At 39.9% G+C, this 72,089-nt stretch overlaps 4 protein-coding genes across 7 annotated transcripts; all 4 read right to left on the minus strand.

Moving 5' to 3' along the window:
* Positions 1-479: 479 nt before the first annotated feature.
* LOC308663845 (glutathione S-transferase kappa 1-like) lies at positions 480-17,574 on the minus strand. Of its 3 annotated transcripts, XM_081320595.1 has the most exons (9): positions 17,284-17,574; positions 17,067-17,162; positions 11,504-11,585; positions 10,884-11,012; positions 10,589-10,689; positions 6,859-6,894; positions 5,370-5,486; positions 3,269-3,362; positions 480-1,247 (listed from the first exon to the last, which is right to left on the minus strand). In XM_081320595.1, exons 3-9 carry the CDS (start codon positions 11,523-11,525, stop codon positions 1,204-1,206), a joined length of 543 nt encoding a protein of 180 aa, XP_081176721.1. In that variant the 5' UTR covers positions 11,526-11,585; positions 17,067-17,162; positions 17,284-17,574; the 3' UTR covers positions 480-1,203. The 3 variants fall into 3 exon arrangements, 2 of the variants coding, with proteins under 2 accessions (XP_081176721.1, XP_081176720.1); XR_014025507.1 differs by lacking the exon at positions 17,284-17,574 and having other exon boundaries at positions 6,813-6,894; positions 17,067-17,275; XM_081320594.1 differs by lacking the exon at positions 17,284-17,574 and having other exon boundaries at positions 17,067-17,275.
* An 8,076-nt stretch (positions 17,575-25,650) lies between these two features.
* LOC308663846 (glutathione S-transferase kappa 1-like) lies at positions 25,651-39,917 on the minus strand. Of its 2 annotated transcripts, none has more exons than XR_014025508.1 (8): positions 39,667-39,917; positions 37,047-37,128; positions 33,502-33,630; positions 33,207-33,307; positions 31,610-31,645; positions 30,373-30,489; positions 29,014-29,110; positions 25,651-26,477 (listed from the first exon to the last, which is right to left on the minus strand). XR_014025508.1 is itself a non-coding variant. In XM_081320596.1 (8 exons), exons 1-8 carry the CDS (start codon positions 39,757-39,759, stop codon positions 26,434-26,436), a joined length of 696 nt encoding a protein of 231 aa, XP_081176722.1. In that variant the 5' UTR covers positions 39,760-39,917; the 3' UTR covers positions 25,659-26,433. The 2 variants fall into 2 exon arrangements, 1 of the variants encoding a protein (XP_081176722.1); XM_081320596.1 differs by having other exon boundaries at positions 25,659-26,477; positions 29,014-29,107.
* Positions 39,918-48,046: 8,129 nt separating this feature from the next.
* Positions 48,047-48,964, minus strand: LOC308662768 (olfactory receptor 2A5-like; the record flags this gene model as incomplete). The annotated part of the gene is made up of 1 exon (XM_081318913.1): positions 48,047-48,964. One exon carries the CDS (start codon positions 48,962-48,964, stop codon positions 48,047-48,049), a length of 918 nt encoding a protein of 305 aa, XP_081175039.1.
* Positions 48,965-61,680: 12,716 nt separating this feature from the next.
* On the minus strand, positions 61,681-62,592 carry LOC308664126 (olfactory receptor 2A12-like; the record flags this gene model as incomplete). Its single annotated transcript, XM_081321127.1, has 1 exon — positions 61,681-62,592. One exon carries the CDS (start codon positions 62,590-62,592, stop codon positions 61,681-61,683), a length of 912 nt encoding a protein of 303 aa, XP_081177253.1.
* Positions 62,593-72,089: the final 9,497 nt, after the last annotated feature.

Consider the following 72,089-nt stretch of genomic DNA (forward strand, 5'->3'; position numbering starts at 1 on the left):
TTGCTAAACAAGGAGAAGGTGTAAAATGCAGTGTTATATAAATGATGGTGACCACCAAAGTTTTAACAGACAGGGCCTTTTTCTCAACTAGACTTTTTATAGCTCATTGCTGTGGTGGCTGGGTTAGGTGGTGAAAGAGAAAACCATTCTTGCAGACAAGCATCCTGAATATTGAAGACTCCTAATGCATGGAAATTGTCAGTTCTCCTGACCACCAGGTGACCAGTTTTATCTTTTGGGGGAATCATCAATCGCAGGTAACCACATGTTATTCTACCAGGAACTGAACTCCTGGACCTTTCCATGACAATTGATTAGTTTAGGAGCCATCAAGATCCTGGGACTCAATGGTTGCAAGAAGGGGTATATAACAGCTCCCTGCTCGGAGAGCTTTTATCTTGACACTTGCATGATATTTGAAGACAAATCTGTCAGGGCCCACTTCAAAACTTCATCCTAAGAAAGCAGGACTCATGGAAGCAGTTTCTTCCAAAAGGAACTTTTATTAGGAGAAGCTGATAGTAGGCATAATAAGCAGGATCTGAGGGTTTCCTGCTCAGATCAATAGGTTAAAAGCAGTGCTTTTTTGTAAAAGAAAAAGGTGCCGGAACTCACACACGTCATACAACTTGCCTTGCCTACCCTACAAGGTTCTATCCAAAAAAGGTGCCGGTGAGAAAAAAAGCCCTGGTTAAAAGAGTCCCAAGCAAACCCCACACCAATAGTTCATCCACTCAGTTTGAACTGGCCAATCCTCAGGTGGTAAGTCTGTTGTGGGAAAGGAGCAAATAACATTGGTATTTCCCAGGCTCGGAGCGAGGTTGTTGGGTCTTCGCACCTTCCCTTCACGGGAGATAAGGCAGATGGCCAGAGGCACATTCCTTTCTCACCCCAAGGTAACATCAAGGGAGAAATAGTTTAAACAGCAAATGTGCAGAATAGCTGAAGTGATACATTGTAGCCAGAGAGAAACAAAGAGACAGTCCACAGTGTCTTCCCCCCTCCCCTTCAGGAGTATGGCAGAACCCAGAGTAATGGAAGAAATAGACATAGAAAACAGTCCCCTTTATTAATATATGGGTTCTGACACAATCATTATGATCTTTTATATTAAGCCAGTTCCAATGCCAGTCATCTTGTAGAAGTAGGAAGGACGGGAGGTTTATAATTTTAGCAGGCTGATTTTCTCACTGCTCCTGAGAACTAGAGTTTAGACGATGTGGGAACGGGGCCCAGCCACTTCTCCCCTGCAAAGAAAATAAATACCAAACAAAAGATCAAATTCAGAAAACAAAAGAGGACTTAAAAAGAAACAGGTTAAAGCCACAAATGAGGATAAATGTAATTACATCTCATCCTATACTACAAACTTTCAGGTCTGAAAGATTTTGAGCACAGAAGCGTTGCCCTCATCTTACTAAAGTTTTTCTAACCCTGCTCAAGGGCCATTTAACAAACACCTCTGGCAAAACTGAAATGTGTTTTAAGCTTAAAATGTTTTGAGCTTGACCTATTTCACAAACCTCTAATTATTAGTACAAAATGGTATTAAATTTGCTTTATTACCTCACAAGATCCAGTTTGACTCAATATTCCAGGCTGCCCAACTGGATTCAAGACTTGAGTCCAAAGCATGATCTGTATCTACTCTAATCTATTCTAACCCTAGGCCTAAAATACAATATGAAGAAATAAAGAGAGAAGATCCTCTGAGAAAGATTTACTGTGCAGCCCAAAATACTGCACTGAATTTCAGACCCTAGAACTTTTATCAAAGGTCCTGAAAACTCTTCCAGAATGAAAGAAATAGAACTTTGTTCCAAAGCAAAAGAAAGCTTTGACATCTCAAGAAAAAAATCTGAAATATGGTTGATCTATAGTTAGCACATTCCACACACATTTTACTACTTGTGTTATCCTCTCATAGCTTGGTTTTTGGCATGACAGACATCCATGTGTAAAAGTGTAAAACATACACAAATCCCATTTATACAGATTGATGTCTTCCTATCAGGTCAATTAAATTATAAAAACATTCAAAACAGGCTGTTTCGCCTGTAAAAGTAGTTGGGAGTTTAGCAAAGAAATTGGTCTGTATTTCAAATTTATCTGCTCTAGGTTTTTCCCACTGGAGCTTCATTCAGAATCCCTTTGCTTTCTTACTTTTGCTATCTAAAGCAATTCCCAAAAGTGAAAAGCAACTTGGATCAAAGCATCAATAGTCAGGAAAAAACAGAGTCTTTCTCTTTCATGAGCTTTAGAATATTACACAAAGAATAAGTTACACCCCTATTTACATAATGCTTAAGCTATAGCAACTTTTGGTATCTAGTACATTCTCAGTTACAGATAATATTTCCTTTCTTTCTAGTATTCTTTAAACACAACAGTTATACAGGCAGTCCTTGACTTATGACAATTCAGCCCAAAATTTCTGTTGCTAAGCAAAACAGTTGTTAAGTGAATTTTGCCCCATTTTATGACCTTTCTTGCCACCATTGTTAAGTGAATCTGGGTTTTTTGACCTGAAGGATGCTGCAAGGCTTGTGTTGAAAAATGGTCATAAGTCATTTTTTTCAGTGCTGTTGTAACTTTGAATAGTCACTAAATGACAGTTGAGGAGTACCTATATATACCTTCTAAGGTCCTCAGAAATAGTAGGGTAAGACTGAGCTGGGGTTTTTTATATAATATTTTATTAAGTTTTCTACATTTACAATTCATGAGTGCTTAGTAAACAACATGTTGTCTGGGTCCATTTGTTTTACTTAACAATACACATTAAATTCCTAATCTCTACCCGGTTTTTCCAGCCATTGATAAAATACAACCCATATTTAAAAATATTCTGTGTCGTCTTTTTCTTTAACCTTGAATGTAAGTCTATCCATTTCTGCACAGTCCAATATTTTCTTGATTTTCTCTTCTTCAGATGGTGTTTCTTCATTTTTCCAGTACTGAGCAAATACTATTCTTGCTGCTGTTAATACATGCAACATTAAATATACACTTCCTTTATCATATTTTCCTGATAATATACCTAATAAAAATAGTTGGGGTTTAAAATCTACCAGAAGGCAATGGCAAACAACTTCCATATTGTTAAGTGATAATAGCAGCAAAATATTAGGATGTTCAAGGTTTTCCTTTTTTTTCATTTCTTTATGGAAGCTACAAGCAAACAAAATCCTCTTTTGCAATGTGTTGGTCCATTATGGAACCTAAAGAAAACTCAATAATTCTCAACAAAAATATTAATAACACTCACCCAAAACATTTCCCAGTAGTTCTACACGATCTGAACCAAAGAAAAGCTGGGGTTTTCCATCAATCTGGATAACAAAAGATGGCACTCCAAATGCCTATTTGGGAAAACCCAAAACAACATATAAGTAAAGAATTCTGCTTCATCTAACTAATTCATGGTAACAAATGCAAACCAGAAGAGTTCAAATGTGTCAACTAGGTGTATTAGTGTCAACACTGCTAACATCTAATGTTATTGCTTGACAAGAGATGAAGAAGTAACCGTTTCATATGTTAAACCTGTGTATTGCTTTAAGACTAGTGTGTTGTTTTAGTTTAAGGTTAGGAGGGGGAATGAGTAGGAATGCACTTTCAAGGCTATTTCACTAAGAAGATAAGGGTTTTGGCGGGTCTTCTAACAGAAGGGAAACTGATTCTTTAAATTAATTGGAGAATATGATTACTGACAAAATTAGAAAGGTGGAGAATTGTGTTTTAATATATTGTGCAAGGGGCAGAGATTTCAGATTCCAGCTTCTTTCAAGCAAGCATTTGCCGGTGTATTAGGCTAATAAAGGACTTTTAAGGTAAACAATGCCTCAGAGTCACTTGAAAAGCCCATATGTCGGAAACTTGACAATTAGCTTCTGTATTAGGTGGTTGCACATTTAATCTGCATTTCTCAAGGACAGTTTTTAAAGTTTTTTTTAGAAATTGCACATTATTGATTCCACCATTGAAGAACTGGAAAATGGGTCCAATTCTCCTGTGCCTGCACACCAATGCTATTTTGTAGCAAAACCTGTTCAAATACCATCAAAATTCACCTGCTCGCCTGGATGAGAAAACAGATCAAAAGCCATAAAAGGAAAGATAGATCAAGCGCCACGCTTTGCAAAATCTCCCAACTTTAGGAAGTCTTTGCCTTTTACTTGTCAACTTTCTAACTGCTCTGAGTATCACTGTTTTTCACAGTTCTGAATACCACTTGCCAGCCATTGAACTCTCTATACTTCTGTAGGTGTTGGCGCATTTTAAACTGTAAAACTTAAGTGAGATTAAGAAGCACCTGTGTGATTGCTCCTAGGCAAACCCTACTTATATCCCATTGGCCCAAATATGGATTATGCTCACTGCTTTTCACTGCAGTAATGTTGTACACAAGTATACATCATTCCTCATAAAACAGAACTTATGCATTATTTCACATCAGTTCAAACGTCATCATCAACCGTGCATGGAACAGTTTTGTGAAATAACTCAATGGGAAATAACGGGCAGTCACCTTGATACTGCTATTGTTATATTACTATCAAGTTGCTCATCTGCCCTGCTATTCATGAATCAGGAAGCAATAGTTCAATGCTAGCTATGGATAATACTTACAAAAATGCAGAAAAACAAGCCAGAAGGCTCTCGGGGGATACACATCTTCTAAAGTGATTTCATTATCCAACAAAGTTTTTTTTAAATCCCATTTATATCCCGCCCTTCTCCGAAGACTCAGGGCGGCTTACAATCTAAGCACAAATCAATGTGCTTAACAATAGCCTTCATTCTATGTATATGCCTGCTTATTAGGGCTTTCGCCCCCCCCCAAGCGGCATTATTACAAAGTCAGCTTATTGCCCCCAACAATCTGGGTCCTCATTTTACCTACCTCGGAAGGATGGAAGGCTGAGTCAACCTTGAGCCTCGTGGGATGCGAACCTGCACTAATTGCAGGCAGCTGGTGTTACTTAAGTAGGCATTAGCCCACTGCTCCACCAAGTTGCTCTTCAGAGCATAAGAATTCAGTTTCCCAAGATCCCGCATCTTTTTAAAATGGACTGCCTGGAAGATTTGTTGTTGTTCAGTCATTAAGTTGTGTCTGACTCTTTGCAACCCCATGGACCCAGGTCCCCCCCCCGTCCTCCACTGCCCCCCAGAGTTTGCCCAAATTCATGTTCATTGAGTCAACACTATCTAACCATCTCATCTTCTACCATCCTCATCCTTTTGCCTTCAATCTTTCACAACATCAGGGTCTTTTTCAATGAGTCCTCTGTTCTCATTAGGTGGCCAAAGTATTTGAGCTTCAGCTTCAGATTGGAATGTATATTTCATAAAATGTTGGCCCTTACCCCAAACTTCAGAACCTCATCTGTTGTCTCTTTCAGGCGATTCTTCACCTCAGGTGAAGTGCTCATTTTCAGAAACTCCTGACTTTTGGCTGAGGGCAAACCTGCCTTTTCTGCAGCCTGACAAAAAAAGACAAATATCCTAAAGATGTAGCCCAGGTTGACTGGATTAAAACCTCAGCTTTCCACACTGAGACACATATAAACCACTTGAGATACTATAATGGAAACAGGAGGTTTACAAAATTACCTAAGTACTAAGACTTCTTAACCACTTGAGATACTATAATGGAAACAGGAGGTTTACAAAATTACCTAAGTACTAAGACTTCTTAACCACCTGAGATACTATAATGGAAACAGGAGGTTTACAAAATTACCTAAGTACTAAGACTTCTTAACCACCTGAGATACTATAATGGAAACAGGAGGTTTACAAAATTACCTAAGTACTAAGACTTCTTAACCACCTGAGATACTATAATGGAAACAGGAGGTTTACAAAATTACCTAAGTACTAAGACTTCTTAATTTAACTGGAAAGCAAATGGCCCTAGCAAAGAGGAAACATACTCAACTATGACCCAACTGGAATTGTACAACACCTTCTTTTTGGTTTCTTGGTAATTATATAATTTTTATCCTTAAGCACTAAAGTTGTTAAAACCTCTATAAACAAGACATTCCTTGTTTTCAATGTTCTCTTTCCTTATTCCAACATTAAGATGACAATCTATCCACAATCACAAGGAGTCTGGTAGCACCTTTTCTGAGCAACAAATGTTATGAAAAAGCCTAGGTTTTTGTCAGCTGCAATTCATGACGAATGGAATGCATATGAAAGCTGAGGCCCTTTCTTCAAAATGGTTAGTCATAAAAGTACTACCAGATTCCGGATTTTTTTTTCTTTGTAACTGTTGTTCAAAGATTAGTCCATTTAGCTAGAATTTTCCTTTTTTCTCTAGGGGTTTCCAGAGTGTTAGGCTGATATTTTTCTGCCTAAAAATTATAGGAATGAAAACTCAACATGCAGAGTATTTACTGACCTTGAGATCATCCCCCATATAAATTAAATAATAGACAATACTTTAGAAAAATAAGCCATAGATCATAGGGAATTCTTATTAATCTTAGACCTAGGAAAACTGCATTTCCATGCACCAGACCTACTGATAATGCTATTGCCAAACTTATTTTCTCCCGGTTTGCCAATGTTAAAAGAGTAAAACACTTCTACCTCCTTCAAACAATTCATGACTGAAGGAGACAACGAAGCCACACAAGGTCGCTCGTGCATGGAGTCTCCACTGTCAGCAATACTGCTCCCAAAGGAAATTCTAGAGTACAAGAGTTCCATACTGAGGATAACAGAGTGGGAAGGGAAGGCATCTAAAACACTCCCCAATTTAAACTTCTTTCAAAATTATCCAGCCAGCAGCACCCAACCTTTTGCATCTGAACCTCCTGCAGCAGAAGAAGAGCAGGAACTTACTGCTAATATACTTTGTGGCTGAGCTATGTCTTCATCCTGGAAAAACAAAAAATATGGCAACTGGTTATTGAACCTTGTGGATAAGATGGGTCATGGAAATATTGAGATAAGAAAATAAAACTGAACAAAAATCATGGTGGACAACAATTGCCTTTGTCGGCCTGATTTCTTTGTCTAATGAAATAAGATTAAAATAGGTCCAATTCCCCCAATTTAACCTACCCAAAACAGAAGGGGGAGAATGAAAAGAAAAATTAGATATAGCTGAAACTTCAGACTGCCCTATTCATTTAAATGGGTCTTAAAGAATAAATTTCTAGTTGTCCCCATATAGTTCTGTAGTTGAGTGCAGGTCTCATTCAGATGATTTCAAGTATCCAAAAGAGATCATCAGAAAGGACAGAGAAATGCTGAGAGAGATTTCCGGTTTGGTCGCCAATGGGACGACTGGAAAAAGGCAGCACTCCAGTTTTCCAGTTGAGTTTCTCTTCGCGCAGCGACCCTTAAAGGGTCGGAAAGGTGCTCTGGAGGGGCAACGAAGGAGGGATACTCCAGGAGCTCGGATCAGGCGGCGGCCGATCGGAGCGGACTGAAGACCCCTCTAAAAAGGTGGAGGAAAGGCTGCTGGGTGAGCAAAGGCAGCCCAAGTCATCTCCAGCCGAAAGGGAAGCACCGCAAAACAGCTGACTGTCAACTGTGTGCTGAGGCTGGGTGAGCCAAAATTTTCTTTCCTTCTCCTTGAGGATTATAAATATTGAGCTCCTAATGGGAAAGAGCTGAAAAGTAAAGACCTCCAGAAGGACTAATTTAAAAGTGGTGAGTAATTACAAAGAGGGGAAAGTGTTCATTTTAAGAATATCGGACATTGATAAATAAGCTGAGGAGGGCATCTAGTGGTGAAAGAAGAAACGACAATACTAATAAATAGAAAAAGAAAAGAAAAGAAGGAAATGGAAAAAATGCTTTCATAATAGTGACCTCAAGGAGACACCTGCAAATAACAAAAGTGCCTTGTTGTGAGATTGCAAGGGAAAAGACTTTTTAAAGTTACTTCTGTTGACTGGCTAAACTCAAACAGATACTGTTTTGGTTTTAGACTGTAAGCTGTAAAATGAGTTCATCAAACATTACCAGACTTATGAAGAAAACCTCTTCTGCACCCTCTGTAGGACAATCTAGTCCAACAACACAGGGATCTATTGAAGCAATACTGCAACGTGAGCAAAGCAAAACACAGCAATGTCTGCTTCAAGAGATGATGCAAAGAAATCAAGAGATGATGCAAAGAAATCATGAAGAGACACAAAAAAAAACCACGAAGAGACACAAAGTAAACTTGAGAAAGTAACTCAAGAAATCCTGGATATAAAGGCAAAATTTGAAGCTCAAAATCAAATGATAATTAAAAATGAACAAAGAATTCAGAAAGTTGAAGAAAAATCAGAGGACATTGATAAAAAGATGGAAATGTTATTACAAGAAAATGAAAAATCAGAACAAGCAAACCAAGACTTAGAGGGGGCAATTAAGATCTTAGAAATGGAACACTATTTGAGATTTCAAAATTTCCCTGCAGACAGAGAAGAAAACATAGCAATGGTGATTACTGACATTTTAGAAGTGGCTTTAAAGGCAGATAGAGAAGAAATTCAATTAGAGGTCGATGAAATATTCCGCATGAAATCAAACCACGCAAGAAGAAATAAACTGCCAAGAGAAGTACATGTAAGGTTCATAAAGAAGACAACAAGAGATGAAGTACTGCAGAAAGTTAAGAGATGAGCATCATAAATTATTGGAATATCCAAAAATTGGGAAACTTTACCACGCATCAGCACATCAGAAGAAAACAGGGGTCACTGTATATATTAAAGAGACAATAGATTCTAAATTGGTATATTCAGATAAAGAAGGAAGAATCTTAATGGTAGAAATATATCTGCACCAAAAGCAAACACTGCTAGTGGCAATTTATGCACCAAACAACAATCAAGAAGAATTTTATAAAAACCTACACAGAAAAACAATAGAAATGGGAGTACCAAAATATTTGTTTAGTAGGAGATTTCAACGCAATAGTAGACAGAAAAATTGACCATAAAAGCAATAAAACAGGAAAAACCAGAAGAAGATTACCCAAGACATTTTTTTATATGGTGGAGGAAATTAGAATCCAAGATGTCTGGAGGGAGATTAACCCAGAAAAATTGCACTTTTTATTCAAACAGCCAAAAATCTTGGTCAAGGATCGATATGATTTGGATGATTGCTGACATGAGAATGAACATACAGGATATTGAGATAGAAATAGGCACATGGGCAGACCATAACCCTCTGAAAGTGACTTGGAAAGGAATACAAAAAAGACCAAGATGGACTTTAAATCATTCTATATTAAAAGAAAGAGAATTCATAGAGCTAGCGAAAAAAGAAATGGAATTTTTTTTCAAAGAAAAATAAGAAGATACAACATTATAAAATGTATGGGATACAGCTAAAGCATACTTTAGAGGCATAGCTATAACATATATGGCAAAGAAAAACAAACACAGAAGACAGCAATATGTATTACTAAAAGAAAATTTTGGGAAGTTAGAATCAGAACTGCAAAAAAATCCATGAAAAAAGACTTTGAAAGAGAAATGGACATAATAAAAAAATAAATTAAATCTGTTGGACTCAGAAAAAGTGGCAGAACAGATAAGAGAGTGAAACAGAACTTTTTTGAAAATGCCAATAAACCAGGAAGATGGCTAGCTTATAAACTTAAAAAACAGAAAGAGAAGAAAACGATACATAACTTACTAGATGGGAAAGGTCATCTACAATATAAAAATGAAGAAATAAAAAAGATAATCAAAGAATCCTACAAGGAATTGTATGATAAGGAGGAAAGTTCAAAAGGGAGAACTGTAAAATATTTGGAAGAAAATAAAAGGGTTACAATGATGGAAATATCAGATGCCATAAAAAGACAAAAAAATGGAAAAACACCGGGTCCAGATGGGCTTCTGGCGGAGTTATATAAGAATCTCCAAGAGATACTAAATGAACCACAAGGCAAGGATGCCCACTATCCCCTCTGTTATTCATCTTCACTTTGGAAGTTTTAAATAGAAATATTAGACAAGATACAGAAATTAAAGGGCTGGAGATAAAAGGTGAAACATATACATTTCAAGCATTTGCTGACAATTTAGTATTTATTTTGGAAGAACCTCTGGAGATGATCCCTAAATTATGGGGAAAGATAGAACAATATGGAGAAATGGTGGGATTAAAAATAAATAGAGAAAAAACTAAGGTGATAGTTAAGAATCTTACAGATAAGCAAAAAAAAAAACACGAATGTCAGAAACAATAGAGGTACAGATAGTGAAAAATGTCAAATATTTGGGTTTATACCTATCGGCCAAATACTCAACAATAAAAGAAGAGAACTATATAAGGCTATTGAAACAAATAAAATTAGACTTGGAAAAGTGAAAGAATTTGCAATTGTCAATGCTAGGAAGAATTGCTACAGTCAAAATGAATATATTGCCAAAGATTTTCTTTTTATTCCAAACAATTCCGATAAAACTTCCAAGATTTAAGTTCATTAATTTTGAAGTTTGTTTGGCAAGGAAAGCTAGAATAAAGATGAAATCGTTACAAGATGATAAGGAAAACGGAGGCTTTGGGCTACCTGAGTGGGCTTTGCATATGTGTGCAAAAGCTCAATACTTACCCTGGACCAAAGGCGCATCCAGAATTCTCTAGAAACAGACTCTAGAAACTGAGGTTCTGCTATATCTACAGCAGTGATGAAACGCATGGCAGGCATACTTCCTGTAGACAGCAGAGACAGACACAAAAGTGCACTAGAGAAGCTGTACAAATGCTGATGGGTGAACAAACCCACCCTTACTTTTAAAAGGACATTTTTGACTTTTCACTTCCTGATGTCCTCCACATGGGAAGAAACCATCATTTTCCAAATGCCTAACTGGCACCAATTTGAAGAAAATAATCTCTTTCATTACCTTTCACTATCACAGAGTTTACAAAATCCTTTGGTAAATTTAATGGCACTTGGCAATACTTTGCCATTCGAGTGGCATCCTTTAGCAAATACTCTCCTTTCTTGGGAATCATCGCTGGAGGCTGGGCCCCTGTTGCAAAAGACAGCAATTCACAAAATATAATTTCAATAGTGAAACTTTACTTTTGTATCTGTGTTTATTTCCCATCCAACAAAGTATGGAAAGCTAATATTCTAGGTTTGGACAGGATTATGGAAACCTGAATACTGCAGACTTAATTTTAACAGAGAGAAGAAATTATATGGGTTTTTTTTTAACTTTTAAGAAATTCAACCAAATTCAGTTGACTACACAGTTAACTATGAACAAATCATACAAGACAGCGGCAATTCCCAACAGGATTGAGCATACACACACACACACACACACACACACACACACACACACATACATATACATACACACACAAAATAGTTAAGATTGCCTTTAAAAAAAGACATGAGAAAAACAAACATGCAATGCTTCACCAATCTCTTTGATCTAGAGTTTTGTAACTCCACTTTTGTAACAGGAGTGTGTCTAATCTTCATCTAAGCTCAGTTGAACAATTAAGGGCTTACCTATTGCCTTCAGTATCCCCATAAAGAAAACTGGCCGCAAATGCAGATCTAGATTCCAGATGGAACGGTACCTGCAAATAATCTACAGAGATGAAAGGGGTTATTATTACAGTGGTCCTCGACTTATGATCACAATTGAGCCCAAAATTTCCATTACTAAGTGAGACATTCAACTGAGTTTTGCCACATTCTATGACCTTTCTTGCCATAGTTGTGAAATGAATCAGTGCAGTTGTTATGTTAGCAACATGGTTATTAAGTGAATCTGGCTTTCCCATTGATTTTTGCTTGTCAGAAGGTCGCAAAAAGTGATCCCATGACACCAGGACACTGCACCCATCATAAGTATGAGCCAATTGTCAAGTGGCTGAATTTTGATCATGTGATCATGGGGATGCAACAATGGTCACAGGTGAGAAAAACTGTCATAAGTCACGATTTTTAGTGCTGTTGTCATTTCGAACAATCACTAAACAAATGTAAAATCGAGGACTCCCTGTATTAAGAACTAGAAAATGTCCAGCTACATCTGTAAGATTAGAAGTTAAAAGAATTGGTGTGCTCCTGCCATAGGAAAAGGGAGCCATCACAAATATATTTTATATATATTCCATTTTTCACTGAGGAGAATAGAGAGGCATACACAGCACTCTTTCCTCCTATTTTCCCCCACAATAGTTCTGTGGTGTAGCCTGATCTGAGAGGAAAGGACTAGCCAAAAGTCACTCAGAATTTCCATAGACTGGGTGGACTAGAAGCTGGGCTTCCATGTCCCTAGTCCAGGGGTCGGCAACCTGAAAAAGGAAAAGAGCCACTGGGAACCGGTTCCATGACACATAAAAAAAAGTGGGAGCCGCATGCGTGCGTCCATGCACACGCATGCACAAAAAAACGTTTTGTGCATGTGCAAAACGGGTTTTTCTTGCGCATGCGAGGACGCGCGCGGTTGCCATTTTTTTTTATGTGTGATGGAACCGCTTCCCGGTTTGCTGATGACGGACATGGATGCAGGAGCCGGAGGGAAAGGAATGCAAAATTGCACGGAGGGGCGCAAGGGGTGGAAGATGTCGGGATGGGGAGAGGAAGAGGCAGGCTGAGTGGCTCCGAAGGACTCACGGTCAAGCCGGTGCTCAGCACGATCACGTCGTAGCCCTCGTCCATGGTGCCGGCTACACAGCCGCCTCCCCCCTCCCCGAGAGGAGCCAAGATGGACCGCGGCACCCGTAGCCTGCCTGGATCCCTCCGCCGGAAACGAGTCCCGTTCAAGAATCTCTCCGCCGCGGGGAACCGCCCCAGCTAACTTCGCTTTTCCTATGCCGTAGCAGACGCCAATGGGAGGCGTGGCGGGAGACGAGAAAGACGCGCGCGTTACTTTTCCCAGATTGGTGCCTACGCTTAGAAGCAAGAAAAAGAAGTCCCGAAGCCACTTTCCCGGGGCTGCTCGTTTGGGTGGGGAAGGGGGGGGTTGTAAATCGCGGGGGCCCTGCCCCTCCTGCTGTCATGGCAACGGCGGTGGCACCACTGACCCGGTGCTGGAAGTAAATGGATCTGTAATTCTGAATAAAGGAGAAAATAATTCCCAACCCCCCAGGTGTAGCTCCTCTCCCCATCCCCACTCTCAAGCCTCTGTCAGAAACATCTTAAAAAGATTTGCTGCTTGCAGCGACTCCCAAGATAACTCCGCCAAGGAAAAGAGATCCGTGATATGGGGTGGGGAGAGGGGGAAGGGCAGTAGTTGCACCCACACTGGTTGCATGTTAATAGTGTCGGGGACTGCAGTTCACGGCGCTTCGGTTACTGGGGAATATTTTTGTCAGTTGCAAAGCTGCTTTCCACGCTCCAGCTGCGTTCCCGCTCGTCGCCAGCCATAAAATGGTTGACAGGGCTTTGGGTCGACTGAGCAATGTAGGACCGCAGCCTTTATGATCTCATGCTTCCCCTTGATTGCATTACGGGGTTGAGGGAGCCGACCTGTCAGATTTGGACCGGCCTCACCGTCCCGAGGCCGCCTCGGGTTTTGTTTTGGGTTTTTTTTGCCCGCCTCAAACGACTCGTGTGTAATCGCGTCCTGATGATAAAGGATTCGCGCAAGAGGGAGGGGAGAGAGCGTCCCCCGATATACTCGGTGAGGCTGAGACCGCTTTAAAGCTGGGCTTGAGGAACGCGTGTCTTTTAAAAGACGAATCGTTTCAACTTTTTGGGACTTTTTTGGTTTTCTATCCCGTTTTGACGAGGTTCTGATTTGGCTCTGTTTGGTTTCTTTGGCGCGCCCGGGGGCGGGTGGGGGGGGCGGTGGAAGAAGAGAGATTCAGGGATTTCGAAACGGCGAAGATGAGAATACAGCATGATTTCTTTCGTCTGCCCTCTTACCGCTTAACAGCAGCGCCGCTGCCCATTCGCGCGGAGGTCCACGCGCACCTCTCCAAAGGTTTGGGGAGGTGCGCGTGCACCTCCGCTCGTTCGGAATGGGCAGCGGTGCCGCTTGTTGGGAAAGCTGCCACGGCCCGTTTGCAGAGCTGCCGCTTTCGGCAGCCTGCAAACGTGCCGCGGCAGCTTTCCCAACAAGCGGCACCGCTGCCCGTTCGCGCGGAGGTCCGCGCGCACCTCTCCAAAGGTTTGGGGAGGTGCGCGCGCACCTCCGCCCATTCGGAGAGGTGCGCGCGCACCTCTCCAAACGGGCGGTGCCACTCTCCATTTGGAGAGGTGCGCACGCACCACTGCCCGTTCGAAGAGGTGCGCGCGCACCGGGCGGCTGGGAGCCACAGGAGACGGCTCAAAGAGCCCCATGCGGCTCCGGAGCCGCGGGTTGCCGACCCGTGCCCTAGTCCAATGCTTTAACCACTACACCACAATGGTTCCACATGCATCTATTTAAAGCCAATACTCAAGAAGCAAACAAGTTTATCATTTGGCATGCACCTTCGTAAGCTACAGTATCGTAGAAGGTCATAATATGCTTGTTGAAAATCAGGTGTACATTTATTAGGATATAAATCCAGTAAAAGTAAAGTATCACAGGAACTAAATACAAACTGTGGCTATTTTTTTTTAATCCCATCTTTAGAAGGGTGACATGATAGCAGTGTTCCAATATCTCAGGGGCTGCCACAAAGAAGAGGGAGTCAAGCTATTCTCCAAAGCACCTGAAGGCAGGACAAGAAGCAACAGATTTATTTATTTATTTAATTGGATTTGTATACCGCCCTTTCCCGAAGGACTCAGGGCGGTTAAGATGGAAACTAGTCAAGGAGAGAAGCAACCTAGAACTAAGGAGAAACTTCCTGACAGAACAATTAACCAGTGGAACAACCTGCCTCCAGAAGCGGTGAATGCTCCAACAATGGAAGTTTTTGAGAAGAGACTGGACAGCCATTTGTCTGAATTGTCTGAGCAGGAGGTATGGACTTTATGACCTCCAAGGTCCCTTCCAATTTATAATAATAATAATAATAATAATAATAATAATAATAATAATAATAATAATAATAATAATAATAATAATAATAATAATAATAATAATAGCAGCAGCAGCAGCAATAGTAACTGGCATGGTGGTGTCTGTCATAACTTTGAATGGTCATTAAGCAACTTATCTTAAATCAAGGACTGTCTTTTACTGGAGTATGAAATGGGAATAAAGTACTCTGCTGCTTTAAATAATACTATACATAATAGCCCACTGACATTAAACCACCCAAAATATTAAACATTCTTGGCAGGGAAAAAAACAGAGGTAAAGAATCTATATTATCAAAATAAAGAAACAATAACACCACAGTAAACATGGCTTTCTTTTCCTAATAAACAACGTTATCCATTTGGTTTAGTTGCAAACCAGCTCTTCCACAGCAGGAATTACAATTGCACTGAAAAATGCAAGCAGTGGTTAAACTTATTTTAATACATTCCCCAGGTGAAATGAATAAAGTTTGGAAATAATATATTAGGTTTATGGATATCCTGGTAGTGTAAGCCATATTGTGTAATCATATACAAGATTAGAATACTGTACACAGCACAGTACTCTTGACTACTATGACCGATGAAATAGATCAATCTGCATTTGAATATTCATATTGACATCATATCTCACCAAATTTCACATTAAGGTGCTGCACTTCAAGTGTCCTCATATAGTGACTGCAGAAATAGGGATCACCACTAGATGGCAGCAAAAGGATGCAGAAACCCCTAGACTTGGATTCTTGCAGACCAAATATAGTATATATAATGAATCCATATGTGTGATATGTGCAAGTGAACTGGATGATCCACTTCGTGCTGGACAAGATTATTTTGAAATATTCATATATATCAGGATTTGCTTTCATCCATCTCATGGATGAAAGTAACACCAGCTGCCTGCAATTAGTGCAGGTTCGCATCCCACCAGGCTCAAGGTTGACTCAGCCTTCCAAGGTAGGTAAAATGAGGACCCAGATTGTTGGGGGCAATTAAGCTCACTTTGTAATAATGCCGCTTGGGAGGTGTGTGAAAGCCCTAATAAGCAGGCATATACATAGAATGAAGGCTACTGCTAAGTTTGTAAGCCGCCCTGAGTCTTCGGAGAAGGGCGGGATATAAATGGAATTAAAATAAAATAAATAATAAAAATGGCAACACATTCCTTATTCACAAATAGTTCCAAAGTCCAGTAATTCAAACTAGAGTCAGATTTACCTGACTTATTAATTGGTACACAGCTTAGTTTAATATTGCACTGGAGTCCCAACATACAATCCATATATATAGTGCAGACCTGACAAATGTTGCAATGTTTTCAGCAGCCACAGAAAAGTAGGTCAAAGTTGAAGCCAAGAAAGTCCTAGATAGAAGCTTTGTGATAATTGCTGACAACTCTTCTGAAAAAAAAAAACATTTCCCTCTACTCCTTTCCCGTTTTTTCTAGCCTGGAGTATTTCCAGATGAGAATTTTACAGCATACTGAACATTATCCAGAAGTTGCAAACTTTTGTCAAGGGCAACATTGCTTGGGGGACAGCCCAGCTGACAGGAGGGAGGCGGCGCACTCCGTACTGACAGAGGCAAGGAGGCCCCGTTTGCAAAATGCCAGCACCCAGCGTCTATGGAGATTCTCAATCATCCAGGTCATGGTTGTCCCAAAGGTGCTTCTTCCAAAAGGCAACTGGACTTCAAGAAAGACTTCAAGAAAGTCCAGTTGTTGTTTTTTTGGGGGGAGGAGGGTAAAAACACCTTTGGTGTTGCTGCCGTGCATCTCCACGTTAGCAAACGGCATGACACTGGAGAAACAAGAAAGTTCCGATCATCTGAAGCTGCAATACAGGAATCCAAGCGGGTTTCCTTCGTAGTGCAGATTTACCCTTCTAAGGCTATGCTGCGCTTAGTTATAAGCGCATATTTTTTAAAAAAATAAAAACTGCAAAAATGTTACTGCTCGCCTACTCCGAATCGCAGCTAACACGGCAAGAAATCGGACTGAAGCCCTAGGGCCGAGCAACATACATACATACTGCTTGATTTGAAAGCCACCAGATAAAGAGGGAATGGCTTGCTTTAATACAGCTTTTTGCAGCGCGCTTACCTCAAAGCCAAGCCAGGCGTAGGGGGACACGACATCGTAGAAACACTCCACCTTCTTCTTGCTGACCCCGGAGCTCTGGCGCGCAGAAGCCAAGTTCTGTCGGAAAGCCAAGCGAAGGAGAGAGAGCCTGCGGGTCAACATGTCTCCAAATCTAAGGGAAGCACAAAACCCCAAAGACGCGCTTTACGCCTGTCACGTGTAGCTTTCAGAGCCCAACCCCTTCCAGAGTTCACTCCGGCGATGCCTTTCGGGACGCAGAGAAAGGCGGTCCGGAAACGACACGTGGGCGGCGGCAGCAGCAGCAGCAGCAGCAAGAACAGTAACAACAACTGCCTTAGCTCGGAGGAAGTCGCCAGTCCCTGCCCACTCACGGGAGCCTGAGTGCAACAAGAGAAAAGTATCTTTACTCAAAGGCGCGCGACCTTCGGATGTTCGTGCTGTTCCAATCTATTAGATTTGAGAAATACGGGAATGCGTAATGTATCTTCTGGACTGTAAAGGTAAAGGTAAAGGTTCCCCCCGCACATGCGTGCTAGTCGTTTCCGACTAGGGGCCGGTGCTCATCTCCGTTTCAAAGCCGAAGAGCCAGCGCTTGTCAGAGGACATCTCCGTGGTCATGTGGCCTGCATGACTAGACGCCAAAGGCGCACGGAGCGCTGTTACCTTCCCACCGTAGTGGTCCCTATTTTTCTACTTTCATTTTTTAATGTGCTTTCGAACTGCTAGGTTGGCAGAAGCTGGGATGAGTAACAGGCGCTCACTCTGTTACGCGGCACTCGGGATTTGACCCGCCAAACTGCCGACCTTCTGATCGACAAGCTCAGCGTCCTAACCCACTGAGTACTCAGGGCTTTTTTTCTCATAGAACGCTCAGAACGGAGTTCCGGCACCTTTTTTGGATGGAACTTTGTAGGGTAGGCAAGGCGGGTTGTATGACATGTGTGAGTTCCGGCACCTTTTTCTTTTACAAAAAAAGCACTGACTGTATTAGATTGAGGATAGTTTGTTTTCTGGTCATCAGGTATACAGAATTGTTAGTATTCCACAATCGTAATGAAATGTCATTAAGAGATGAGTTCTATTTCTTTCCTGATGTTTCACTTCAACAATAGAAAATGAACGACTAGTCTTTTATGAGCAATTTGTAAAAACACCATATAACACCAAGATCCCTTATGTATTTTCTGTAATGTTTGCGCCTCTGTTTCCAGGCACGCAATGGCAGTACTTGTTGCAAGCTCTCTGGCAACTAACCGGTCTGAAAATACAGTAAAGTAAAATAATCTGTGAGAGTTTATGAGGAAGGCCATGTTTTGTTGATTTTGTTGTCTATTAGATTATTTTAGTTTGGATTGTCTGATTGATTTAACGTTTTTACCTATTTTTATGTTTTCTGTAGTTTTGTATCGAACCTATAATTAACTGGAATTGGGAATCAGTAAATTTAAATAAATAACAATAACAATATTGAAAATTATTAGGAAGCATGTTAGACATAAGCAATAACAGATTGAGCGAGAGAAAAAGATTTAAACATTCAAAAAGACTCTACTTACAAATAAGAATCGCAGGCACCTATGGCAGTTTCCAAGAGTTTGTGTTTATTTCATTAAAAATTTATTTTTTGCAATAATTTTATAAAAAATTAAAGAAATAAAACTGAAAACAGTCTACATAGAGTAAAATATATATAAAAATGAACAGAGCAGAAGAAAGGAAAAAATGATCATCTCTTCCTACTTAGCAAGTACAGTCAATCCCAACAATTTACCCCAATTTCTCAAATGAAAAAAAAAACCCAATCACTTCTTCATCCCATACCTCAAACACATTCTCTACAATCAAATCTTTAAGGCTTTACCACTCCAACTTAACAACAAAAGAGCATTCAGGTTATCAGAAATAAAGGAAAATAAATAAAGGTTATTCTTTTATAAATTGTATCAAATGTAACACCAATGAATTGTATCAAATGTAACACTAAGATGTGGGGCTATCTATTTCCTGCTCAGGCAGAGGACTCACAAATGGTAATCAACAAAGTTCTTTTGAAATATTAAAAAGGATAGGAACATCTCAAGGTTGCAAGTAAACAAGATATGATAGTGACGGATGTAAGGAAGTTGTTACAATAAGTCTTTTGAGTGTAAAAAGCTTCAAAGAAGATCTTTTAGAAATGTAAATGACTTCAAAGACTAACTTAAGTTTCTTAGTGGGGGCATGTATCGAGAAAAGAAAGTATAAATGCCTGGTTTGAAACTTGCTCAGGGCGCTCTTGGAACCCAATCCAATTTGGGAAGGGTCTAAGAGGCCGCGTTTCCAAACGCTTTCTTTATTATTTTTAATTTTCTTTTCAATAAATCTTTGCCTTCGTTAACCAGACTTGTCTTTGAGTTGTGAGTATCAAATTTTGGGTTTTTAAATCTCACAGAAATAACAATATAACATACAAATTACATTAATACATTTTTGAATCTTTCCTTTTCCATTTATCTGTACATTTCATTTTCTATTTAAACAAATCCCCCTATCCCATTTTCATATAGTTTTTATACAGTCCTAATCAGCAAAAACCCATTAAAACTTACCAAAAATAGCCCATTTATATGAACCTTGAACAATAAACCAATTTTGTGTTTTTTTCTTTTTCCCCACATTTTTTTCCCCAGTTTCCTCCAATGAAGCCCAAATATCTGCTTCTCATACTGTCTTTACCAATTCTCTCATTATTGGCATGATAAAGTTTTTGAGCAATCTACGTAGTTGTTTCCTTGTATTTCTTGTAAGATTGATTGGGGCAAGAGTTTGTTACTGAGCCCATGGAACCTCTTGGCTTAGTAGCAGTTTTAAATCAGATTTCTCCAGTTGCATACAGTAGTAAACTTCTTCACAAACTTCTTCAGTTTGATCAATTACTGGACTGTTTCCCAGGACTTTTATTTTCAAAGCTGCCAATATAAAAGTGGCCACCTTGGAGGAAGCTTTACTCGTCCAACTGTGTGCCTATTCACAAGTGGCTATTCTTTATGAAGTTGCTGAAAAAGATCTTTTGGTTTCCCAGTTGCTGTGATGAATGGTATAAGACATTATGATATAAGGCTGTATATTTATTGTCTCTCTTCATTAAGCCTATCCCTCTCAGCTGAAGTATAAGAGGAAAATGTGCCTGCAGCATCCGGTGATTGCATCTGTCCATTAGTGGATTCTTGAAGCTATCTTCATCTTTTCTCTGTATGTACCGTAGGATCTGCTGCTGAAGTGAGAACTCACAGCAGTTCACTTTGGAATTCAGAGGAAACAGTGGTGGATTCCCAGACACACCCGACCTGGCCCTTTTGCTTCATTGACAGCTGCACCACAGGCAGTCAGGAATCAGAGTCCAAATCTGGCATTTTACTCATCCATATGTATCATTCCAATTTAGCAACCTCAGGAGAGCAGAACCAATCTAAATCTTAAAAAAAGAAGAAAAAAAGGAGGGCTCTCCCATCTGCCATAGCTTTAGAAGCAAACAAAAGAGGAGTGCTTTTCTCTCTGTGTTATTACAGCTAAAATGTAGATATCCAAGATCCCACCTGGAAGGATTTGGGTGTCCTACAGGGCCGTTTCCAGAAGGCTGTATTTGTGTTCATTCTTCAGCATGAAGGCCTCAAAAACGTAGGAGGAATATATACCTTAGTGCTCCCAGGATTATGCCTGGTTCATAAAACATCAGAGCTGCATTATGCAGCGTAGGCAGGACACATAGTGCCAAAGAGCATGTGTGTGTGACAGTTAAAGAGTATTTGTTTCATTATTCATCAGATTTCTCAAATCTGTTAAATATTTCACTGTACCACTGCCACCCTCTTTCCTGAGTCTTTGTGCCATCAAGAACCAAAACCTGTAAATGTGAATCTATGACTCCTTGTCCAATGCTTGTTGTGTCTGTGGTGTCTTGGGCTTGCAATAAAAGACTACTGTGACCAATTCACTCCTGAAGGTTTTTTCTTTGCTTGTTTAAAGCTAACAAACATCTAAGGTTTTACCGTATTGAAAGGAGGAGGCCTAGAATCATAATGATCGGTAGCTTAGTCAACTCTTCAACATTTCACCTAAAATGTTTAATTATGGGAGTTCATCAGCCCTAGTAGAAATGTATTCCACCAAATAATGCCTTGGTGAAAACTCTTAAATACAATGAAACAGGGTGGTTTGCATTGTTTGTATACAACCTGTAAGAACCATTCTCAGTGTCTGTATCACAACAATACCATCTCTTCTACCACCCCCACCCCTGGTCTCTTAACAATTGTCTATTTAAGAATGTTAAAAGCTACTTTAATATCACTATTGTACTTACAGTCCTAAAGCTCATTTTACATGCTCTTCATAAAAAAACCAAACATAAGAGTTACTGTTCACAAATGGGAACAGACTTGTGGCAGATTACCAACTGACATTAAACTAAAAGCATTTGCCACCAATTTCCCTATCTTCTGCCTCTAAGTTAGGATTCTTAAGCTACGAAAGGGTCAGTGCCTCCTATACAGACCATGGCTGGCAATCTGCAAACCGTAAGATATTTTTGACATCTTGTCTATTTTATTTTGCAAATTTTAATTTTTCCATCGAGATGGTTTAGGGGCAAAATGGTTTGAGATATTCATTTGCCTTGTTTTCTGGAGGGATACCTGGTAACTATTAGTGGAAATTGCTCCTTTCCAACTCCATTTCCCATGTAATCATTTATTTTACAGTATTATTCTTTACTGCTCAATTACTGTGTGTGGCAAAAAGCAGTGAAGCGTGAACAGAGACATTAAGTGCAATGTGATCAATGGGGGGACTTTTACAGAAAGGAAAGGGGCTCACAAATACCGGTAGGTCTTGTTTAGAGACCACAACTGGAACCTGCAACCTGGATGTGAAGAAGTTGCAAAGTAAAACCAATTGTGCTTATTTATGATCTTAGCGGTACTTTGGTTTAGATGTGTGAAGGTTGCAAATGCAAGGATTATTTGTAAAGTTACTTTTTCATCACTGCTGTAATTGTAAACAATTCTTAAATGAGGCAGTCAGTAAACAAATAGCACCAGCCAGCTTAAAATGCCTGAGAAAAGACATTTACTTAAACAGACCTTGAAGTTAAAGCAACTGCAAAAGGTTAGAACAATGTCTATTTTAATGTTCCTTCCTGCTTTATTAATATGATTATCTCAATTTGTTCAGACATTTTAACAAATCCTTATCATGCCACTCTTGACCAACTTTTAACATTTCAAGTATTTTATAAATCATGTTCAAATTTAAAGAAATATTTGGTTGTGCCCAATAAATAACCCTGTTCCTTAAACTGTCCATCAATGGGCCACACATGGCCTGACTCTGCTGTTTAAACACACAAGGACCCTTACAGGCCTACAGACTTATGTGCTGTGCCTCTGCTTTCATGGCTTAGCAGTTTGCACAGAGAGCTTTGTAAGATATGAAAAAAATAAAAGTTGAGTCCCTGTGGGTTTTACTCTGCTAGCAGTAGCCGACTTTAGGGGGCGGTGCTCATCTCGGTTTCTAGACCACTGAGCCAATACTGCCCAAAGACGTTTCCACGGTCATCACTGCATGACATCACGCAGCACAGAGCATGCGGTGAAACAAGGAGCGCTCTTACCTTTGCACCAAAGTGCTACCTATTTATATACTTGCATTTACATGCTTTTGAACTGCTAGATTGGAGGGAGCTGAGACAAGTGACGGGAGCGCACTCCATCACACGGGGTAGGGTTCAAACTGCTGGACTACAGACCTACTCCGGAGTCTTTTAAACCACTGTGCCACCGCACCTCTTTTGTATGGTCTAGGAGTCCTGCAATTTGGGACTAGGAAAAAAAGCTAAGGGAGCTATCTTTAGCAGTAAATAAAAGTAATATAATTACCAAGGACATAAGGAGGATCTTACAGACAAAATGTCTCATCCTCTGCTATCTGGTAAAGCATTCCAACACATTTGCAATGGCCCCCAGTTGCCCCAAAGCAACTCATAACGTACAATTCATCTGCAGCCTTGAAGATCTCTAACTTTAGAGATGTAATTAATAAACAAAAGTTTGCATTGTATTTAAAGGCTGAACTGGCATGTTAATTCTGCTTAGCTTTTCTATAGCTTGTGTGTGATACAGAACTCCAGCCAATTTGATTAGCTTATGACTGAATTGTCTTGACTTGGAAAATGAGTTTATTCAGTAGCTAACTGAAACATGTTTACAAGCTAAAAGATTACAGTGTCTAAGGGGATCCTAGCCAAGATCCCTAGCTCTGACTTACCCACCATTTTAAGATTCAAACTGAATGTTTAATTTGGAGGAAAAAGGACTTTCTTTTTATCAGTCAAAAAAAGAAGATAATAGCTACTACAAGAAAATCTGAGCAAAAAAAGCACAGTGTGAATAGAAGGCACAAAGATCTTTGCAACCTTTTCTTTTTGCTGAACTAGTTTAAAAATCTCTTGTTCTCAATCAAAGATTGTTCTCAATTGTATTTGAATCAGAAAACTTCTTAACTTGCTTGAATGGTGCAGCAATCCGAGATGTTTTCATAAACCCTCCTCACGAGCAAGTGGGAATTCATTTAACCCATCCCTTAAACTATCTCTTGCCCCTTTCCTCAAACTTTGCCCTTCCACAGAAATGCAAATTTGCATATTATAAACTTCTGCCTTTCAATCAATAGATGCCCCCAGCTATGTGCACTCAAGTCCCATACCACCTGCAATGATTTTTATAACTGGCTTAATACATGCCCTAAAATGACAGTCATTCCTAGTGGTTCTGTGTTATTACTCATACAACAGGTTTTCCAGGGCCAAGAAAGAAACAAATAATAAAAACATGTAAGAAACAACTGAAAGAGAAGTTTCCATATTACAATGAAACTAGTTTCGCAGACACCATTCAAGTACCTCATTCAGATTATTTCGGAGGTCATTGACCAAATTTCTATCTGGGGCATCTCCTTAAAAGTCCATAGCTTCAAAATATTCTGCAGTTAATTTATGATGATTTTACGTCATTTGTATTATAGTGATCTACCGTATTTTCCGGCGTATAAGACGACTTTTTAACCCATGAAAATCACCTCAAAAGTTTGGGGGGGGGGTCGTCTTATACGCCCAGTCGTCTTATACGCCGGAAAATCAGTGGGTGGCGTCTGGCGGGAGCCGGCAGGGCAGTCCTGCGCACGCGCGCACTCCCCGGCTGCTCCTTAGCAGCTGGGGAGTGCGCGCGTGTGCAGGACTGCCCTGCCGGCTCCCGCCCGATGCTCTTCCCTCTTGAGGCAGCATCGCTCCCCAGCTCCTAAGGAGTCCTCGGGGATGCTGCCTCAAGAGGGAAGAGCCGCCTCCCGTCCGACGCTCTTCCCTCTTGAGGCAGCTGCTGCCTCAAGAGGGAAGAGCCGCCTCCCGTCCGACGCTCTTCCCTCTTGAGGCAGCAGCTGCCTCAAGAGGGAAGAGCGTCGGACGGGAGCCGGCAGGGAAGTCCTGCTCCCGTCCGACGCTGCGCTTCTGCCGGGCGGTGCTGGCCGAGACAAGCTAGCAGGCAGCCGCCGTGAGCGCGGCGCTGAGGGGCAGCGGCAGGACGGCCAGCAGCCCCACGCGCAGCAGCAGCCACCGGCTCAGCAACAGGTCCGAGCGCAGGAGCCGCACCGCCAGGCTGCCCAGGAAAAGCAGCCACACCGAGAGGCTGCACGCCCAGTCCAGCTCCATGAGGGGCAGGGCGGGAAGAGGGACCGGGAGCCCGGGCCGAGCGCGCCTCGGCCGACGGTGAGAGGGAAGCGGCACATGAAAAAGAGGCTGCGGGCGGAGCTGCCCCTCCCTGCGCCAAATGGGAGAAGTTCCAAGGCCTGGGGGGGGAACCAGGAGGGGTGCTGGCCGTGGCGGGGTGGCGGCTGCCCTCCGGCGCTGCCTGCCGCCCGGGAAACGCTGCGCCTCGGGGGCCGGCAGAAGCGCGGGAGGGCCGGCGGGGCCAGTCGGGCCTTCTCCTCCTCTGCGACGGACAGGGAGGGCAGGGCATGTAAGTATTTTCCGGCGTATAAGACAAAAAACCTTGAAAAACTTCTTAAAAGTAGGGGGTCGTCTTATACGCCGGGTCGTCTTATACGCCGGAAAATACGGTATACCATTTGTGTAATGATGTTACCATGAAAATGAAAAATTGTTTCTATCAACTCAATTTATGTAAAGGACATCATTTCTATCACTTATTGAATGACAATAACACATAAATGAAATAAATTAAATAAATTCCGTATGAGTACTGGAATTTGTGTTATAATGGACATTCCCTCCCTCACAGCTGGCCTTTCAAATCAAATGATCATATAATGGTTATATTAGTACTCATAAACATGTGTAACACACCACTGACATACATCAGAACACATTCAAATTAATGGGTGTTTCCAGTGCAGTATTTCTGTTCCAGTTTGATGATAACCTCTGATTCCTTCACTGAAACACAGAAAACAAGTAGGGAACATCATGAGTCAATCAGTGCTCATAGATAAAAGGTGGGATATTCAATCACTCCTCAGTTAGCAACTACCTTGGTCAGTGGCCGTTTGCAAATAAAACGGTAATAAAAAACCATTTTCTGACCAAATGCACATACATACATGAGTAAACTTCTCATGCCCAAGTTCAATGCAAGCTGGAGTGAGAGTAATACTACCGTAATCGCATGAAAATTCATCTGAATGAGAAGGCAGCAATCAGTAATTTTCACAGCATCTCTCTCTTTCACATACACCTATTTAGAAACTATTTCCCTTAAAGACAAAAGTTGCCGGAACAATGCTCTTGCTAAACAAGGAGAAGGTGTAAAATTCAGTATTATATAAATGATGGTGACCACCAATGTTTTAACAGACAGGTGCTTTTCTCAACTAGACTTTTTATAGCTCATTGCTGTGGAGGCTGGGTTACAGGGTAAAAGACAGAGAAAACAATTCTTGCAGACAAGCATCCTGAACCCTGAAGACTCCTAATGCATGGAAATTGACAGTTCTCCTGACCACCAGGTGACCAGTTTCATCTTTTGGGGGAATCATCAACTGCAGGTAACCAGATGTTATTCTACCAGGAACTGAACTCCTGGACCTTTCCATGACAATTCATTACTTTAGGAGCCATCTAGATCCTGGTACTCAATGGTTGCAAGAAGGGGTATATAACAGCTCTCTGCTCTGAGAGCTTCTATCTTGACACTTGCATGATATTTGAAGACAATCATGATCTTTTATATTAAGCCAGTTCCAATGCCAGTCATCTTGTAGAAGTAGGAAGGACGGGAGGTTTATAATTTTAGCAGGCTGATTTTCTCACTGCTCCTGAGAACTAGAGTTTAGACGATGTGGGAACGGGGCCCAGCCACTTCTCCCCTGCAAAGAAAATCAATACCAAACAAAAGATCAAATTCAGAAAACAAAAGAGGACTTAAAAAGAAACAGGTTAAAGCCACAAATAAGGATAAATGTAATTACAACTCATCCTACACTACAAACTTTCAGGTCTGAAAGATTTTGAGCACAGAAGCGTTGCCCTCATCTTACTAAAGTTTTTCTAACCCTGCTCAAGGGCCATTTAACAAACACCTCTGGCAAAACTGAAATGTATTTTAAGCTTAAAATGTTTTGAGCTTGACCTATGTCACACACCTCTAATTATTAGTACAAAATGGTATTAAATTTGCTTTATTGCCTCACAAGATCCAGTTTGACTCAATACTCCAGGCTGCCCAACTGGATTCGAGACTTGAGTCCAAAGCATGCTCTGTACCTACTCTAATCTATTCTAACCTTAGGCCTAAAATACAATATGAGAAATAAAGAGAAGATCCTCTGAGAAAGATTTACTGTGCAGCCCAAAATACTGCACTGCATTTAAGACTCCAGAACTTTTTATCAAAGGTCCTAAAAACTCTTTCAGAATGAAAGAAATAGAACTTTGTTCCAAAGCAAAAGAAAGCTTTGACATCTCAAGAAAAAAATCTGATATATGGTTGATCTAGAGCAGAGGTATCAAACTGCCAGCCTGCGGGCCATATAGATCATAGCAAAACCGCGCCCACCCTACTGCGGGCAATGGCAAAAAAGTTGCGATATGTCACGAAACATCACGTGACGTTGTGAGTTTGACAACCCTGATCTAGTTAACACATTGCACAGACATTTTACTATTTGTGTTATCCTCTCATAACTTGGTTTTTGGCATGATAGAAAGACATCCACTTGTAAAAGTGTAAAATATATATAAATCCTGTTTATACAGATCAGCGTCTTCCTTTCTGGAGTGCTCTGACATGCAGGTTATATTAAAAGGTTATTTCAGTCCAATTCAGGACACAATTGCAGGGATTCTATCTTATAAAGCCACCTTCCCAAAGAGTCTGTCTGACTTCAGAAGTCAGCCTAATCCAGTCCACATCTCCAGGTATTACATATATATATAATGCATAACTGCCTGCAGACACTGCCACTATTTGAGTGATCTCATCCGAGAGCAGTGCTTACTGAATGCTTCTGTTTCAATAATAAATGAATGAGGCTTAGATCCATATCAATGGCTGTACCAAATCTGTTTGATATTCTCAGCTGTAACGATTTTTAACTGCTTTTGGACAGAGGATGTTTCTAGCCACTATGTTCCAGCAGCTTTCTTCTAGTATCTGCAACATGTTACTTGCTGTCTAGTTGAAACTCTGGGTGATCTTATCCAATTTTAGACTGTTTTCAACAACTCAAAATGTTTCTGTATTCAAACAGTACTTCCAAATTAAAATACACAGAAGAGCAACTTTAACAACATTGTCACTAAAAAACCAATTAAATTATAAAAACATCAAAACAGGCTGTTTCCCCTGTAAAGGAAGTTGGCGGTTTAGCCAAAAAAAATTACTCTGTACTCCAAATTTATCTGCTCCAGGTTTTTCCCAGTGGAGTTTCATTCAGACTCTTTTGCATTCTTATTTTTGTTATCTAAAGCAATTCCCAAAAGTGAAAAACAACTTGGATCAAAGCATCAATAGTCAGGAAAAAACTGAGTTCTTTCTTTCTCTTTCATGACCTTTAGAACAAGAGTAGAATTATAAAATAATAAATTACATACCTATTTACATAATGTTTAATTTATATGGGAATTTTTGGCATCTCTTTAGTAAATTCTCGGTCAGGGATAATATTTCACTTCTTTCTTTCTAGTATTCTGTGAACACAACACTTATACAGGCAGTCCTTGACTTATGACCCCAACTCAGCCCAAAATTTCTATTGCTAAGCAAGACAGTTGTTAAGTGAATTTTGCCCCATTTTATGACCTTTCTTGCCACAGTTATTAAATGAATTGGCTTTTTATGACTTTGCTTATCAGAAGGTCACAAAAGGTGAATAAGTAACCCTGGGACACTGGAAATGTCATAAATATGAGTCAGATGCTAAGCTTCTGAATTTTGATCACATGACCAAGAGGATGCTGCAAGGGTTGTGTTGAAAAATGGTCATGAGTCATTTTTTTCCAATGCTGTTGTAACCTTGAATGGTCGCTAAATCAACTACTGTAAGTTGAGGATTACCCGTATATGCCTTCTAAGGTCCTCAGAAACAGAGTAGGGTAATAGCAAGCTGTTTTAAATATCAGGGAACTCAGCTGGATGATGTCAACTTGAGTGTTTTGAGAAAGCTAAACAGTTTTAGGGCAACACAGGAACATTAAAAAAAAAGCTACAACTTCCATATTGTTAAGTGATAATAGCAGCAAAATATTTTCCCCAAAACCTAGGACATTCAAGGTTTTCGTCTTTTTTTTTCCATTTTTTATGGAAGGTACAAGCAAACAAAATCCTCCTTCGTAATGTGGTGGTCCATTATGGAACCTAAAGAAAACTCAATAATTCTCAACAAAAATATTAATAACACTCACCCAAAACACTCCCCAGTAGTTCCACACGATCTGAACCAAAGAAAAGCTGGGGTTGTCCGTCAGTCTGGATAACAAAACATGGCACTCCAAATGCCTACTTGGGAAAACCCAACACAAGATATAAGTAGAGAATTCTGCTTCATCAAACTAATTCATGGTAACAGATGCAAACCAGAAGAGTTCAAATATGTCAATTAGCTTCTGTATTAGGTGGTTGCACATTTAATCAGCATTTCCCAAGGACAGTTTTTAAAGTTGTTGTTTTTTAATTGCACATTATTGATTCCACCCATCCATCGAAGAACTGGGAAATGGGTCCAATTCTCCTGTGCCTGCACACCAATGCTATTTTGTAGGGAAATGTGTTCAAATACCATCAAAGTTCACCTGCTCACCTGGATGAGGAAAAAACAGAACAAAAGCCATAAAAGGAAAGATAGATCAACTGCCATGCTTTGCAAAATCTCCCAACTTTAGGAAGTTTTTGCCTTTTGTCAACTTTTTGACTATTCTATGTATCACTGTTTTTCATAGTTCTGAATGCCATTTACCAACTCTCTGTACTTCTGTAGGTGCTGGCGCATTTTAGCTTAGACTGTAAAGCTTAAGTGAGATTAAGAGGCACCTGTGTGATTGCTCCTAGGCAAACCCTACTTATATCCCATTGGCCCAAATATTGATTATGCTCACTGCTTTTCACTGCAGTAATGTTGCACACAAGTATACATCAGTCCTCATAAAACAGAACTTATGCATTATTTCACATCAGTTCAAACGTCATCATCTACTGTGCATGGAATAGTTTAGTGAAATAACTCAATGGGAAGTAACAGGCAGTCATCTTGCTGCTGCTATTGTTATTTTATCATGAAGTTGCCCATCTGCCCTGCTCTTCATGAATCTGGCAGCAATATTTCAATGCTAGCTCTGGACAATAGCTAAAAAAAATGCAGAAAAACAAGCCAGAAGGCTCACAGGTGATACCCGTCTTCTAAAGTAATTTCATTATCCAACAAAGTTGCTCTTCAGAGCATAAGAATTCAGCTTCCCAAGATCCCGCATCTTCTAAAAATGGACTGCCTGGAAGATTTGTTGTTGTTCAGTCATTACGTCGTTTCTGATTCTTTGCAACCCCATGGACCCGTCAAGTCCCCCGTCCTCCCAGTTTGCCCAAATTCATGTTCATTGAGTCAACGCTATCTAGCCATCTCATCTTCTCCCATCCTCATCCTTTTGCCTTCAATCTTTCACAACATCAGGGTCTTTTTCAATGAGTCCTCTGTTCTCATTAGGTGGCCAAAAGTATTTGAGCTTCAGCTTCAGATTGGAAAGTATATTTCATAAAACGTTGGCCCTTACCCCAAACTTCAGAGCCTCATCTGTTGTCTCTTTCAGGCGATTCTTCACCTCAGATGAAGTGCTCATTTTCAGAAGCTCCTGGCTTTTGGCTGAGGGCAAACCTGCCTTTTCTGCAGCCTGACAAAAAAAGACAAATATCCTAAAGATGTAGCCCAGGTTGACTGGATTAAAACCTCAGCTTTCCACACTGAGACACGTATAAACCATTTGAGATACTATATTGGTAACAGGAGGTTTACAAAATTACTTAAGTACTTCTTAATTGAACTGGAAAGCAAATGGCCCTAGCAAAGAGGGAACATACTACACTATGACCCAACTGGAATTGTTCCAACACCTTCTTTTTGTTTTCTTGGTAATTATGTAATTTCTATCCTTAATTACAAAAGTTGTTAAAACCTCTATAAAGAAGACAGTCCTTGTTTTCAATGTTCTCTTTCTTTATTCCAACATTAAGATGCCAATCTATCCACAATCACAAGGAGTCTGGTAGCACCTTTTCTGAGCAACAAATGTTATGAAAAAGCCTAGGTTCTTGTCAGCTGCAATTCATGACGAATGGAATGCATATGAAAGCTGAGGCCCTTTCTTAATAAATTATTAGTCATAAAAGTACTACCAGATTCTGGATTATTATTATTTGTAATTGTTCCAAAATTAGTCCTAGCTAGAATTTTCCTCTTCTCTCTGGGGGTCTCCAGTGTGTTAGGCTGAGATTTTTCTGACTAAAAATTATAGGAATGAACCTGGGACACTCAACATGCAAAGTATTTATTGACCTTGAGATCATCCCCCATATAAATTAAATACTACACAATACTTTAGAAAAATAAGCCATAGATCATAGGGAATTCTTATTAGTCTTAGACCTAGGAAAACTGCATTTCCATGCACCAGACCTACTGATAATGCTATTGCCAAACTTATTTTCTCCCGGTTTGCCAATGTTAAAAGAGTAAAACACTTCTACATCCTTCGAAGAATTCATGACTGAAGGAGACAACGAAGCCACACAAGGTCGCTCGTGAATGGAGTCTCCACTGTCAGCAATACTGCTCCCAAAGGAAATTCTAGAGTACAAGAGTTCCATACTGAGGATAACAGAGTGGGAAGGGAAGGCATCTAAAACACTCCCCAATTTAAACATCTTTCAAAATTATCCAGCCAGCAGCACAGACCCAACCTTTTGCATCTGAACCACCTGCAGGAAAAGAACGAGAGAAGAGCAGGAACTTACTGCTAATATACTTTCTGGCTGAACTATGTCTTCATCCTGGAAAAACAAAAAATATGGCAACTGGTTATTAAACCTTGTGGATAAGATGGGTCATGGAAATAGTGAGATAAGAAAATAAAACTGAACAAAAATCATGGTGGACAACAATTGCCTTTGTTGGCCTGATTTCGTCTAATGTACCGTAGTTTCCGGCGTATAAGACTACTTTTTAACCCATGAAAATCTTCTCAAAAGTCAGGGGTCGTCTTATAGGCCAGGTGCTGAAAATTTAGGGACAGGGCTGGCTGGAAAACCTGGAGCGGATCTCCCATTTAGTCTGCGCAGGGAAAGCGGGACCAATTGGAGAAGAAGCTGCAGTCTGTGATTTTTTACAGGCTGGGGTCTGGGCGTCTTTCCTTCTAAAGTTGAAGAGCAGCTGTAGTATATCCCAACTTGAAAGGCAGGTGGGGAAGGCAGCTGCCAGTCCTTAGGTCTAAGGACACATTTGACTCAGGAACTGGGCGGGCTGGCTGGAAAACCTGGAGCGGATCTCCCATTTGGTCTTTTTTTTTTTAATCCCATTTATATCCTGCCCTTCTCCGAAGACTCAGGGTGGCTTACAATTTAAAGCACAAATCAATGTGCTTAGCAATAGCCTTCATTCTGTGTATATGCCTGTTTATTAGGGCTTTCACCCCCCCCCAATCAGCATTATTACAAAGTCAGCTTATTGCCCCCAACAATCTGGGTCCTCATTTTACCTACCTTGGAAGGATGGAATGCTGAGTCAACCTTGAGCCTGGTGGGATGCGAACCTGCACTAATTGCAGGCAGCTTGTGTTACTTAAGGCTCTGCAGGGAAAGCTTTAGAGTGAATTAGGAAAAGTGAAAAAGTGAATTAGGAAAATAGGGAATGGTTGCTGGAATCAGGGGCTGCCACAAAGAAGAGGGAGTCAAGCTTGGAGGTCCCCTCCAAGTACTTCTTCTTCTTCTTCTTCTTCTTCTTCTTATTATTATTATTATTATTATTATTATTATTATTATTATTATTATTATTTAATCCACTTGCACTGTTTTATGTTTACATGTTTGATGACAAACAGCCTTATGTTTATAAGTGACAGTTTTCCTACTAAGCACCTGCATGTCATAAGCATTTGAATTAAAATTACCATATTAAAATCAAATCTGATGTTTTTTAATTTTTATTTGGTGTGCATTGGAAGAGGGGTAGTCTTATACGGCGAGTATAGCCCAAACCCTATAATTTAACAGGAAATGTAGGGGGTCATCTTATACGCCCAGTCGTCTTATATGCCGGAAAATACGGTAATTAGATTAAATTAGGTCCAATTCCCCCAATTTAACCTACCCAAAACAGAAGGGGGAGAATGAAAAGAAAAATTAGATATAGCTGAAACTTCAGATTGCCCTATTCATTTAAATGGGTCTTTAAAAATAAATTTCTGGTGGTCCCAATATAGTTCTGTAGTTGGCTTAGTTAACTGACATGAGTGCAGGTCTCATTCAGATGATTTCAAGTATCCAAAAAAGATCATCAGAAAGGACAGAGAAATGCCAAGAGAGATGCATATGTGTGCAAGAGCTCAATACTTACCCTGGACCAAATGCGCATCCAGAGTTCTCTAGAAACAGACTCTAGAAACTGAGGTTCTGCTATATCCACAGCAGTGATGAAACGCATGGCAGACAGACTTCCTGTAGACAGCAGAGACAGACACAAAAGTGCACTAGAGAAGCTGTACAAATGCTGATGGGGGGACAAACCCACCCTTACTTTTAAAAGGACATTTTTGACTTTTCACTTCCTGATGTCTTCCACATGGGAAGAAACCATCATTTCCCAAATGCCTAACTGTCACCAATTTGAAGAAAATAATCTCTTTCATTACCTTTCACTATCACAGAGTTTACAAAATCCTTCGGTATATTTAATGGTACTTGGCAATACTTTGCCATTCGACTGACATCCTTTAGCAAATACTCTCCTTTCTTGGGAATCTTTGCTGGAGGCTGGTTTCCTGTTGCAAAAGACAGCATGTCATAAAATGTAATTTTAATAGATGAATGACCCTTTATTATCAAAGTACAACATGTGTACAGTGAGATTGGCTGAGTCTCCCTTCGTGCCCCCCCCAACTCACAGTGACAACAACCCACCATCTTGTTACACCATGTGAGCTAATTGCAGAACACACCAGCCTCGCAAGTCAATCATACATAGTTATTTCCTGTTCAAGAGCCTGACAGTCCATGGATAGAAGCTGTTCTTCAGCCTGTTGGTACGGCTGGCTATACTTCTGTATCTCCTACCGGATGGTAGGAGAACAAAGAGGTACCAACCAGGGTGTGAGTCATCCCTGAGAATTTTCCTCACTCTTCCAAGGCAGCGAGCCCTGGCGATGTCATCCAGTGGTGTCAGGGGAAAGCCCACGATGTTTTGTGCTGTGCTCACCACCCTCTGTAATATTGTCCTACCCGCGACTGTCAGGCCAGCATACCAAACCACAATACAGTGCGAGAGGACGCTCTCTATAGTAGACTGGTAAAAGAAGGTCATTAGTCATTGTTCTATCCTGTTCTTCCACAAGACCCTGAGGAAGTGGAGTCTCTGTTGGGCCTTTCTGGCCACCTGGGTTGTATTGACTTTCCAGGTAAGATCTTCACAGAGGTAGACTCCCAGGAATTTAAAGGAGGAAACTCTCTCCACACAGCCCCCCACCCAACGAAAAGTGGGGCAGTTCCTCTCTTTTCCTCCTGAAGTCTAGCACCATCTCCTTTGTCTTGCCAATGTTCAGGTGCAAGTTGTTCTCTAAACACCAAAAGGATAGTTTTTGTACCTCCCCCCTGTTTCATCTCCACCTGTAATAAGACCCACTACAGTGATATCATCTGCAAACTTAATGATCGCGGTGGATGGGTCGAACGATACACAATCGTATGTGTACAGTGAGTACAGGTAGGGGCTAAGCACGCAGCCCTCTGGCGAGCCCGTGCAAAGCTTCAGAGGGGTGGATGAAACAGACCCAACCCTCACTGTTTGTAGCCGGTCCCTCAGAAAGTCTTTAATCCAATCACAGATGGAGGGGGAAAAATTCAAGTCAGTCAGCTTTTCAATAAGGATGCTCGGCAGAATAGTGGTGAAAGCCAAGCTATAGTCTATGAAAAGCATCTTGACATAATTTCCAGGTTTCTCCAGATGGCTTGCTACAGAATGTAAGGCAGTAGCTATGGCATTGTCTGTCAACCTATTCCCCCTGTAGGCAAACTGATGTTTGTCGAAATCCAGTGGAAGATGTTGATGTCCTAAGATGTTGGAGAACCAGTCTTTTGAAGCATTTCATCACTACAGACGTTAATGCAATAGGTCTGTAGTCATTTAGGCACTCGATTACTGTTTTCTTCGGGACTGGGACAATGGTGGCTGCTTTCAAGCATGATGGTACACAGGCTGTTTGCAAGGAGATGTTAAAGATCCTTGTCATTGATCGGCTAATTCAGACATGTCAAACACAAGGCCCGGGGGCCAGATCCGGCCCACAAAGTGGTTTCATGCGGCCCGTGAAGCCATCATGGAAACAGTGAGGGAACGGCCCCCACTGCCTTGGCCCTGGCCCAGAGACCCTCAGATATGTCCCACTCCTGCCCAGGCCCCCATAGGCACCCTTGATGCGAACGATGTAGAGCTGGCCACACCCACCCAGTAGGCCACGCCCAACCTGGCCATACCCACCCAGCCCCCTGAGGGCAACCGCAATGCTGATGCGGCCCTCAATGAAATTGAGTTTGACACCCCTGGGCTAATTGATCGGCACAATGATAGTAAACCTTTTCTTTTGTGTTTTTGGTTATTTCCCATCCAACAAAATACGGAAAGCTAATATTCTAGGTTTGGACAGGATTATGGAAACCTGAATACTGCAGACTTCATTTTAACAGAGAGAAGAAATTATATGGTTTTTTTTAACTTTTAAGAAATTCAACCAAAATTAGTTGTTACAGAATAGCCAAGACCACAGTTAACTATGAACAAATCATACTAGACAGTGGCAATTCCCAACAGGATTGAGCATCAGCTGTGATCTTGCTCTCAACCCAACAAAGCCTTTAAAAAGGAAAATAATACATCTGCACTTATTTCTAATTACTAATTGCTAAATGATCAATTTAAGGATCTCATGGATACGAGATATTCAAAAATGACAAGTTTAATTTGACACCCAGTGAGTTCTATTTTTTTTCTTTGATATATGGATTTTTTAACACAGACTTATAACAGTATAAAACAGGGGTGTCAAACTGCCAGCCAGCGGGCTGGATGCATCATGGCGAAACTACGCCCACCCCATTGCTGGCAATGGAAAAAAAGTCGCAATACATTGCAACACATCACGTGACGTCGCAAGTTTGACACCCTTGGTATAAAACAATATATTAACAAAAAGTGAAAAGGAAGGAATAAATTTAGAACATTTACAGTTTGGAAAATATATATATAACATACATTAGTGAGAACAGAATTCAATCCATATTAGGAACTGAGATTCTTTGAATGTTGCAAATAAACACTAGAGGGGACTAAAGGAGCAGGCATAAAGAAGAAAAAAAGGGAAAGTGCATTTATCAATGTTTAAACTAAGGTTTAAAATGGCCAATCCAGTATACGTTTTGAGTCACTTGAAGAGTTCTTCAAAAATAGACCAAGATGTTAATATTTTAGAAAGCATGAGGGTTCCAAAGAAGATGTTAAGGGAAATTTTAAAAAGCAATTTATAGCCAACACATATACAGAATACAGAATAATAGAGATGGAAGGGACTTTGGAGGTCTTCTCCTCCAAACTCTGCACGAGCAGGTAAACCCTGGACCATTTCAGAGAAATGTCTGTCCAGTCTCTTCTTAAAAGCCTCCAGTGATGGGACATCCACAACTTCTGAAGGCAAGCCATTCCACTGGTCGATTGTTCTCAATGTTAGGAAATTTCTCCTTTATTCTAGGTTGCTTCTCTTCTTGAATAGTTTCCATCCATTTCTTCTTGCCCTGCCCTCTGGTGCTTTGGAGAATAGCTTGACTCCCTCTTCTTTGTGGCAACCCCTGAGATACTGGAACACTGCTATCATCTCTCCCCTAGTCCTGCAACTAGACATACCCAATTCCTGCAACCATTCTTCATGTTTTAGCCTCTAGTTCCCTAAAATCATCATTTTAGACAGCTTTCTATCCATATATACTATGCATATACATATACAAACACACACACACACACATATAAAATAGAGCTAGTTCAGATTGCCTTTAAAGAAAGACATGAGAAAAACAAACATGCAATACTTCACCAATCTCTTTGATCTAGTTTTGTAATTCCATTTTTGTAATTAGTTGCTACAGGAGTGTGTCTAATCTTCATCTAAGCTCAGTTGAACAATTAAGTGCTTACCAGTGGCATTCATTATCCCCGAAAGGAAAACTGGACGTAAATGCAGATCTAGATTCCAGATGGAACGGTACCTGCAAATAATCTACAGAGATGACAGGGAGTATTATTACAGTGGTCCTCGACTTTTGATCACAATTGAGCCCAAAATTTCCATTGCTAAGTGAGACATTCAAGTGAGTTTTGCCACATTCTATGACCTTTCTTGCCACGGTCGTTAAATGAATCAGTGCAGATGTTATGTTAGCAACATGGTTATTAAGTGAATCTGGCTTCCCCATTGATTTCTGCTTGTCAAAAGGTCACAAAAAGTGATCCCATGACACCAGGACACTGTACCCATCATAAATATTAGCCAATTGCCAAGTGGCTGAATTTTGATCATGTGACCATGGGGGGAAAAACAGTCAAAAGTCACTATCACTAAACAAATGTTGTAAACCAAGGACCTGTATTAAGAACTAGAAATCAGAAAATGTAAAGCAACAAAAGAATTTGTGTACTCCTGCAATAGGAAAACAGAGCTATCACAAATATATTTTATTTATATTCCATTTTTCATTCAGGAGCATACACAGCATTCTTTCCTCCTATTTTTCCCCACAATAGTTCTGTAATGTAGATTGATCTGAGAGGAAAGGACTAGCCCAAAGTCACTCAGAATTTCCATAGATTGGATGGACTAGAAGCTGGGCTTCCATGTCCCTAGTCCAATGCTTTAACCACTACACCACAATGGTTCTACATGCATCTATTTAAAGACAATACTCAAGAAGCAAACAGGTTTATCATTTGGTATGCACCTTTGTAGGCTACACTATCATAGAAGGTCATAATATGTTCGTTGAAAAACAGATGTAGTTTATTAGGCTATAAATCCAGTAAAAGTAAAGTATCACAGGACCTAAATACAAACTGTGGCTATTTTTTAAAAAAATCCTATCTTTATTATATTAGTAGCTGGGATGGTTATCCATTTGGTTTAGTTGCAAACCAGCTCTTCCACAGCAGGAATTACAATTGCACTGAAAAATGCAAGCAGTGGTTAAACTTATTTTAATACATTCCCAAGGTGAAATGAATAAAATTTGGAAATAATATATTAGGTTTATGGATATCCTGGTAGTGTAAGCCATATTGTGTAATCATATACAAGATTAGAATACTGTATACAGCACAGTACTCTTGACTACTATGACTACTATGAAATAGATCAATCTGGCTTTGAATATTCATATTGACATCATATCTCACCAAATTTCACATTAAGTGCTGCACTTCAAGTATCCCCATATAGGGACTGCAGAAATAGGGATCACCACTAGATGGCAGCAAAAAGATGCAGAAACCCCTAAATATCTAGACTTGGATTGGGCAGACAAAATATGCTGGCCCTAGTATATATAATGAATCCATATGTGTGATATGTGCAAGTGAACTGGATGATCCACTTCCCGCTTGACAAGTGTATTTTGAAATATTCATATATATATCAGGATTTGCTTTCCTCCAACATACCCCATATTCACAAATAGTTCCAAAGTCCCAACATACTCACAACCCATATATATAGTGCAGACCTGACAAATGTTGCAATGTTTTCAGCAGCCACAGAAAAGTGGGTCAAAGTTGAAACAAGAAAGTCCTAGAAGCTTTGTGATAATTGCTGACACCCATTTTTTCTAGCCTGGAGTATTTCCAGATGAGAATTTTACAGCATACTGAACATTATCCAGAAGTTGCAAACTTTTGTCAAGGGCAACAGAGCTTGGGGGAAGTCTTGTACTGACAGATACAGGTAATCCTCAACTTACAACAGTTCATTAAGTGACCGTTCAAAGTTACAACAGCACTGAAAAAACAACTTATGACCATTTTTCAGTTATAACCTTTGTAGCATCCCCATGATCATGTGATCAAAACTGAGATGCTTGGGAACTTATGACCATTGCTGTGTCTCAAGGTCATGTGATCACTTTTTGCCACCTTTTGACAAGCAAAGTCAATGGGGAAGCCAGATTCATTTACCAATTGTGGCAAGAAGGGTCGTAAAATGGGGTAAAACTCACTTAACAAATGTCTCACTTAATAAAAATTGTGGGCTCAATTGTGGTTGTAAGTCGAGAACTACCTGTACAGTTACAATAAGGCCCCGTTTGCAAAATGCCAACACCCGCCGTCTATGGAGATTCTCAATCATCCAGGTCACTGTTGTCCCAAAAGTGCTTTTTTTGGAGGGTGAAAAACACCTTTGGGCCATCATCCAGTGTTGCTGCCGTGCATCTCCACATTAGCAAACGGCATGACACTGGAGAAACAAGAAAGTTCCGGTCATCTGAACCTGCAATACAGGAATCAAAGCAGGTTTTTTTTTGTAGTGCAGATTTACTCTTCTAAGTCTATGCTGCGGTTAATTATAATCGCATATATTTTTTTAAAGAAACTGCAAAAATGTTACTGCTCGCCTACTCCAAATCTCAGCTAACAGGGCAAGAAATCGGACTGAAGCCCTAGGACCAACAGGTAGTATAGGCTTCCGAGCAACATACAAACTGCTTGATTTGAAAGACACAAGGTAAAAGGGAATGGCTTGCTTTAATACAGCTTTTTGCAGCGCGCTTACCTCAAAGCCAAGCCAGGAGTAGGGGGACAGGACATCGTAGAAACACTCCACTTTCTTCTTGCTGACCCCGGAGCTCTGGCGCGCAGAAGCCATGCTGCGTCGGAAAGCCAAGCGAAGGAGAGCGAGCCTGTGGGTCAAGATGACGCGCTTTATGTCTGTCACGTGTAGCTTTCAGAGCCCAACCTCCTCCACTCCGGCGATGCCTTTCAGGACGCGGAGGAAGGCGGGGAAGCGACACGTAGGTAGCAGCAGCAGCAGCAGCAACAATTACAGTAACAGCGACAACTGGCTTTGCTCGGAGCAAGTCGCCAGTCCCTCCACACTCACGGGAGCCTGAGTGCAACAAGGGAAAAGTAGCTGCACACAGACACGCGCGACCTTCGGATGTATTAGATTTGAGAAATACGGGAATGCGTAATGTATCTTTTGGACTATGCTAGATTGAGGATAGTTTATTTCCTGGTCATCAGGTATCCAGGATTGTTAGCATTCCACAATCGTATTGTTGGGGGCAATAAGCTGACTTTGTAAAATGCCGCGGGGGGGGGGCGAAAGCCCTAATAAGCAGGCATATACATAGAATGAAGGCTACTGCTAAGCACATTGGTTTGTGCTTCTTAGATTGTAAGCCGCCCTGAGTCTTCGGAGAAGGGCGGGATATAAATGGGATTTTTAAAAAATGTCATTAAGAGATGCGTTCTATTTCTTTCCTGTTGTCTCACTGTAACAACAGAAAATGAACGACTCGTCTTTTATGAGCAGTTTCTAAAAACACCAAGATCCCTTATGTATTTTCTGCAATGTTTGCACCTTTGTTTCCAGGCACGGAATGGCAGTAGTTGTTGCAAGCTCTCCTGCAGCTAGCACATCTGAAAATACAGCAAATTAAAATAATCTGTGAGAGTTTATGAGGAAGGCCGTGTTTTGTTGATTTTGTTGTCTTATTTTAGTTTGAATTGTCTGTTTGATTTAACGTTTTTACCTATTTTTATGTTTTTTGTATCTGACCTATAATTAACTGGAATTGGGAGTCAGTAAATTTAAATAAATGACAATGACAATATTGAATATATTAGGAAGCAAGTTAGACATAAGCAGCAACAGATTGAGCGAGAGAAAAAGATTTAAACATTCAAAAAGACTTTATTTAGAATGAGAACTGCAGGCCCCTATGACAGTTTCCAAGATTTTGTGTTTTATTTCATTAAAACATTTATTTTTTGCAATAATTTTATAAAGAATTACACAAATAAAACTGAAAACAGTCTACATACAGTAAAAATATATTAAAAAATGAACAGAGCAGAAGAAAGGAAAAAATGTCCATCTCTTCAGCAAGTACAATCAACCCCAACAACTTACCCACATTTCTCAAATGAAAAACCCCCAATCACTTCTTCATTCCATACCTCAAACACATTCTCTACAATCAAATCTTTAGGTTTTATCATTCCATCTTAACAACAAAAGTGCATTCAGGTTATCAGAAATAACAACATAACATACAAATTATATTAATAAACATTTTTGAATCTCTCCTTTTCCATTTATCTGTACATTTCATTTTCTATTTAAACAAATCTCCCTATCCCATTTGCAAATAAAGTTTTAAAAACATCATCATACAGTCCTAATCAGTAAAAATCCATCAAACATTACCAAAAATAGCAGCCCATTTATATGAAACTTGAGCAATAAACCAATTTTGTGTGTGTGGGGTTCTTTTTCCCCACACTTTTTAGTTCCCTCCAGTGAAGTCCAAACATCTCCTTTCTCATATTCTTTTTTTTACCAATTTTCTCGTTATTGGCATCTTTATCTAATCTGTTGTAATTCCAGCACTGAAAAATTATCCGTGTCACTGATTACATTATCACTGTAACTTCTTATGAAATCTTTGACAATTACAACAAATCCGTTTTTTAAATTCATTGAAGAGAGGTTAGCCACATCATTCTTCTGGTTTAATATTTGTAATTATTAAATCATCTTCCAGTTTTATTTGTAAGTCTATTATTTCCAACTTTTTTCATAGGCTATCATTTTAAAATTCATGTTCCAATTAGTTTCAGTTTTATTCAGTGGATTGCTCTTCATCAATATCAGTTTCCAAGTTCTGTAGTAGCAGATTACACCTTTAGCCCATTCCCCCAAAATTTCCTTTATTTCCTGCTAGTGCCCTCTGGTGTCCAACCTTCAAGTCATTTTATTAGTTGTTTAGATATAAGCATTCAGACATTTCCCACGAAAAAAAGGATTATTTTAATTAATTTCAAAATCTGAAATCAAATCCATCTGAACCCCTAGTGACTAGTCCATTTAAACCAGACATGTCAAACACAAGGCCCGGGGGCCAGATCCGGCCCGCGAAGTGGTTTCATGCGGCCCGCGAAGCCATCCTGGAAACAGTGAGGGAACGGCCCCCACTGCCTTGGCCCTGCCCCAGAGACCCTCCTTCTGCCAGAGACCCTCAGATCTGTCCCACTCCTGCCCAGGCCCCCATAGGCACCCTTGATGCGAACGATGTAGAGCTGGCCATGCCCACCCAGTAGGCCATACGCACTCTAGCCACGCCCACCCAGTAGGCCACGCCCACCCTGGCCATACCCACTCGGCCCCCTGAGGGCAACCGCAATGCTGATGTGGCCCTCAATGAAATTGAGTTTGACACCCCTGATTTAAACTTTCTAAAATTAATGCTGTGCTCATCTTGTGGGTATATATATTCCCAAAAAAATTGTTACAAAATTTTAAATACATAGTTTTCTTTCTTAACAGTTTGAAGGGGAATTCATCCAGCAAATACAACCCAACAGTTCTTAAAGTTTTCAATCTTTAATAAACAGTATTTAAAAAGTGAGCTTCAAAGTATAAAGATGAGGTTTGGTCAAACCTTACATTTGTGAAATGCTACATGGCTCTGACGTCAACGGAACCTGTTGAATCCCAGCTATTTACAACTTGAAGCACGTTTCATTCCAGTAGGGTATGTACTTCCCACAAACTCCATCAAGCAAAATGTTATCTAATCTGTTGTAATTCCAGCATTGAAAAATTATCCATGTCACTGATTACATTATCCAGTGCTTTTTTTGTGAAAGAAAAAGGTGCCGGAACTCACACATGTCATACAACCCACCTTGTCTACCCTACAAGGTTCCATCCAAAAAAGGTGCCGGAACTCCGTTCTGAGCATTCTATGACAAAAAAAGCCCTGACATTATCACTGTAACTTCTTATGAAATCTTTGACAATAACAACAAATCCATTTTTAAATTCATTGAAGAGAGGTTATCTACATCATTCTTCTGGTTTAATATTTTCAAGCAAAAGATTGTATTTATTCTTTCAAACATACTGTCTTGAGGTAGAAATAAATCAGCTCAGTAGCTGAGCCCAAATGACAATTGCAGAGATTAAACTGATGCAAAATTGATTTTGTGAGAGAATGTCCTGAGAAACCAGAACAAAATAGTACCATTATATTGTCATCTGAGCAAAATCAATTTAAGTAACATCTGTACATGTCAGTTCCTGTTGCTTCTGCACTACAGTATTTTTCTGCAGCAATCATTTAATGAATGTAATGACTAAAATGTTCATTTCAAAATTTTCAAGTAAATTCTCACTTACTCCTAGAAAGAGTGGAATCATAAATATGAACAGAATATTTCCTAGAAGATTCCAGATTATGTCTTTATCATCAGTGATATAAATAAATAAAAACAGCAACAATCAAAGATAGCAGAAATATCCTGCCTGAAACCATAAGAACGATTGCCTGAAAGAAGAAACAGTGCGGAGTTTATAGACCACTACAATGCATCTTATTTTTTGTTTGGTACTCCACAAAGCTTTCAGAACTGCAGTATCCTAGCCAAAGCTGTTTTCATATGCTTATTTTTCAAATTATAAATAATGGGATTGCATAAGAGAGTGACAATGATCTATCAAATTAGGGCCACAGAATGGCAACTGCCAAGTGACCACTGGAAGGACAAGGCCACAAGTCCAGCATGTCATGGCCAAAAAGATCCACATTCTTTTGTTCATGAAGACTCTGTAGTGTAGTGGATGGCATATTTCCACATATCTATCACAGGCCATCACTACCAGGAGAAAACACTCTGCTGTGGCCAAGGCCAGAAACATATACATCTGCATGGCACATCCAACCACTGAGATGGCTTGTTCAGGGCTTTGAATGTTGTCCAGCATCTGGGGGACTGTGCTGGAAGCATAGCAGAGGTCCATACAGGCCAGATGGCTCAAGAAGAAATACATGGGGGTGTGGAGTTGGGAATTCAGAGCATAGGCAATTGAAAAAAAAGTCCAAGCAATAAAAGACAGATTTTCAAGCTTCTGGAAAGGCCAAACAAATGGAATTCAGACACATAGGTTTGGTTTGCCGTTATAACTTCCCAGTCTCATTTTACATGCACAAGAGGGAAATTCTGTCAATTACAGTAAGTCTGGGGCAGTGAATATCAGTCACTTCATTGCTGTCAAAAAAGAAATTGGTTTAATATCTGAAATCATGAATCCTATAAAAGATAGGATTAAATACATTTACCAAACATTCTGTGAAAATTGTAAAACTTTGCCTATATTGATTCTTTATGTAGACTCAATGAGAGAATAGAAACCCCATTACTATGTTTTGCAGAAAGGGGGGAAACCTAGAATGAATACTTACAGGCAAATAAAGTCATAACCAAAACCCAAACTGGGCTTGTCAAAAAACAGGTCATGACAGATAAATCTTACATTCTTTGATAAAGTGACAAAATTAGTGGACCAGAGAAATGCTGTGGGTATAATTTACTTGGACTTCAGTAAAGCATTTGATAAAGTAGACCACAACCTACTACTTGATAAAATAGAGACATGTGTGTTAGACAGCATCACCACCAGATGGATTTGTAACTGGCTGACCAATCACAGGATTCGTAACTGGCTGACCAATCACACTCAATGTGTAGACATCAATGTAACTGCATCTTCATAGTGGGAAGTATGCAGTGGGGTACCCCAAGGCTCTGTTTTAGGGCCAGTGCTCTTCAACATCAATGATTTGGATGAGGGGTAGATGGGGAACTCATCAAATTTGCAGATAACACCAAGCTGCCAGGAATAGCCAACACTCCAGAAGATAGGCTTCAGATACAGAAGGATCTTGACAGACTTGAACTTTGGGTATTATTTAACAAAATGAAATTTAATGGTGAAAAAAGTAAGGTTCTACATTTAGGGAAGAAAAACCAAATGCACAGGTATAGCATATATGATACCTGGCTCAATAGTAGTAACTGAGAGGGATCTTGGTGTCCTAGTGGACAATCATTTAAATATGAGCCAGCAATGTGCTGCAGCTGCCAAAAAAGGCCAACACAATGTAAAAAAAGATGTTGAAACTCTAGAAAGAGTGCAGAGAAGAGCAACAAAGATGATTAGGAGACTGGGGGCTAAAACATATAAAGAACAGTTGCTGGAATTTGCTATGTGTAGTTTAATGAAAAGAAGAGTAGGGATGACATGATAGCAGTGTTCCAATATCTCAGGGGTCACCACAAAGTACCTGAAGGCAGGACAAGAAGCAACGGATGGAAACTAATCAAGGAGAGAAATAACCTAGGAGAAATTTCCCGACAGTTAGAAAAATTAATCAGTGAAACAACTTGCCTCCAGAAGTTGTGAATGTTCCAACACTGGAAGTTTTTAAGAAGAGACTGGACAGTCATTTGTCCTTTAAGGGTGACATGAGAACAGTCTTCCAATATCTAAGGGGCTGCCACTAAGAGGGGGTCAACCGATTCTCCAAAGCATCTGAATGCAGGACAAGAAGCAATGCATGGAAATTAATCAAGGAGAGAACCAACCTAAAATTAAGGAGAAATTTCCTGACAGAACAATTAATCAGAAGTTGTGGGTGCTGCATCACTGGAGGTTTTTAAAGAAGAGATTGGACAACCATTTGTCCGGAATAGTATAGGGTCTCCTGCCTGAGGAAGGGGTTGGATTAGAAGACTTTCAAAGTCCCTTCCAACACTTGTTACTCTGTTCTATTAAAATGATGGCTTTAAATTCCTTATGTTGCTTGCTGGCAATGCACTGCTTCAAAGATATTCCCTCCTGTCTGCTTGTAACTGAATTTGGACAGAAAATTTGGCATTCATGCACAAGATAGGGAAGACGAGGCAAGTAAGGATTATTACTCTGTATTCTTAATCAAAGATTCTTCACTATGGAATAAAATATTAAGACTTGAATGTCAGTACATATAATAAATAAAACATACGAATCCCCAATTTAAATCCATGAGGCATACATTTGGCTGTTTGCTATAATTGTTTTAAAAATAGTCACAGGAGTTTGAAATCTCTTTTGACTCATTATTTAGTTTCAATTTTAGTTACAGAATGATCAATAACTTCCTTTTAAAGAGAGTATAGATTGCTCCTTCAAGTTAAGATATCCAGGTGGGTCTCTTGAAGGAGGTTAAGACGTAGCTTTTCTCAAAAAGCTATATCTTTACTCAGCAATCCTGGAAAACTATTGGACAATTTCCAATTCATTTCTTGGGAAGATGATTGGGATCCTGAGTGAAACAGATTGTTTGGATCTCTGGGTATGGGGCTCAAACCAGATTGGTTGCTCTAGTGGATGACCTGTAGCAAATCTTTCAGGGTTACAATGCACCTTTTTTTTGTGTGTGACATTTTTCAGTAGTATTTAATACAATTAATTATGGCATTCATTTGGGCCATCTGTGAAGGCTGCAGGTTGGAGAAACTTTCTGCAGGAGTTCTGATCTTTCCTGGTAGTTTAGCTGCAGGTGGAGCGGTTTTGCCCTCGGGCACCCCAGTCTGGAGGACCCCAGAAATTGATCCTCTCACATCTTGTTTAACCTCTGCACAAAGACTTTAGAATAACTATCTGTTGGGGATTTGGTATCAACACGATGATATCTAGCTTTGCATTTCTGTCCCAGGCTGAGCTGGAGATACAGTGGAGAATTGCTAGAGTCCATGAGGTACTGGATGGGGTAAAACTGGCTGAGATTGAATCCTAGCAAGACAAAATTACTGTCAACCCCGAAGCCATGGGTATTCTAGCTATTGATCTAGAAGGGCTTATACTTTCCCTGAAAGCTACTCTGAAGGTTCATAGCTTCTGCTGAAAGAAGAGGTGGAACAGTGGTGGGATTCAGCCGGTTTGCACCACTTCGGCAGAACCAGTAGCTAATTTTTTGTTGCCCAGGCCCAGAATGGACTTCCTGAAGCGGCATCCACACAGAAAACCAGTTATTGACATATTTGAATCCCACCACTGAGGTGGAAGCTATGCCTAAAAGAGCTTTTGACCATTTATAGTGGATACGTTGTTCCCGGACAAGTGAGTGATCCATTCTTTGGCATCACTCAGTTGGACTACTGCATGTGGTTTCACTTGGGACAGCTCTTTGCAATGGCAGAGAATACATCTGCCTTGTTGAAACTGCTGCTAAGCAATTGTCTGGAATAGTGTGGATTTTATTCCCTTTCCAATACTCTCCACCATTTATTAGACAAGGTTTTCCATCTTTCTGTCCCTTACAGCATGCTTCAAATAAAAGCATAAAGACCTCTCAGTGTGTTGTTGATATTTTGGTAATGGAAAGAAATCGTTTCTGGTTTCCAGTGCACATCTGGATTATGTAACCGCAGCCAATGAATCTCTAGCATGAGGGTCACCTGTAAGGAAACCACCACTGTGTCTCAAGTAGAAATAAATCAGCTCGGGAGCTGAGCCCTAATGACAATTGCAGAGATCAAATTGATGCAAAATTTATCTTGGAGTGGTGCAAAGATCCTATGAGGGTATGCCCTGAGAACCCAGAACAAAATAGTACCATTATATTGCCGTCTGAGCAAATCTCCAATTTGTTTAAGTAACCTCAGTACATGTCAGCTCCTGTTGCTACTGCACTACAGTATTTTTTTCAGCAAACATTTATTTAATGAATGCAATGACTGAAGATTTTGTTTCAAAATTTTCAAGTAGATTCTCAATTCTAGAAAGAGTGGGATCACAAATCTGAACAGACTATTTCCTAGAAGATTTCAAATTAAATCCCTATCATGAGTAAAACTCCCTTTTTTACGACCCTGTAATCCCTATCAATCAATCTTTATTACGGTCACAGACCCGCAAATAAAAGCATTAAAACAATAATAATATGAGAAAATAAAAATCCGACAGAATAATATATTAAAAAAGCGACAATATAAGTTAGCAGAAAGTTCCTGCCTGAAACAATAAAGAACTGTTGCCCAAAAGAAGAAACAATCCAGAGTTTATAGACCACTACAAGATGTTTGTTTGGCACTCCACAAAGCCTTCAGAACTGCAGGATTTTAGCCAAGGCTGTTTTCATATCCTCATTCTTCAAACTGTAAATAATGGGATTGCACAAAGGAATGACAATGCTATAAAACAGAGAAATCATTTTGTCCTGGCCTGGAGAGTGACTGGATTTAGGTCTCATGTACATAATTATGGCACTGCCATAGAAAAGCACCACAACTGTCATATGGGAACCACATGTGGAGAAAGCTTTGTGCTGCCCTTGTGCAGATTGGATTTTCAAGATGGCTGCTAGAATGCGGATATAAGTCATCATGATAAAAGTGATAGGAATAAGCAAGGTAAAAATGCATCCCACAGAGGTAATCTTTTCAATAACTCTGGTATCAGCACATGCTAGCTTCAGCAAAGCTGGCATTTCACAAAAATAGTGATCTATCAGGTTAGAGCCACAGAACGGCAACTGCCAAGTGAGAACTGTATGGGCCACTGGGAGGACAAGGCCACTAGTCCAGCATGTCATGGCCATAAAAATGCACATTCTTTTGTTCATGAGGACTGTGTAGTGCAATGGATGGCATATTGCCACATATCTATCATAGGCCATCACTGCCAGGAGAAAGCACTCTGCTGTGGCCAAGGCTAGAAAGATATACATCTGCATGGCACATCTAACCACTGAGATGGCTTGTCCTGGGCTTTGAAGGTTGGTCAGCATCTGGGGGATGGTGCTGGAAGTATAGCAGAGGTCCACACAGGCCAGATTGCTCAGGAAGAAATACATAGGGGTGTGGAGTCGGGCATCCAACCATATGAGCATTAAGATGATTGTGTTGCCCACGAGAGTGAGAGCATAGACAATTGAAAAAAGTCCAAGCAATAAAAGACGGATCTTCAAGCTTCTGGAAAGGCCAAGCAGATGGAATTCAACCACATAGGTTTGGTTTGCCATTATAGCGTCCTGGTCTCGTTTTACACACACAAGAGGGAAATCCTGTCAACTATAGTATGTCTGGAGCAATGAATATCAGTCACATCCACTGCTGTCAAAAAAAGAAATAGACTCAATATCTGAAATGCAATTATTCCTATAAAAGATAGGGTTAAATACGTTTACCAAATATCCTTGATCTACATGCATTTCTTTTTTTCTCTATTTATCACTAGGAAACCCCATTTTTTCCTGCAGTGTTGTGAGTCCATTTCAGATCAATAACTTATGTAGTTATTTATGTATTTGTCACATTGATATGACCATCCATCTTACAATAAAGTGACTCTGTGTGGCATACAACAACTAATAAACAAATAGAAAACCAAACATATCTTCATAATCAGCAGAAATGTTAGTCATCCAAAGCAAAGTCAAGTGAAAGAATTAGAAACAAATTGTTCAAATGAAATGCAATAAAGATAATAAAATGTGGGGGGAGCATATTCAATGCAAACACAGCCCCATTTATTTCATCAAAACTATGTGTCTCTCTAATAAAATAAAGCAGTGCATCAAGGGACCATGAAAATTAGTGTACATGAGAGATTTACGGTTCTCTAGGAATAATGGGAATTTACTAAAATACATACATACATATATTTGGTTATTGGTTAAGTTTGAAGAGAAGTGCAACAACTTAAACCATTTTGTGCGGATTTTAGTCTAGAAAACCAATTTTTCTGGCCCAAACATCAATTTATTTTCATTATAGACTTTTTTTTGTTCTGTGAATTCTTCATCTGCATTTTTTAATGTCAAAAAAGGCTATACAAAAATTGATTGCAGAATAAATCAATTGTAATTCTGTAAGAATTGTAAGACTTCGCCTATATTGATAGTTTGTGTAGACTCATTGAGAGAATAGAAGCCCAATTATTATGTTTTGCAGAAAGAAAGAAAATGATGGCTTTAAACCTTCCTTTAGGTTGCCTGCTTGCTATGCAGTTCTTCATTGATGTTCCCTCCTGTCTGCATGCTAAATTTTCTGTCTGCCTAAGTTCAGTTAGAAAATTTGGCATTCATGTACAAAATGGGGAAGATGAGACAAGTAAGAATTTTTACTCTGTATTCTTAAATCAAAGGTTCTTCACTATGGAATAAAATGTTAGACTTTTATGTCAGTACATACTATAAATAAAATGTATATATCTCCAATTTAAATTCATGACACATACTTTTGACTATTTGCTAAAATTATTTTAAAAAATAGACACAGGTTTCTAAAATCTCTTTGACTCGTTAGTTTCAATTTTAGTTACAGCATAATTAAAAATGTCTTTTTGAGATCAGAAATTTTGCAAGCAAAGTTTTGTTCAAATATTGCTTGATTATCTTCCAGATCAGATTTCTGTTTATTTTATAATGTAAAATAATATTTAAAACTGCTTCCTCGTTTTCTTTGTTGTAAAAACTTATCTCACTCCATCCCAAATGGAGGTAACAATTCTTTTGCTCTATTTCTTCTGAACTTCATAAGCCTGACTTTATCTTCATCCTTACCTTTCTCAAAATGTTTCTGTGTAATAATGTTCAACTTATAAGTATCGTTTACTTCTATTAAATCCAACTGATTATGACATGCTTTTACTTATTTATGTATTCATTTGTTCTAAATCTGGGATTGAATTGTGTTAATGTCTTGATTCTCATTGTTTCAAATCATTAGAAATATGTCCTTCTGTTTCTATATAACTTTACCTCTATTTAATGCCAGACAGATAAACAGTAAATACTTTACCAGATCCCACACTTTGAATAAAGAAACGTGGAGGTTAAGTAAATTTGGAAGGAGTTATTCTTCTCCAATGTTTGCTCCCTTGTTTAAGATACTGGACCAGAAGTCAGGAGAGAATGAATTCTAAACTAATCTACATATGGTAACTTTGGGCCTCTCATTATCCCTCAGTTATCAGCTGTAGGAAGTTACTTCTGGAAATGTTCCCAATAAAACTGTAGGGACTTTTCCATGTGGTCACCAGGAAGCAGGAATGGCTCAGTGGACCATACAATAATGTTGCATTTAATATACTTAGTACAGTTATCAAAATAAGTATTATATGGAGTTTAATATATATTTTAAGAGGTATCCAATATTAACCCCATTAGATATTTTTGTACGTAGAGAGTTATTGGAAAAAATTATTTTATGGCAGGCTAAAGCTCTTGAGTATTCTTGGCTAAATTGAGGTTAGTTACAATTATAATGGCTATAGAGCCTCAACTACATAATTGGGCATTTGTTTTAACAATAAAAACTTTTTAGAAAAAAAAGTTATGAATATTCTTCTCCATGAGTCTTTTTGGAAAGTTTGTTACACTTCTGAAAATTTAACACATTTTAGGATCCAGGCACATTAAATAGGAATCTTCCTTCCTTCCTTCCTTCCTTAAATACTGATGTTTTGATTCCAAATCATGAGAAATTGTTGTGGTGAAATGACACAAATTTGAAAATAGTGCAAAGATTTAGTAAAATATTTAGCAGAATGCTTAGACCAAACAAGGGATCGATACTTTAAACAGATTCCTAATGATTATTTTGAAGATATTGAGAGATGGGACTTTCCTACAATTTTTCTTGACAAGATACCTACAGTTTAAATATCTTTAACAGAAGTAGTACTTGAATAATACCAAAACTCAATATTAATAGGAATTTAAAAGTAAATGAAAGTCAGTATTAGTTATATATCTGTATTTTGTAATAAAAGTGATAATACCAATTTGTGGAGAATCAATGCTTCAACAACCACATAATTTTTATGATTAAACATAATACTAATTCCTCAAAAATATCATTTCATGTTTATTGGACCTCTCAAAGTATGTTTGAAAGGGGTGATATGTTAGATTTTTGTCTGTTGGCATAGCAAGAAATTTGAAAATTCTTATGAACTGATCCTGTCCAGCTAGAATCAGTTTGGTTTCAGATTTTTACATCAATTAGAATAATTTTGGGAAGAAATAAAGTGAAGGATCTTTATACTTAAAGAATGGAATCTCTCATCTCACAGAGTTTTGGCTCTATTGAAATCCAGCATGACAAGATAATTTTACCTTCATGTAAAGAAATATGCCTTCTTAATTTTAAAGAATGGATTCTAGATTAAGTATGTTGTCTATTTTTGAAAATGCTCTGTGTTCCAGAGATGAGAAGCAATATGTATCTCTATTTTTTAAATCCCATTTATATCCCGCCCTTCTCCGAAGACTCAGGGCTGCTTACAATCTAAGCACAAATCAAATGTGCTTAGCAATAGCCTTCATTCTATGTATATGCCTGCTTATTAGGGCTTTCGGGGCATAGATTTAATGATAAACATAAGGGCTGAATTAATTTTGTTGTATTATTAATGGATAATATAACTCTTTGAAATCATTTTTTCTATTAACCTGTTTTCTCTTTTTTGTGATGTTTAGTTCATTTCAATCATAATGTACCTAGGTATATGTTTTTCCTTGTATATTCACTATCTTTTTTCTGTTGGTACTGTATTCTATTTCATATTTAAAATGTATATTTTGAAACTTTTGCTAAAACATTGTATTGATTTTCAATTAAAAATACAAAGACTGTACTGAAATGCACCCACCTGTTAGTTGTAATGTTTTGGAAAGGTTTACTCTGTTTTTGCCCGTATTACATCCAGTATTTTTTCCTGCTTTCATTTATGGGCAGAGAGACTTCTTCAATTCAGTTTTAAATCTCTGTCGCTCTGGCAGGAACTAGTGCTCCAGTGGCCAAACACATGCTTCTTCTGAAGGAGACCTTAAGTTCAGTGGAGCTTTCATAACACAAATTACTGTGTGGTGCCCTGGAGACTTTCTTTTGGATCTAGACCAGTGTTTCTATGTTTTAGCAACTTTGAGTGTACTTCAACTCCCAGAATTCCTCAACCAGCCGTACTGGCTAGGGAATACTGGGATTTGAAGTCCACTCATCTGCCAATCCAGTCAATCCAGTTTAAACACACCTACAATTTGTTGGCTGTTTTCAAATCTACTGGGAGACAAAAATACAAATAATCCCTACCATATTTCCAATTTGTCTGTCTACAATTAATTGGTACTTAGCCTTTTGGGAAAATACTGTAGTTGAACACAAAAAAATCAAACAGATTAGTTGTTCTTGTGGATGACCTGTAGCAAGTCTTTCAGGAGCACTTTTTAAGTGATATTTCTCAGTATTATTTAATACAATTAATCATGGCATTCATTTGGGCTATCTGTGAGGGTTGCAGATTGAAGAAATTGTTCTGTGGGAGTTCTGATCTTTCCTGGTAGTTCCTTCTGATTTAGTTGCAGGAGGAGCAGTTTTGCCCTCGGGCACCCCAGTCTGGAGGACCCCAGAAATTGATCCTCTCACATCTTGTTTAACCTCTGCACAAAGACTTTAGAATAACTATCTGTCGGGGATTTGGTATCAACACGATGATATCTAGCTTTGCATTTCTGTCCCAGGCTGAGCTGGAGATACAGTGGAGAATTGCTAGAGTCCATGAGGTACTGGATGGGGTGAAACTGGCTGAGATTGAATCCTAGCAAGACTGTCAATACAGAAGCCATGGATATTCCAGCTATTGCTCTGAAAGCTACTCTGAAGGTTCATAGCTTCTGCTGAAAGAGCAGTTGGAAGCTATGCCTAATAAGAGTTTTTGACCATTTTAGTGGATATGCTATTCCTGGACAAGTGAGTGATCCATTCTTTGGCATCACTCAGCTGGACTACTGCATGTGGCTTCACTTGGGACAGCTCTTTTCAATGGAAGAGAATACAATTGCCTTGTTGGAACTGCAGCTAGGCAATTCTCCGGAACAGTGTTGATTTTGTTCCCTTTCCAATACTCTCTGCCATTTATTAAACAAGTCTTTCCATCTTTCTTTCCTTTAGAGCAGAGGTCCCCAACCTTTTGAGCACCAGGCATCGGTTTCATGGAGAGAGGTATTTTCACGGTCCGGAGGATGCATGGATTTGTGTGCTGCCTGCATCTCACGGATGGGGCTTTGATTGTTTGTGCGGACCGGTTGCTGGCATGCCGTGGCCCGGTACTGGTCCACGGACCAGGGGTTGGGGACCCCTGCTTTAAAGCGTGCTTCAAATAAATGCATAAAGACCTCTCAGTGGTATCATTGACATTTTGGTAATGGATTATGTAACTGCAGCCAATCATCCCTAGCATGATAGGCACCTATAAGGAAACCACCATACAGAGCAGTAAGAATTCTCTGTGAAGCTATACAGTCAGCTGGAAGAGAGTTGTGCATTACACACTTACTACTCTATCCATCAATAATTTCCATCAACATCAATCTTTTTCATCTGGGTGGATAAATTACATTTGTGCTAGCAGTGCCAGGAGAATATGCACTGCATGGACACACAGGTGACCCTGCAGTTCTTCTCCCCCATTTGATTTGAATGGCTATGATGCTATAAGCAACTTTCTATTATTAACAGCTTCTGCTGCTGCATGAGTGATGTTGGAACAATGAGGTTTCTCTCCAAAGCCCGTCCCTTTGATTATTTTATTTTATTTTATTTTATTTTTATTACATTTATATCCCGCCCTTCTCCGAAGACTCAGGGCGGCTTACAAGCTTAGCAGTAGCCTTCATTCTATGTATATGCCTGCTTATTAGGGCTTTCGCCCGCCCAAGCGGCATTATTACAAAGTCAGCTTAATTGCCCCCAACAATCTGGGTCCTCATTTTACCTACCTCGGAAGGATGGAAGGCTGAGTCAACCTTGAGCCTGGTGGGACTCGAACCTGCACTAATTGCAGGCAGCTGGTGTTACTTAAGGAGGCATTAGCCCACTGCTAATTGTGTATTTATGAAAGCATTCGATGCTGTTCACCATAATTTGTGAGAATATGTGAACTTGCCACTTCAGTTACGTATTTTGTAAAGGTCTTTGCACTAGCCATTTGATAATTATGACTTCAGTGTTTAATTCTTTTGTATAGTTTAATTGATTTGAGGGGTACTTGGTGCTCTCTGGGCTTGCTTGTTTTCTTGCAGATGTGTCATTACCCAAACAGGTAACACCATCAGTTCTAGTAAGGAGTGTGGTTTGTATCAGTTTATATTCTAGAGCGGAGCGGGGGCAGGGCGGGGCAGTTTTGGGGCACTCAGTGCCTAAAAGGTTCGCCATCACTGTTCTAGAGGCTTGCGCTGGCAGCGTTGGTGAAGGTGGTCTTAGAGCTTTGGTTGGACTGTTTGCTGTTGGTTTCTTGGGCAGTTTCTTGATAGGGGTGTTGTGTATGTAAATAGTTGCAAAACAAGGGAATTTGCAGACTGCACCGTAGCTAGGTTTGAGCGGGAGATTCAGGTGCAGTCATTGGCTGCAAATAGCAAGAAGCGGGAAAATAAATGCCTCTGATTGGTTACAGTTCAAACAGTTCCACTATAAAAGGTTGCAACACTTGACAGTTGACAGTTGACATTTGTGTATTCAATAAACTCGTTCATTGCAAAAACCACTCTGAGTCCTCGTCCATCAGAACCAAACAATTGGCGACGAGGATGGGATAGACAGAAGACCAGAGAATCGGCGAATTGTTGCGCAAAGGCGGCAAATTCGAAAACGAGTCACAGTCAACCGGCGGCCGCGGTGAAATAGAAAATTCTCCGAATGGCGCAAATAGGGTCTTTGAAGGAATTCGACCCAAACTTCCCCGAGGATTGGGAAGAATACATCGGTCAAGTAGAAGGGTTCCTGCTAGTGAACGGAATCACAGATGACCGAAAAAAGGCGGCAGCATTATTGACGATTTGTGGCACACCGGTCTATAGAATCGCTGTCGGACTGTGTCAACCGCAACCGGTCTCTAGCGTGCCTTATGCCGACCTCTTAGCCAAACTAAAGGTCCACTTTACACCTAGGAGATCTGAGCTCTTTTGGAGGCGCATCTTTGAGAAAAGGAACCAGAGACCGGGTGAATCCATTCAAAAATTTGTCGCTGCCGTCAGGGAAGCCGCAGTACGATGTAAATACGATAACTTAGAAATAAGAATTCGGGACCGAGTCATACTGGGCTTGCGTGATGAGCAGCTACAAAACAGAATAATCGCCAAACCCACCGGCGATCTGCAGGAGGTGATAGATGAACTCTTAACGTACGAGTCTACCGGGTATCGCGACCCCCCCCCGCAGTAGCATGGCAGCGTCGTCCGAGATCAACCAAGAGGGCTATGTGGACTGCGGGGAGGTGGACCAGCAGTGGGAAGACTACATTGCCGAAGTCTCCAGGCGATTCGGAAAATTGGCGCCAAGACCACCCAGAAGTGAGGGGCCGGATCCTAACCGCCGACAACAACCCGCAACTCCGCAAAGACAAGCGACCGGGGCACAACGACCATGGAGGGACACCGCAACCAGACCGAGAGACAACGACAACCAAAACCAGTGTGGCAGCTGCGGAGGCAACCATCCCCGTGCATCTTGCCGATTCTGGAATGCAAAGTGCAGGGCGTGCGGGAAGACTGGCCACATCCAGGCCATTTGTAGGAGCCGCGCTCGTGACAACCGCCTTCACGAAGTCGATGTGTGGCCCGAAGGTAAGGTAACCCCTTACTTTAGTGGCAAAGAGACCCCTAGACCCCGGGTTAAAATTCCAAATCTAGGGGAGGTGGCGCGCGTCAATCGCAGGAGGAATGGGAGAAACAGCAATTTTCCAGAAGGAAAATTAAAAATCATAGTCCATCTGCAAGGGGTTCCTTGCAGAATGGAAATAGATTCAGGGGCTTCAGTGTCAATAATTTCCAGTGAAACCCTTGAGAGGATTGAACAAATAAGTGGAAGGAAAATTCCACTTAGTTCAACAAAAATTCAATTAACAGACTTTCAAAAAAGCCCAATAAAAATAAAAGGGAAGATTAGCCTTAGAGTAAAATTTAAGGGATTTAAGGGGGTCTTAGATTTAATAGTTACTGAAGGGCATAGGACTAGTCTAATTGGCCTTAACTGGTTCCCGGCCCTGGGCATTTGGGTCGGGGGAATAAATTCAGTAATTAAAAATAAGACCCTCGAATCAGTCTGCAATGAATTTGCAGACGTATTCGATGGGTCTCTTGGTAAATACAAAGGGCCCCCGATTAAATTTAATCTAGACCCCTCAGTGAAACCTATCAGGCTTAAGGCCCGAAGGGTGCCTTTCGCCCTGAAGGAAAAAATCGAGGCCGAGCTCGACAGGCTTGTAGGCCAAGGAGTATTAGAACCTGTTGAGGGTGGTCTGTGGGAAACGCCGATTGTCACACCCCTCAAACCCAATGGGGATGTGAGAATCTGCGCTGACTACAAGGCCACCCTGAACATTGGAATGAAAAAGCATGCTTACCCGGTCCCGACGGTGAAGCAGGTCCTCGCCACGATCCAGGACGGCGCCATGTTTGCCAAGTTAGACTTGGCGCATGCGTACTTACAGTTGACTGTTTCTGAAGAGGCTGCAGAAGCACAGACGATCGTTACCCACAAGGGGGCGTTCCGGGTCCACAGACTGCAATTTGGTATTGCAGCTGCTCCAGGCATCTTTCAAGAAGTGATGGAGAGGACCTTAAAGGGCATACCTGGTGTATGCCCTTACTTTGATGATGTCCTGATAGCTGGAAAAAATGAGGAAATGTTAGTAGAGCGGCTGGAACAGGTACTGGGCAGATTTAGGAGGGCTGGATTGAAACTAAAAAAGGAAAAATGTTCCATTGGGGTTAAGTCCACTGATTTCTTGGGGTTCAGGATAGACAAAAATGGAATCCATCCTACCCCTGACAAAATTAAAGCAATTAAATGGGCTCCTGAGCCAAGGAACAAGGCTGAACTACAAGCCTTCCTTGGCTTAGTAAATTTTTACCATACGTTTGTACCTCACAAGGCTGCCATTGCAGAACCCCTCCATAGACTCTTAGATAAAAAGGCTCCTTGGCAGTGGCTGAATAAACATAGAGTTAGTTTCCAAACATTAAAAGACATCCTTTCCAGCCAATCAACTGTAACCCACTTTATAGAAAATAAACCTATTTACCTAGCGTGCGATGCTTCACCTTATGGTGTGGGGGCTGTGATCAGCCATTTAGACAATCAAGGGATACAAAGACCAATCGCATATTATTCCCGGACACTAACCAAAGCTGAGAGGAATTATGCTCAGATTGACAGGGAAGCATTGGCAATCGTGGCAGGAGTAAAAAAGTTCCATGACTACCTTTATGGTAGGAACTTTACCATACTGACTGACCACAAACCCCTGTTGGGACTGTTTACCACGGATAAACAGACTCCCCAAATCATGTCACCCCGAATGCTGAGGTGGTCCATTTTCCTCTCAGCATATTCATTTTCTCTCCAATACAGACCGGGCAAGGACATGGGACATGCTGACGCCCTTAGCAGGCTGCCATTGAACATCACTGAGGATGACCCTGCCCCTGTGGGACAAATAATGTCCCTACAGGACATCCCTGACTGGCCTTTAACCGCTAAAGATATAGCTGTGGCGACAAACAATGACCCAACTTTAAAGAGAATAATGGCCTGGGTTCTGAGTGGGTGGCCAAATGCCAATCCGGATGCCAAGTACATTCCATATTTCAGAAGAAAAGATGAACTGTCAGTTCATTTGGGATGTTTACTGTGGGGAAACCGTGTGGTTATTCCTGAAATCCACAGGCCAGCCATTCTATTAGAATTACATGAAGGACACCCAGGAATAGTACGCATGAAGGCGTTGGCTAGGAGCCACTTGTGGTGGCCAGGACTGGACAACAACATTGAGGAATGCGTTGCCAATTGCCATCTGTGCCAACGCTCTAGGCCAGAACAACAACACATTCGTACGCATAAATGGGAGTTAGCTAGGAATCCTTGGTCCAGGATTCATATTGATTTCGCTGGACCGTTCCAGGGGTTAACATTTCTGGTGGTTGTAGACAGCTTCTCTAGATGGCTAGAGGTAGTACCAGTCAGTTCAGCGACTTCTAGTAGAACAATACAGGTATTAAGGGGCCTCTTTGCCACTCACGGGTTACCAGACGTAATTGTGTCAGATAACGGGCCACAATTCACCTCTGTTGAATTCCAGGATTTCCTCAAGGCCAACTCGATTAAACACAAGACATCAGCACCCTTCCACCCATCCACCAACGGCTTGGCTGAACGAAATGTGAGGACCACGAAAGACGCTTTAAAAAGGATCATCCGAGGTGACTGGCATCAAAGACTGGCCGAATTCTTGCTGACCCAACACACGACCCCATGTACTGCTACTGGCAAAAGTCCAGCTGAAATGAGGTGGGGAAGGAGACTAACCACCAAATTGGACAGATTACACCCTGACAGACTTCCACCAAGTGCTGAACTGGACATTCCTAATAGAACATTTAAAGTGGGGGATTTAATCTGGGCTAGAAACTATGCACAAGGGGACAAATGGATTCCAGGGGTGGTTACTGAAATTTTAGGTCCCCTGTCGTACACTATTGAGGGGGAAGGGAATAGGATCAGCAAGAGACACATAGACCAGTTGAGGAAGAGAACTAGTGGGTGCGTACCAGAAGAAGGGGATCAAAGCATATTTGTGGGGAACAGTACATCCTGGCTCAGTGATAACAACCTGCCTGATAGTGGGGTTGCAGAATTGCATAACAGCTCAGCCCCTGGTAACCAACAACAGCAATCTAGTCAGTACGATTGGGAAATACCCCTGCGGAGTAGGCCAGGAACAGATGATCTTCAAACACAAACAAATCCACAAAACAGCAATAGGGAAGCATCAGAGCCAGTTAACCAAGAGCCCAGGTCCAACAGAGACAATCAGCCAAGCAGACAATCTGGTAAGGGTGTCCCTAGCTGCCAGGGCAATAGATACCCTTCCAGAATCCATAGGCCACCAAAATACTTGAAGGATTTTGTTCATAAATAACAACAACTGGGGGGTAAGGGGTGTTGTGTATGTAAATAGTTGCAAAACAAGGGAATTTGCAGACTGCACCGTAGCTAGGTTTGAGCGGGAGATTCAGGTGCAGTCATTGGCTGCAAATAGCAAGAAGCGGGAAAATAAACGCCTCTGATTGGTTACAGTTCAAACAGTTCCACTATAAAAGGTTGCAACACTTGACAGTTGACAGTTGACATTTGTGTATTCAATAAACTCGTTCATTGCAAAAACCACTCTGAGTCCTCGTCCATCAGAACCAAACAAGGGGGATTGTTTACTTGATTGTTGGTCTGATGTTAACCTTGGAGTTAATCTATGCTGATCTGGGTGCTGATTGCTGGTGGAGAGGTGCTTGGGTCTTTTTGTTCCTTTTTGGGCTGGTTGATTGTCTCTTTTGCATAGTCTATAGATGTTGTTAATGTCTGTGTGTCTATTGATGGCTGGTTTGTCAGAGTGCCAGGCTTCTAGAAGTTCCCTGGTGTTTTTGGATTTCAATCGTGAGCTACAAATATTCTACTTTATTGATTAATTGAACTGTCTGGAATCCCTACCAGGAAGAAAGCATAAATTGTACTTTGTGGAAATATTATTGATTACTCAGTTGATTAAAAGTTTTCTTCTTGATCAGAGAACAGATTTTCTATTTTCAAAAAAACTGTTTCATCAATTAAAAATTTACAACAGAGAGCATTTTTGCATAAGCACTTCCTGCTTTAGTGCATTTAAGCAGTGGTGGGATTCAGCCACTTCGCACCAGTTTGATAGAACTGGTAGCTAATTTTTTGTTGCCCAGGCCCAGAATGGACTTCCAGAGGTGACATCCACACAGAAAACCGGTTGTTCACATATTTGAATTCCACCACTGCATTTAAGGAAATATTTTCTCTAAGAAGTTACCTAATGTAACATCTATATTTATCATTTGAAAACAAAGGACTTAATTTCTGCAATAGTATCTCATTGCGAGCACACTGTTACTAGCACAGTGGACTTAACCTGGTCACTCTCTTCCACCCACTACAGAGGCATCCTGTGTGTTTCCAAAATGTTTTCCAGAATACATCCCAATGCTTTAAAACTAGTGTGGATAGCCACAATGGTCAGCAGGGGAGGGGAAATTTTGCTCCATTTGCAGATGCTATTCCAGGGAGAAATGGGCTCAGTAAGAAATTACACATGATTTCTCTAATGTGGACATTTATGAAGAATTATTTAATCAATCAATCAATCTGTAAAAACTCATATAGATTATTTCAATCAGTTCTGATCAATAGTAATAATAATGTAGACCAATGTTCATTACAACTTATATTTGTTCCGAGGGGCTGCCACAAGGCAGAGGAGGCCAGGTTGTTCATCAGAGCACCAGAGGGAAGGACAAGAAACAATAGTTGGAAACTGACCAAAGAGAGAAGCAACCTGGAATTAAGGAGAAACTTCCTGACAGTGAGGACAATCAACCAGTGGAACAGCTTGCCCCCAGAATTCATGGGTGCTCCATCACTGGAGATTTTTAAGAAGAGACTAGACAATCATCTGTCTGAGATGGTATAGGTTCTCCTCTTTGAGCAGGGGGCTGGACTAGAAGACCTCCAAGGTCCCTTCCAGTTTTGTTCTATTCTATTCTATTCTATTCTATTCTATTCTATTCTATTCTATTCTATTCTATTCTATTCTATTCTATTCTATTCTCTCAAAAAGTGGCCATTTTTGCAATCTAATCATCATTCAAAACTTACATCATTACAGCATTTTTAGAAAGGCGTCTTTCATTGTCTTGCTGTTTAGACAGTATATCATGGGATTGAATATGGGTGTGACAATGCTATACAAAAGAGAGACTATTTTGTCCTGGCCTGGAGAATGGCTGGACTCCGGTCTCATGTACATAAATATGGCACTGCCATAGAAAAGCACCACAACTGTCATATGGGAGCCACATGTAGAAAAAGCTTTGTGCTGTCCTTGTACAGACTGGATTTTCAAGATGGCTGCTAAGATGCGGATATAAGTCATCAAGATAAAGGAGATGGGAATAAGTAAGGTGAAAATGCACCCCACCGAAGTAACCGTTTGAACCATTTGGGTATCAGCACATGCCAGCTTCAGCAAAGCTGGCATTTCACAAAAGAAATGATTGATCAAATTAGAGCCACAGAACGGCAATTGCCAGGTAAGAACAGTATGGACCACTGGCAATAAAAAACCAGTAGTCCAGCAGATCATGGCTAATTTCATGCACACTGTCTTGTTCATGAGGAAGACATAATGCAGTGGGTGGCATATTGCTACAAATCTATCATATGCCATTACTGCAAGCAAAATGCATTCAGTAATAGCCAATGCCAGGAAAACATGCATCTGTATGGCACAGGCAGCCAATGAGATGGTTTGTGTTGGGCTTTGAAGGTTAGCCAACATCTGGGGGACTGTGCAGGAAGTATAGCAGATGTCTACACAGGCAAGTTGGCCCAGGAAGAAATACATGGGGGTGTGGAGTCGCACATCCAGCCAGATAAGCATCAGGATGATCATGTTGCACACCAGAGTGAGAGCATAGACAATTGAAAAAAGTCCAAGCAATAAGAGACGGATCTTCAAGCTCCTGGAAAGACCAAGCAGAAGGAATTCAGTCACAGATGTTTGGTTCATCATGCTTTTTGGGGGGTGGTCACTGGATCTATGGACAAGGACCTGAATATATACATGAGGAACAACAAAAAAATGATTGTGCTTATAAATCTTACACAAACATCTTCAATTTCCCCAAAGTATGCCACAGTGTGAAAAAAACTCTTATATTCTCAGCATTCATTTGAATATTTGAAAAGGGAAAGAAGCCTACTTGTATAGACACATATTTTCATGGAACCAGGACAGCTGCATTATGAAGATTAGGGGAGAATATGCACACCTGCAAAGTTTCCCCTTTGCAGAACCTGCAATGATCACAGAGTATTGGGCAGTACCATAGTTCTTCCACCCAAAGATACATATGGCAATGATGATTAGAAAAAGCGACCATGTCTGTGAGATATGTAATGCTGGTCACAATTTCTTAAACTTTCATATGATACTCTAAAAAGTTATAATATAGATAGTTGTTTAATACACAATAGTAAAGCCATAAATGCTTGGGAAATTGTTGATAAATCTGATCAATTAAAACCCTTTGCAGTGAAATAGATTCAGTAACCATAAATTAAGGGACGTGATGGCTCAGTGGGTTAGGATGCTGAGCTTGTCGATCAGATGGTCGGCAGTTTGGCGGGTCGAATCCCGAGTGCCGCGTAGCAGAGTGAGCGCCTGTTACTCGTCCCAGCTTCTTCCAACCTAGCAGTTCGAAAGCACGTAAAAATGCAAGTAGAAAAATAGGGACCACTACGGTGGGAAGGTAACAGCGTTCCGTGCGCCTTTGGTGTCTAGTCATGCCGGCCACATGACCACGGAGACGTCCTCGGACAAGCGCTGGCTCTTCGGCTTTGAAACAGAGATGAGCACCGGCCCCTAGAGTTGGAAACGACTAGCATGCATGTGCGGGGGAACCTTTACTTTTACCTTTACCTTTAACCATAAATTATCACCAGTTCATATAAAAATTAAGACTATTGATCAGTATATGTAATTGCAATGCAAACAGTAACTGCAATTTTTCCTCCATCAGACAACAATATTGGCTTTAAATACTATACAATTTCACGTGTATATGAACAGAATGAGTGTACAGCTGCTGTAAAAAAATGAACTTCATACTTAATAAGAACAGAACTGAAAGGTAAACTGCCAATATAATAAATCTATGTTAAGACCATGCTTGATATCCTATAGTCACATATGGTCTATACTGGGGAAAAAATGGTGGAACTGAAAAAGATATCTGCCTCCAAACCGCAAATACTTTGGAGCCAGAACAGTGACTGGGTCTCTTAATCTCAGCCTAAAGTTGCAGAAGGACAAACATTACCAAACATGACCATATCCCATTATAGAAATGGCATAATGAAATTTCTATGCTTCTTCTACAATGTTAAAACTCACTGAAACCACAAGTGAGGAGATTGTACGCACACCCATACCAAGTATTGATTTTGCTGGCATCAGATAAATGAGGGACGGGCCATTATCATGAATATAGTGCTCTTCCTCCATTTAGTAATTTCAACATAACAGACAAATCTTTTGTCTAAAGATATATCAACGCAGCATCATTGTTTAAACATGAAGCAAAAACCTGAATTAGTCTCCTCTAAATAAGTAACATTTTGATATTCTGTAAGGACTCAGGCATTGGTTTATTACTATGGGATGTTCCAACTTTTTATTCTAGCATTCTTGCAAATAAGTAATACTTACCTTAGCAGAACTTTTTAATAATTTATGCCCATTTTTCCATTGTGGTTCTTCTCCTCTCAGATTAGTCTTCCACCATTACCTGCCCATTCTACGCTCCCTGTACCCCTCCCAACTGCTGTCTCCAAACTTCATCCAGCTACCAGAATTGCATGTAACCTTAACTCAGCACTTTATGAAGACTTCTTCCTAGATGTGGCTGAAAGGACCGTCATCAGAGAACTACTCTCATTGCAACTTAAAACTACCCCTTCGCTTGCAGCCCTGCTGTGATCCACTAAGTGTTCCTGAAAAAACACCAACAGAAGCTGTGCAAAGCCCACTTATTTTCCAACTTGTTTATCTGAAGCACAAATATTCCCTCAGAGAACTTGTTTCCTGCTCCCTTGCTACAACGAGTGGGGCTGAAAAATAAATCCCACTTCATTTAATAGTGAAATAGTGATGTCTAATGCTTACAAGATGATAAGGGATATGTTTCTAAGAAATAACTGTTAACATTTGTGTTCATATAAGCATCTATACTTGAAATCTTTACTGCTTCTGTCAAATAATACACACCCAAGAACAAAGACACAAATAATTGCCATATTAGCAAACATTTTTTTACTGACCTTAAGACATGTGAATATAAGGAAATGTTCCCTCCGTGAAGTAATAAAGTGTTCCAGAACACTGAACATGTAGATCTTTCATGGTCAACATTGTAACCTCATTTATTTGTTATTTTTATTGAATTTGAGATTCTGGGTGGTTCACAAAGTAAAAGCCACAGGGAAAAAAACATACTACAATAAAAACAAAGGAGCAAAATGATGGCAAAACTAGGGTACAAAATATATCTACATGAATGTGTGTGCCCATGCACTCACTCACACCCACACACCAAATTGTGAAGGGGTTTCAACCATCCTAGCCAAAAGCCTGGGCAAAAAGTCAGACCTTCAAGGCCCTGTGAAAAAATGCTAGTAGGCTGGTTGGTTAGTTGGCAAATTGTTCATTTCCTCATCTGGAAGTATAGTGTGAATTCTGCTGTAGACAAGTATAGGACCTTATCATTTCCTTTTTACTCACAGTAGAAATGTTGAATTATGGATAAAAAAACCCAAAGTGCAACACAATTCTGATGCTTCTGTATATGTGGGATATGTGTGTATATGTGTGTGTATTAATGATAAAGTATAAGATTATACTTAATTATATTTTTGTAAATATTTTTGAAACAGAACAAAAACTGGATATCAATAGCATCTCAAACTATAATTTATCATCAAAGCCATTTTTCAGAAGTCTGTCACCCAGTTTCTTTTTCTGTTTGATATGTGTGCATTCATATGACATTCAATATACTCTATCCATCTTCAGGAAACATCTCCATGTAAAACAGGGGTTCCCTCTCATATCTCTTCTCTTGGAATTTTTCAGTTCTAGAATATACCTGCACCATCATTAATATGTCTATGGAGAGAAAACCTAGCACTGTACAGAAGGGTGTGTGAATGACACCTGACTAAGAGGAAACAGAAGTCTGCATTTGCCACTTAGAGACTTTGCTTATCTGAGGTTTCACTAAAGAATCTTAAATGATCCCATTTCCTCAGGATAGATACTGTGACATGAACAGGTGGAACAGGAATTCAGCAAGTTCACTACAAGTAGTCCTTGACTTATGACCATAGTTGTGACAGGAATTTCCGTTGCTAAGTGAGGTGGCACCCAAATTTAAGAATTCTTTTGCCATGGTTAAGTGAATCACCCCGATTGTTTAAGTGACTTATTTGGTTCTTAAGCAAAACCAATTTGCCCCATCGACTTTGCTTGCCGGAAGCCAGCTTAGAAGATTGTAAATGATGATCTTATGACCTGGGATGCTGAGACTGTCATAAATACATGCTGTTTGCCCAGCATGCAAAATTTGATTATGTGACCATGGAGACACAGCAATAGTTGTAAGTATGAGGACTGAGCATAAGTCACTTTTTTCATGGCTGTCATAAATTAGAATGGTTCCTAAATGAATCGTTTTAAGTTGAGGCTTATCTTATAAAATATCTTTCAAGTAGTTGCATCTGTCTAGCATTCTTACAATCTAGGAACAGCAAAGGCAGAACTATAAAAAAATCCCCCTGCTCCTACTTGCAGTATTTTGTTTGCTTGCTTGTATCCTTTTTATTATTTTTACAAATAACTCAAGGTGGCCAACATATCCAACATACACCTTCCTCCTATCTTCAAGTGGTTAAGAAATATCCATCGTATTTAAAACTTCAGTAATTCCTTGCAATACAAAGTTTGAAAGCCCTTGTCCTCATGGTGTTATGATTCACAGTATTATTTTATCAGGAAAGTGTAGACTTTTTTTAAAAAAAAAACCCCACTGATAAGTCTTGGGTTTTATTGTTGGTTATTTTTCATTTTAAAGAACTCATATGATGCATTTTTGTCAGAACTGTTCTTGCCTAATTTTGTTATATCATTTACAGCAATGAAAAATCAATTATTTCAGTTAACGAACAATATCTGGTTATATGTAGGCAAACTTCCTACCCGAATCTCCTCAAATTCAACTGATCTACTTAAGCCCTTGCTACTGGTTAAGTGTCTTGGTTGGTAGAGGGATGAGCATTGTTTGCAAAACAAAAAAACAAGATCCAGTGTCATTTTAGTCTTTAATATATTGAAATTTCTTGGTATTTTTGAAATACCAGAAGTTTGAAACTCATTTAGGATTCAGCCTGCATAGTGTAACCAACTTTTGGAGTATATAAACTGAAATAGTTTAGCATACCAAATTTGATTTGATCTAGTTGTCCCTCACACTAGATGTTTCTTAAAAAGAAAGAGAATTGAGACTAACAGATACAGATAGAATTTGTATAGGATATATATATATATATATATATATATATATATATATATATATATATATATATATATATATATATATATATATATATATATATATATATATATATATATATATATATATATATATATATATATATATATATATATATATATATATATATATATGGATCTTTGGTTATTCGGGTTTTTCCCCACGTAGAACTAAAGGTGTAGGAGCGACGTTTCGACAGAATCCCATCCGTCATCATCAGGCTGGTGGCTTCTGCTTCCTTCTTCTGGGAGAAGCATGTGGCTGTTTGTTCCTCTTTTTTAAACTGCCAGAGGGGGTGTGTTCTGTGGGTGGAGGTGTGTTCTGATTGGGTGGGGGATAAAGTGTGTTCTGATTGGGTGGGAGTGTGTTTTGAATGGTGGGTGTGTTCTGATTGGGTGGGGGGGTGTTTTGAGTGGATGGGCTGGTCTCAGCTGCCAGCCTTAGACCTGAGCTGGTGAGTTGTGCTGCTTTTGTTCGGCTTCGTGTTTGTGGTGGTGCCATGTTTTTATAGTGGGTGTCAGTTTGCTTATTGTGTGGTTTGGAGGGGTTTAAAGTGGCTGATGTTGCAGCTGTAGTTAGGTTTCTGTTTTGTGGTTCTACGCGGGGAAAAACCCGAATAACCAAAGATCCACATACGAACACCCGCGAAAACCTCAGAAAACATATATATATATATATATATATATATATATGCAAATACCATCAACTTAATAGCAATAGCAATAGCATTTAAACTTATATATCACTCCATAGAGTTTTACAGAACTCTCTTCCGGTTTGCCGATACAGTCACCATGGACGCCTGGGAGACGAACTCTGTCTCCCCCGTCCAGTTTCGGATTGCTGGGGGACCCTGAAAAGGGTCGAAAGTAGCCCTGAAAGGGCAACCAGCAAGTAGGGGCCCTCACTGGCCCTTGTCGAATCCCTCCAAACCAGCAGACGAAAGACCAGCCATAGAAATATGGCCAATCACTAGGCTGCAGACAGCTGAAGTCGCATCTACCATCTGGCACCTATAAAGCAGCATGGAAGAGACTGGGTGAGATCTACCTCTCTTATATCCAATTTTTTTTTACCTGCATAAGCTCCCTAAAGTACTTTTCCCCCTGTGGAGAGAGGGAAGGAAAATTCTATTCCACCCTCTAATAACAGCAGCGACTGACTATGCAGGGGAGTTTAAAACATTGAAAGAATTAACCTGATTTTAACTGATTTTAACTGGACTTTTATATTCCTAAAGTTTGAGGATTAAAAGATTTATTTTTTACTTCATTTTCACTGAAGATTGGGGTTTTTATCTACAAAATGAAGTAAAAGTTTTAAGTGGTATGAGTGACACCTTGTGGCTAAACTTGAGATCACAATTTGTTATTGCTAAACTGAGACTTGGCTTGCAGCCCAGACTTTAGATAAGACTCTTGGAAACCTGGAAGGTATCTCCTTTGAGAAGCCCAGCTGTGCTCTACACTCAGTGATAAAATTACTCTTATTTTCTGACTGTAAAGCTTTTAATTCTATGCACTATTAAAAAAAACATGGAGGAAGACCAGGAACAGACTCTTTTTTTGATGAGATCACTTATTAAAACTATTCAAACAGCTACTGATGAAATAAGAGGTTATAGAAAAAACAAGAAGTCAGCCCAGGTGTACAAACTCAAACTTTGACTACAATTAAAGAATCAACTGCACAGAATATAATAGAAAAAGCGGAACAATCAAATACTATTACAGAAGATTCAACTGATCAACAAATTGATTTAATGGAAAACCCAGAAAAGAGACTGACAATACGGAAAGTGGAAAAGATTTTCTATATAAACCAGAAGAAGCCTGAGGAACAAGAAAAACAGATTGAAGGGAAGGTAAATGATTCAGGTCAACTACGTCGAGACGGAAAGAGAGAGAGATGTTTTGCTAGCACCCCCACAAAAATGAAGATTGGATGCTCTCCTTTGTTTCAATTAATACGTAGGGAGTTCCATTTGAAGACTTGACAGCATGGAGATAGAAGACAACCTGGCAAAGAAAGAAAGCTAGAATAAGACTGAAGAAGAATGAGGTTTTAACTGATTAGTGAAGATAAAAAGAGAATATACTTAAATAGATAAGATGTATACTTTGAAAGTTGAACTTTATTATGAACTGAGATAAAGATAATATTGAGCATTTAAAACTTGGAAGTATAAATATCAAAAGTTAAAATTGAACATTGATTTGTCTACAAAGATTGAATGTAATTGCAATTAAGACACATATAAGCTAAAATCTACTGAAAAATGTAATGAACATGTTTTATTTAGCTGATATATAAAGAATTGTATTGGCTTAATATGAGATGGTAGACATTAAGAGAAAAAGAGAGATAACATCTGATGTTGAAAAAGAGAAATTTTGAATACTAAGATTAAGATATTTGGAAATTAATAGAAAATAAGAATGTTATATTGTGTTACTAATTAGATGATGTAAGATGGTGGGAAATAGAATATGTTTGAATGGATAAGATGTAGTAGTAGTAAAGTTGGAAGGGACCTTGGAGGTCATCTAGTCCAACCCCCTGCTTAGGCAGGAAACTGTATACCATTTCAGACAAAGTATATATAATATTCAGACAAGTATATCCTGAATATTAGACTGTGTGATGAAGTTGATAATGGGAATTTGGGGTACTCAAAATTTGGGAACTATAATCAACAAATGTTAAATTTAAATATTAATGAGAAACTAAAAATTGGGAAAACTGATTAGGAAGTTGATTGTCTATAAAGATTGAATGTTAAAATAATTAGGATATGTATAAGTTAAAAATTATTGAGAATTGTAAGAATGTTATTTCTATTCAATTGATATAACACGAAATGTATTAGTTTAATTAAGAGACAGTAAATGTTAAAGGGGAAAAGAGAGGGAATATTTAAAGTGGTACTTTGAGATCTGTATTATAGGAATCTGTATGTTATTGAATTATCGGTTAACCCAGTCGCCATGTTGCTTTTGAAATATTTAAGTGTAAAATCAGAAAATTAATAAAACTTTTTTAAAAAAGAGTTTCACAGAACTCTCTGAGCAGTTTACAATGTCAGCGTATTGTCCCCAACAATCTGAGTCATCGGAAGGATGGAAGGCTGTATCAACCTTGAGCTGGTCAGGATCAAACTCCAGGCTTTTTCTCTGTGGGCAGAGTTAGCCTGCAATACTGCATTCTAACCACTGTGCCACCCTGGCTCCTTCATAAGTTGCTCCATCAGCTTACTCTTTGTTATTAGATATTGTTAATTTTTTTTTAAAAAAACTCCCTTTAGCTCTAAAAGATTAGGTCCAATACATTTAACAAAATAGTAATCTCTGCAGCAAAAAGATGGGGAGAAAGGGGGCACTATTATTGTCGGCTTTCCCAAAACAGTGTTCTTGTGGCAATAGCATGGCAATTCATTGTATCCACAGCATCATTTGTGATATAGAGCAGGGCTTTTCAACCAGTGGTATAGGTACCACCTGTGGTACATTGGCACCTGGCAGGTGGTACGTGACCATCCTAGAAAAGTGGTAGTGGGGGAGGGGAGTGAGCTGAACTGGTGGCAGCACTGCACAAGCCTGAGCAAGTGACGGCTGGAGCTGCAGGGCTGTCAGGGCTTAGCGGAAGTGCCAGGATCAGCGCCAGGCTCCAGCTGGAGCTAGGCACTGATCCTGGAGCTTCTGCTGAGTCCAGAAGAAGCACCGATCAGCTGGAATGTTGCAGCATCTCCAGGGTCTTGTGATTTACATTCAGATACTTGGCAAATGATTCATATTTATGACGGTCACAGTGTCCCAGGATCATGTGAAGTGACCAAAACCTGCTGCAACCACCCAGCAGACGGGGGAAATAAAAACAAAACACCCCCATCCCATCCCCGCTGCCAATCCTCAACAGAAATGCTCACAACAATGAAAACCTCGGACAGGAGGAAGAGCGCTGCTGGGCGGGCAGGCATGTGTCTTGCTCGGCTGTGGCTTGGGGGGCACTTTTTTCAATGCCATTGTAACTTCAAACAGTCACTAAGTGAACTGTTGTAAGTCGAGGACTACCTGTACTTCATCACTTTTTTCCTTTTTTTTTCCTTTTTTTGGGTCATCAAGGTTTTGACACCTTGCTAGGCGACTGGTGGTACTCGGATGTTGCCATATCCTAAAAGTGGTACAATGGGTGAAAAAGTTGAAAAGCCCTGATCTAGAGGCACTTCATAACTGATATAAATCTTTCAAAAATTTAACTTTGGAGAAGAACTTCAAATCTAAAGGTCCATTCCAGTAGATCAAAAGTCTTTTGCAAATCTAGAGAAACCAATGCAATACTTTCTTGAAATTGGTCAAAGACAATCACATTCAATGCCCTCCTGATCTGATCCCTTTATTGTTGACCAGCATGTAGATCATAAAACTCTTATAAAATAAACTATACGTATAAACGCTAAAACCTACCAAGACTAACTAAAAAAAGTGTCTCTCTCCCCACAAATAATGATGTAACACAAAGGTTTTCTAATATTCTATGGTATCAGTTTCTTAACTTTAGATATGTACAAAACTTCAACAAATCAAACTTTAAACAGTGAATTTACTTCACACAATACCAGGGAAATTCTAATGGATTGAGATTAAAAAAAGGCCAATCAATTTTCATGAAGCACGCATGAAGATTACACGCAAAACCAATTTAACATACAACCACCACCACCCCCAAAAATGTTAAATCCAGTTATATTCAACTAAAGTAACAGACCCAATTGTAGGAGAAGCTGGGAAGTGCCCTACATTCTGTACAGAATCATATATCCCATCACAACTGATGTCCCCAAGAGCACAGGGTGGAAGCATGCAACAGAGAATCAATCATTTCCCACACAGTTCTCCCACATCCT

Source organism: Vipera berus (assembly GCF_964194415.1).
Source record: "Vipera berus genome assembly, chromosome: 2".
In the NCBI taxonomy this organism is placed as follows: Eukaryota; Metazoa; Chordata; class Lepidosauria; order Squamata; family Viperidae; genus Vipera; species Vipera berus.

Bases quoted from the DNA above. Each gene is read 5' to 3' on its own strand.
- LOC308663845 (XM_081320594.1), bottom strand. From the start codon at position 17,207: ATGTTGACCCGCAGGCTCTCTCTCCTTCGCTTGGCTTTCCGACAGAAC. The intron at 11,586-17,066 runs GTAAGCGCGCTG...TCATCTCTGTAG, and splicing joins ACGCCTGGCTTGGCTTTGAG to ATTATTTGCAGGTACCGTTC. The intron at 10,690-10,883 runs GTAATGAAAGAG...TGCTGTCTACAG, and splicing joins AAACTCTGTGATAGTGAAAG to GAAGTATGCCTGCCATGCGT.
- LOC308663846 (XM_081320596.1), bottom strand. From the start codon at position 39,759: ATGGCTTCTGCGCGCCAGAGCTCCGGGGTCAGCAAGAAGAAAGTGGAG. The intron at 30,490-31,609 runs GTAAGTTCCTGC...TTTTTTTGTCAG, and splicing joins AGCCAGAAAGTATATTAGCA to GCTGCAGAAAAGGCAGGTTT. The intron at 29,108-30,372 runs GTAAGGGCCAAC...TTTCCCAAGTAG, and splicing joins ATGAGGCTCTGAAGTTTGGG to GCATTTGGAGTGCCATGTTT.